The 69,391-nt window shown below is 42.0% G+C and overlaps 1 long non-coding RNA gene across 1 annotated transcript; it reads left to right on the top strand.

The window, feature by feature from the left end:
• The first annotated feature begins 32,321 nt into the window (after positions 1-32,321).
• Positions 32,322-45,177, top strand: LOC129006895 (uncharacterized). The gene is made up of 3 exons (XR_008492111.1): positions 32,322-32,824; positions 37,657-39,256; positions 44,317-45,177. It is a non-coding gene; the product is annotated as an uncharacterized LOC129006895 (long non-coding RNA).
• Positions 45,178-69,391: the final 24,214 nt, after the last annotated feature.

The raw sequence follows: 69,391 nt of genomic DNA, 5'->3' as shown, positions 1-69,391 counted from the left end.
AAAGCTAATGAGTGCACAGCATAGAACATTTGTGGCCAAGTTTTCTGCTATCACTGTCATCGCTATAATTTTTATTACTGTTTCTCTTGGCTATCAATTTATATTTATGGCATCTCTTTTGGTAATTTTCTGGAGCTCTGAAGTCCCTCTCTGGTCTGTGGCGCTCTTTATTTTCCTTGGGAGTGTGTGTTGTACACAACGTAACTGTTGCTATTGAAATAAAACAGAACTTCAAAGGCTACAAACAGCTGCTGGTTTGTTTAATATATAGCATTGGCAATTCCAACAAATAGTTGGTCAAGGGTCCCTTGTCCGAGCCAAATTTTGCTCTTCAATATTATTAACGAGGATTTCACAGATAAACCGTGGTCAAGTCAAACTTTGATATTTGCATAAACGCACTCAGCCGCAATCACACGTGGGAGGCTCCTTTTGAGAGCCTCCAAGTAAACGTTCTTCAGTGACTGGATTACAAGCCAGCAGAAGTCACAGCCCCACACAGGCGCTGCAGCGTTCACATTTCTTTCTTTCTGGGGAAAGAACCAGCTATAGGTTGGTGCAAAAGTAATTGCGGTTTTTGCTTTTTTTTTTTTTTTTTTTTTTTTTTGAGACCAAGTCTCACTCTGTCACCCAGGCTGGAGTGCAATGGCGCGATCTTGGCTTACTACAATCCCATCTCCTGTGGGATTACAGGCGCATGCCACCATACCCAGCTAATTTTTGTGTTGTAGTAGAGACAGGGTTTCACCACGTTGGCCAGCCTGGTCTGAAGCTCCTGACCTCAGATGATCTGCCCGCCTCGGCCTCCCAAAGTGTTAGGATTACAGGCTGAGCCACTGTGCCCAGCCGCCATAATTTTCAATGGTAAAAACCTCAATTACTTTTGCAGCAACCTAGTATGTAGAGACTGGATTCCAAACACCAAATCCCTCCATCAGAGCACTGGGGCAGAGCTTCCTCAGAGCCCACTTAGAAGTGGGCAGGTTTGCCCTCTCCTCGCAGGACCCCTGGCTCCAGGCTCTCCTCCTCTCATTCTGAAGACCCCTCAGGAAGCGCAAGGGCTCTGCATTTGTTCTGACTTCATTTTCCCATCAAAACAGACTTGCTTTCCAGCCTGCCCCTCTACACTCTGCTAGGAATAATCTGATAAACTGAATCTAGTTGTTAGACTGTGTGTGTGTGTGTGTGTGTGCATGCGCTCATGACGTGTGTGTGTAAAACAGCATAAGTGCAGAAATGGTCTTGAAAAACACTAATGGTAGAGTCTGTTAAGCTCCCAGATTTAAGTCACGTTTTAACAAATGTCCTTGATGACTGCAAATAAAAGAGAGAATAACGTGGAGAAGCCCAGTTTCAAGATCAGTAGGAGAGGCTTGTTGGAGGAAGTGTTTCCACTATCTCTCAAGTCCTGTGACATCTCTATGGCAAGTTCAAATATTATGTTGGTCTTGAAAACAGCATTAGAGATCAAATGTTGCATACACCAAATACAAAGGTCCTGGGTTGACTGAAGCTTTGTGGCCATTGATTATTTTGAAATGGTTTCTTGTTTGAAGAGACCATAAAAATGGCTGGGAGACAGTGTGAAGTAGTGCCAGAGTTTTGAGGCTAGACCAGGGTTTCCAGTCTTGGGCTGTGTGTTAACATCATTAGGGAATGTGGCATGTTTCTAACAGCAACAGTGACTGTGCTGTCCTGCTCCTCCGCAAGCAACCAACCTGGGAGAGTAGTTTGAAGAGATAACAAGCTTCTTTCCATCTCCTCCATCTTTAGTTAGGAATCACCTATCTGGCTGGGCGCAGTGGCTCACACCTGTAATCCCAGCACTCTGGAAGGCCGAGGTGGGTGGATCACTTGAGGTCAGGAGTTGGAGACCAGCTTGGCCAACATGGCGAAACCCCGTCTCTACTAAAAATACAAAAATTAGCCGGGTGTGGTGGTGCGAGCTTGTAATCCCAGCTACTGGGGAGGCTGAGGCAGGAGAATCGCTTGAACCCAGGAGGCAAAGTTTGCAGTGAGCCGAGATCGTGCCACTGCACTCCAGCCTGGGCGACAGTGTGAGACTCCATCTCAAAAACAAAACAAAACAAAACAAAAACAAAGACAAAAAAAACACAAAGGAGAATCACCTACCTAGTCTTACTGGTTCTAAGTCCTAGTTATGCCAATCATCAGCTAAGGGAGTTTGATAGGTTATTAAGCCTCTCTTAGCTTTCTCATCTGTAAAATAGGGACAATAATATCTAGCTCACAGTATGGTTAAGATTGAATGAGGTAACAAATCAATTGCCTTGCCCATTGTAGACAATCCCAAAATGTTAGTTTCATTACCCACTTAGTCAATTCCCTCGTGGCTGAAATGAGGCCTCCGGAGGTTAAGTGAGTTGCTCCAGATCAACACACATCAGATATTTCTACATATCAGTGGCCAGGATTTTACAAATTATAACTGACTGACAAAGTTAATCCTCAACAAAGCCCGTTTGCCATCGATGTCCTTTCCAGAAACACAGAGGACATGATTCACTCTGGGACAAGTTCTTCTCAGGTCTCAGGGTAGATGTGAGCTTTCAGGCCGTCAACTTCTAACAAATTATGTCCAACACAAGTATGGTAATTTTGTGACAATCGTTACTCTGCTGGAAGTTGAGATGAGACGACCAAATATATAATTTTCGTGTTTCAACTTTTCTACACCACGTTATTATCTTTAAATAGAAAATGATGTACAAACAGAATGGTTAGGTGCTCTTCCCCCACTTCTTTCCTGTTAGGTCTCTTCAAGCCTCAGTCTTCAAGCTGTCTAGAAAGTGCTGCTTTCAAATATGAAGGGCCAAAGTTTCAATTGGCCTGCTTTCTCTGTCCTTCTGTTATTTACAGGGTGCTGGTTCTCAGTGCAAAAATTCCAATTTACTCATGTAATTACCCAATTTATATGCACAGAGGTGGGCTGCCACTCACAAAAATTAATGCAGCCCCAAATACGGCAGGTGAGGCCAGTTCTTATGTGATTCTTACTTAACACATTCAGACCTGGCTAGGAACTTCACTGGCTAAATTATTTAAGTTATGCCACATATCTTAATTTTATGTTAGTTCCTTGATGTTGCCCTAATCTGATTTGCCCTCAGATTAATCTAGAGTTGACTTTATGGACAGCAGTGAGCTTCAGTGAGTTCTTCAGAAGGGTGATGTGATGCTGCTGGAATGTTTACGCAATGAATGATTGACTGAGACACATGAGGAGGCCATCACCACTCAAGCAACGAGTACTGGTTGGAACGTGGCCTGGAGATCTGGAAGGGGTGGTAGGTGGATAAGAAAAGGACTTGTTTCTCAAGAAAGTTGGTCATATTCAGGTTGACTGAGATGACTCTAAGAGTCTCAAACTGCCTAAGAAAATAATACGGGTTGTCTTTGACTAGAGGGAGAAGTGATTTAACTGTTCTTGTGTAAAGACATTAAGCTTGGTAAAGACATGGGCTTTGATGGAGGGGACCACACCTCATTCATTTCTATCATTATTATTATTATGAGACAGGATCTCTCTCTGTTGCCCAGGCTGAAGTGCAGTGGTGCAATCTCAGCTCACTGCAGCCTTGACTTTCTGGGCTCAGGCAATCCTCCCATCACAGCCTCCTGAGTAGCTGGGACCACAGGCACATGCCACCAGGCCCAGCTAATTTTTTGTATTTTTAGTAGAGATGAGGTCTTGCCATGTTGCCCAGGCTGGTCTTGAACTCCTGGGCTCAAGTGATCAGCCTGCCTGCCTCTGCCTCCAAAAGTGCTGGGATTACAGGCGTGAGCCACTGTGCCTAGCATCCTGTAGTTTTTTTAATACAGTATTTTGACCTGAGTGCATAGATGTTCAATCAGATATTTGGTGGATAATTGACTAAGTGACATGGGAACATCTGAACAATAGGATTAGAAGGCAAAGCACGTCCAGGATGGCTGAGTCAGGTTTTGGTATGGAAGTTTTACATGACTGACAATTTTAACTATGTAAGATGGCCAGTGAGTAAAAGATATGTAAAAACAGCATGTTCCAAGGAATATTCTTCTCTGACAGATTTCTATCTCTCTGGGTTACTTGATCTGGTTGGTTGTCTCTGGGTGGCTGGCTTTTCCTTACCCTACCGTTATGCTAACAGCAAGAGAAAGTGGAGTTCGGTGCCTCTAAACCTGGACTGATATGGCTGTTAGGAGGCAGGAGGAAAATGATTTTACCTGCCATTGAAAATGGTAAAGTCATACTCATGAAGCCCCATTAAGGCAGGACTGTCCTTTGCCCTGAATGTGATTCTGCAGCCAGACTGTGCACGCAGGTACCCAGTGATGACAAGGGGACCCTGACAGCTAGGCAAATGACAATCAAGTGGATACCATAAGCCTGAAGTTATGCAATGTTCATATCTGCCCCGAGTTTACTTCTATTAAAAGCTGCTGCATACCCATAGTATGTTTCTATCTTTGTGCCTGGCAAGATTTTTTTAAGCTCTTAAAATGACTTGCCATTTAGGTAGGCAAGTCTCCAAATAATGAAACTGGAAATAACCACAGAGGCTGGCTTCGTGTTTTGAGGGGCCTGCAAAGAGGAAATTTCCCCTTCTCTCCTCTCTCCTTTCTCTCATCTCTTTTTCTTTTTTCCTTTTGAATTATCGTCATGCAGTCTTCGTGTGCTGCTCATTTATTCAACAATCTGTATAAATATAACATCCAATGATTAAAGATTTCCCTGACAAATTTAAGGAGACAATTGCACTAAAACTCCTCTGATATCCATAGCATATTTAAAAGTCTCACTTAGGCCAAGTGTAGGGGCTCACTCCTATAATCCTAGCACTTTGGGAGTGCAAGGCGTGAATCACTTGAGGTCAGGAGTTCCAGACCAGCCTGGCCAACACGGTGAAACCTCATCTCCACTAAAAATACAAAAATTAGCTGGGTGTGGTGGTGGGTGCCTGTAATACCAGCTACTCGGGAGGCTGAGACAGGAGAATCACTTGAACCTAAGAGAAGGAGGTTGCAGAGAGCCAAGGTTGTACCACTACACTCCAGCCTGGGCTACAGACCAAGACTCTGTCTCAAAATAAATAAATAAATAAATAAATAAATAAATAAATAAATGTCTAATTTAACAGTAATATCCTTGGCTTTTGATGCTTTTTGATTGCCTTATTATTATTATTTTTTGCATCAACTCAGGATCAGCTGCAATCTTTTCTGCTGCTTCTCTGGTTCTCCACACCTGTGGGCTTCCCTGGCTCCTTTCGAAGGGAAGCATGGTAATGAAAGAGGGTAACGTACAAAGGTCAGAATGTGCCCTTTTTGCTCTGGCAAGCCAAAAATGTTAACGTGACTGGCGGTGCTAAAAAGCAAGCTCCCAAATTGGCCTGTTAATCTTCACTGGTCACGTTTGAGGAATTTTCTCTATTCCACTTTCCTGATAGGGAAAGTGAATTCCAAACCCGAGGCCAATACTTTCAAGGTTATGGGAAAAGTAAATACTTTAGTGTCTGCAAATAATCCTTTCTTGCTGCAAGAAAAATATACCTATTAATAAAATAAAAATTGCTGTGCAAATATTTCTTTAAAGAGAGACGATAAAAATGACAAAGTTTTATACAAAGGCCTCCAGCCCATTGTAAATGTCCTGAGTGACTACTAATGCTGTATTAACCCCAGAGAAAACTGCTTGTAGGACATGAGCTCAGGAGTCCTGGGCTCTGGGAAGCACTGTTTGAGCTGAGACACTCTCAGCTTGTATAAAAGATAAGTGGAAGGTGGCCTCTTTTCAGGAGGGACACATCTCTCCTTTGCTTCCAAAGTGGTTTAATATGAAATATATTTGGCCTTTGTCCCTGGTTCCTGATACTGAGTTCCTAAAACCCTGGTAATTTCCTGAGTGATAGGAATGTCTTTTGTTATTCATAATGAACCCCTTTTGATCACACCTAAGTTTATGTTAATGAGGTGACTTAGGGTGGGTTCCCTAAATAGCCTCAGGTTGGGGCTGAGAAAAGACCAAGCCATTAGAAGGATGGAATTTTCTGGCCCACACACTAACCTCTGGAAGACTAGGGGAGCTTGGAGGCCAACTTCTATAAAAACTCTCCAACAAGATTTGATGAGCTTCTGGGTGGTTGAACATGTGGAGATGCTGGGAGTGTCAAAGGCTTCTGAGCCAGAGCAATTCCATCTTGAATAGGGGCTGGGTGAAATAAGGCTGAGACCTACTGGGCTGCAGTCCCAGGAGGTTAGGGCATTCTAAGTCACAGGATAAGATAGACAGGTGGTTGGCAAAAGATACACATCCCAAAGACCTTGCTGATAAAAAAGCATGTGGTAAAGAAGCCGGCCAGAACCCACAAAAACTAAGATGGCAACAAGAATAACCTCTGGTCACTCTCACTGCTCAGTATATGCTAATTATAATGCATTAGCATGCTAAAACACTCCCATCAGTGCCATGACAGTTTACAAATGCCATGGCAATGTCTAGAAGTTACCCTATATGGTCTAAAAAGGGGAGGAACCCTCAGTTACGGGAATTGCCCACCCCTTTCCCGGAAAACTCATGAATAATCCACCCTTTGCTTGGCATATAATCAAGAAATAACTATGTAAGTATAATCAGCTGTGCAGTCCACGCCACTGCTCTACCTATGGAGTAACCATTCTTTTATTCCTTTACTTTCTTAATAAACTTACATTCACTTTACTCTGTGGACTTGCCCTGAATTCTTTCTTGCATGAGATCCAAGAACCCTCTCTTGGGGTCTGGATAGGGACCCCTTTCTGGTAATAGGAGGGTGGTATGCTGGAGAGGGCCTGGAGGCTCCACAATCCCTATACCTTGCCCTCTCCGTCTCTCCATCTGGATGTTCATTGCTGCCCTTTATAATAGACCAGTAAATGTAAGGGAACTGCTCCCTTGAGTTCTGTGAGCCATCATTGTGCTACTGAACTGAACTGGAGTCTGCTCACCTGATGCGTAAAGTCAGATACTAAGAACCAGGTGTGCAGCTGGAGAAGACAACATTTATTGGAGGGCACCATGCAAGGAGAATGGGCAGCTAATGCTTAAGACCCAAATTCCCCAATAACTTACAGGCAAGGGTTTTTATTATTTATTTATTTGTTTTTTGAGATGGAGTTTCGTTCTTGTCGACTAGGCTGGAGTGCGATGGTGTGATCTCAGCTCACTGTAACCTCCACCTCTTGGGTTCAAGCAGTTTTCCTGTCTCAGCCTCCCAAAGAGCTGGGATTACAGGTGTGTACCACCACTCCTGGCTAATTTTTTGTGTTTTTAGTAGAGACAGGGTTTCACCATGTTTGTCAGGCTGGTCTCGAACTCCTGACATCAGATGATCTACCCACCTTGGCCTCCCAAATTGTTGGGATTACAGGCGTGAGCCACTGCATCCAGCCAGGCAAGGGTTTTTTAAAAGCTGGGGTACATTTCAGGAAAACAAGTTGCAGGTCAAATCTTAAACCAACACATGGAAGTTAAGTGTTAGTCTGGCCTGTGGATGTGACTCCTTCCAGGACCCTCAGGAAGAAATTTAGAGAAAAAATGGCAGTCAGAGGTCAGTCCTCAGTTTTCCTTTAGCTGACAACCACGTGATGTCATGTGAGTTGCTTCCAAAAAGCAATGCAAGTACATATGTCAAGATGTTACCCTTCCATTTCCATAGGGAGCCCAAATACCTTGTGACTCTGGCTTGCTTGGGAGACTATTACTACTATCTTCTTACTGATCAGGCTGCTCGTTTACATTTTTTTTTTTTTTTTTTTTTTTGACACAGGGTCTTTTTCTGTTGCCCAGGCTAGAGTGCAGTGGTGCAGTCATAGCTCACTGCAGCCTCTGACTCCTGGGCTCAAGCGATCCTCCCCCCTCAGCCTCCTGAGTAGCTGGTAGCTGGGACTACAAACGCATGCCATCATGCCCGGTTAATTTTTGTATTTTTCGTAGAGATGGGGTTTCGCCATTTTGGTCAGGCTGATTGTAAACTCCTGGGTTCAAGTGATCCACCCACCTTGGCCTCCCAATTTGCTGAGATTACAGGTGTTAGCCACTGGGCCTAGTTGCCTGGAAATTGCCTTATAGAGACTCAAGACTTCTGGCAGGCGCCTAAAAGGGGTCCCTGCTCCGTCTCACTAGCAAATTATCCAGTCCAAAGGGGTGGAATCATAAGACCCCGATTTATAGCCAGTTATTCAAAAGCACAAGCTGCAACCCATGATTCGCCATTGGTGTCTGAAGTGGGGGCAGCCTTGTGGGGCTGAGCCCTCAATCTGTAGGTCTGACACTAGCTCCAGGTAGTGTCAGACCCAGTGACAGAATTGAATTGAATTTTAGGACACCCAGTTGGTGTCTGCTGGAGAATTGCTTGGTGTATTTGAAAAACAAAAACAAAAACCACACACACATATCTGGTTGCAGAAGTGTTCTATATTGAGTGTAAAAGCAGAGAGAAAAAACAGTTTGATTTTTCCTTTACATAAAGGTTCTGAGTAAAGGAAGGAATGGAATGAAACAGAAGGTTCTGGTATCACCTGGTGTAAATGAAATTCAGAGCAATCCGTAACAAAGTCATCTTTTACATCTCTAACAATCAGAAAGCTTAAATGTGCTTTATTTTTAGGTTTATAACTTATAACTGGGAAAAATGTTACATCTCAGATATCTACTCTTCACACTTCTTTTGTCTTCCCTTCCCTTCTCAGTGAGCACCAAGCCCCTCCCAGGTATGGAAGATTTTAGGACCAAAACCTGGTTAAAGTCATAGACCAAGGACAAAGGCAATCTGATTCTGGTGGGGTGATGTAGATGAGGATGTCACTCAGAAAGGTGGCTGAGGCCAGGTGAGGATCACTTGAGCCCAGGAGTTTAAGACCAGCCTGGGTAAGACAGCAAGACTTTGTTTCTACAAAAATTAAAAAAAAAAAAAAATTAGCCAAAGGGCATGGTGGTGTGGACCTGTAGTCCCAGATACTTGGGAGGCTGAAGTGAGAGGATCACTTGAGCCCAGGAGGTCAAGGCTGCAGTGAGTCGTGATCACACCACTGTACTCCAGGCTGGGTAACAGAATGATACCCCCATCTCTATAAGATACAAATAAAAAAAATAGCAAGTCATGGTGGCACACACCTGGAGTCCCAGCTACTCGAGAGGCTGAGGCAGGAGGATTACTCGAGCCCTGGAGTTTGAGTGAGCCATAATTGCAGTGAGCTGTAATTGCACCACTGCACTCCAGCCTGGGCCACAGAGCAAGATCTCATCTCAAAAAATAAAAATAAAAAAAAAAGTGGTCAGCATGAGGGGTCAGAAGCAGAAAGACAAAGATACATTATCCTCAAGTCAAGGCAGAATGTGACAGTTGTCATAATTCATGCACAAAGAAAGCTGTGGGTCTTCAGAAGACGGTAAGGCCACATCCTGTGAGATTTTAAAAAAATGGTAAAAGAAAACCAATGGTTATGGTTCAAAGTGCTCAAAAACCTAAGGTTAGATAGGATTGTCAGATATTGAGCAAACGTGATCCCGTTGTTTTAATTTTGCATTTTTGTTTTGAGAATTGGTGGTGTTTGAGCCATTCCCTTAAAAAGTAAAGGATATGCATCCTTTTTATTTTATCGATAGATACACTTTCTTGTAGCAAGAAAGGATTATTTGCAGACACAAAAGTATTTATTTTCTCTTCATTTTCAAAGTACTTGCCTCAGGCTTGGAATTCACTTTCCATCATGAAAGTGGAATAGAGAAAATCCCCCTTTATTCCTTTTGTTATTGCAAATTTGAACATAACTGTCATGTCTGTCATGATACTAGCCATTTTGAACACTTATGTGTCAGACCCTGGGCTGGGGCCTTTAGTGACAGGATCCTACTTAATCTTCCCATTTCACAGATGATGAAACAGAAGCTCAAATTGCTTAATTGATGCAAGGTCCCAAGAGACTTAAACCAAGGCTGTCCGGTGTGGAAGCCCAAGCTCCTTCAGTTTCACTTCACTGCTTGGGACTGGTACTCCCTCAGGTCACACTGGGACTATGCCCACATGAAACCACCTTTGCAAGATTATGGTAGTAAGAGAAATCTGACATAGCTGACGCCATCTTGCTTCTGACCTCCAAGCTATCCTTGATGATTCCTGGGCATAGGCCAAGCTAACTTTGGGAGAAGTTTAGTTTATAGTTTAACTTGAAGGCAAAGATGATAATAGTCTCTCCCTAAAATTAACGTCCTCCTTGTTTAGGGACTGAAAACCACCTTTGTGAGTCTAATAAGAGAGCATGAGAATAGGATTATGGGAAGGGCATGAACTCTGCTAAAATGTAAGTATAGTTTCTATAATCCCTTACTGCTCAGAAGTCCTGTAGCTAGGAGTCACAAGGTTTGTGATTTCCTCAGTTGTGCCTATAGGTAACACTGCTAGTGAAAAACTGATGATTGGTTTTTGGAGATATTTCTCAGACTGACCCTACCCAGACTCATGACTCATGACTCAACTGGTCTTGTGGCCCCACACCCCTATGATTTCATTCACAACCAATCAGCAGCACCCATTTCCTAGTCCCCTGCCCACCAAATAGCCCATAAAACCCCGACCTCTGAGCCTTTAGGAAGACAGTTTTGAGAGATAACCTCAATTCTTTTGCATGGGCCAGCCTTGCATCATTTAAACTCTTTCTCTATTGCAATGCCGGGGTCTCAGTGAATTGATTTTGCCTGTGCAGTGGGCAGGAAGGACCCACTGGCAATTACCCATGCATTGCAGTTGTAGGGGAGCCATTGCCTACCTGATCCCTTCTATCCTTTCCCTTCCCCATGGCTCTTGAAACTTTCCTATTCATTGGTTGGTTCTTGGTTCTTGAACTTAATTTACTCTCCTCTATTGTGTTTGAAGTGAATTTGTTGCATGGCTTTGTTTGCTTTTATTTTTATTTTTGAAAACAGCTTTTTGATGGGGTTTGAGAGAAAGAGGTGGTGGAGACACTAGAAGCCTGAAGGAAGCAGAGTCATAGGCATTAGTGATAGGAAAATGATAGTACAGACCAGGGATTCTGAAGGAAAATTGTGTTCTTCCTAATTCTGTTGAGGCCAGCTTTGCTTCCTAATCCAGAAGATGCTGTCTCCTAGGCTCCATACTGAACTTAACACTGAGGTTTAAGGGGTAAAAACTAGAAGAAGAAAAAGGAGCAGAAACCATATAATATTTGCGTAATATATTTAAAAACTTTGCCTTCTCCTTCCAAAATTACAGGCATTTCTTTTTTTACATTTTTCTTCCTGTGTTGGCCTGCAATTTACATATTCATTAAATAATTAAGTACTGGTGTACATTAAAGAGACAATTTTTAAGTACGCATTAATTTATTAAATTGAACATCACCTAATATAATCTGTAAATATAATCTGTAGTCCATGGGTATGCTTGCAGGAATCTGCAGAGGAATTCCCCCAAATTTTGTGTTAAATTAAAGCAACTCTTCATGCTTTGAAATGTGCCTCTTGCTGGCTTTCATGTATTTTTGTGAGGAATACAAATAAGTGGACAGAAATAAAACATTTAAAAACTATTACCCATCAAGATTGCTATACTTAATATCTGAACTTGGGGAAACCAGATTGCTTTTATTTGCTGGCTTTCTAGGTGGAGGAATATTTGAAACTGCTGAATGTTTTGAAGGTAGAATTAAGGGATTAGTAAACTGAAATTTTAACTTCCATAGATCTAGAATTATCTGTAGATAGAGTCAAAGTCTAAGGCTAGTTTGAGACAATCAGGGTTTGCACCTTTTAAAATAATACAATAAGAGCTGAGTAAATGTCTTCAGGGCATGCTGAGTGATGAAAGCAAATCTTCACCTGTAAGACTAAATTATTTTTAAATGCTCTTTATTTATTTATTTTATTTTATTTTTTTGAGACGGAGTCTGTCACTCAGGCTGGAGGGCAGTGGCACAATCTCAGCTCACTACAACCTCTGCTTCCCAGGTTCAAGTGATTCTTCTGCCTCAGTCTCCCAAGTAGCTGGGATTGCAGGCCTGCGCCGCCACCACTCCCAGCTAATTTTTTGTATTTTCAGTAGACAGGAGGTTTCACCATGTTGGCCAGACTGGTCTCAAACTCCTGACCTCAAGTGATCCACTCGCCTCTGCCTCCCAAAGTGCTGGGATTACAGGCATCAGCCACTGCAACTGGTCACATTTATTTATTTATTTATTTATTTAAATTTTTATTTTTTTGAGACGGAGTCTCGCTCTGTCACCCAGGTTGGAGTGCAGTGGCACAATCTCCACTCACTGCAAGCTCCGCCACCCTCCCAGGTTCATGCCATTCTCCTGCCTCAGCCTCTGGAGTAGCTGGGACTACATGCGCCCGCCACCACGTCCGGCTAATTTTTTGTATTTTCAGTAGAGATGGGGTTTCACCGTGTTAGCCAGGGTGGTCTTGATCTCCTGACCTCGTGATCTGCCCGCCTCAGCCTCCCAAAGTGCTGGGATTACAGGTGTGAGCCACCGCACCTGGCCACATTTATTTTTTAATTGTCACATATGTTCATTGGGAAAATGGAAAATACATAATATAATTTTTTTTTTTTTTTTGAGACAGAGTCTTGCTCTGTTGCCCAGGCTGGAGTGCAATGGTGAGATCTCGCCTCACTGCAACCTCTGCCTCCCAGGTTCAAGCAGTTCTCCTGCTTCAGCTTCCTGAGTAGCTGGAACTAGAGGTGCCCGCCAACATTCCTGGCTAATTTTTGCATTTTTAGTAGAGGTGGGGTTTCACCATGTTGGCCAGGCTGGTCTCAAACTCCTGACCTTAAGTGATCTACCCGCCTCAGCCTCCCAAATTGCTGGGATTACAGGTGTAAGCCACCGTGCCCGGCCAAGAAAAATATTTTAAGAGAAGCATTCACAATTCTACTACCCCAATTTTGGGGGGAGTGCCATAGGAATACATATTCATCTACACAAAGTAATTACATAAATATATTAAATATACAATTATACAACCACCTTTTATCATTCAACATTTTTTATCTTAAGCATTTTCTATGATATTAACTATACCTCAAAATATCATTTTTAAGGACTGAATGAATTATTATCTTTTGGATGTCCAAAAATTAATATTACCAGTATTCCAATTGGTATGCCACTTAGAATTTATTTAGCATAAATAAATAAATAACCCTAATGGACAATCTTATCATATTTATTTATCTTTAGGTTTGTATGCGTTTTTGTATAGATAGTTAAGTAGCTTGCTTTCTTAGGATAACATCTGGTAGGAGAATGCCTAGGTTAAAGATTATGAGCATTTTTATAATCCACATTTGGATCCTAGGTCAGTTTTTCAAAGTCATCCATGCCAGGAGCTGCTGATTTGTAGCCAGTCTCCTTTGGCGAGGGTAGACTGCCATAATGGACAATTCCAGTTTATGATGGGTATCGTCCCAATTGGCAGATACAAGGCTCTGTGAGTTTGGCAGCAATAGGTTCCATCCAGGGCTTATTTTACCTCCACCTGCCCAGAGTTCATTATGGACCCTGGAGGAAGGCCCATCCATCCACAATGAGCTCCTAGTGGGCAGAGGAAACAATGGCAGCTATTGAGATGCTGGCTGGAGATGTCAACTTTATGCAGACAACTGTGTCTCTCTTATTCAGTTCACCAGCTGCCCCTGAATATCCCAGTGAACTACTCACCCCTCAAATGTCCTTCTTAATGGGATGGGGGGGAGGACTGGGAGAAGGATAACAAATGTCTACTGGATGAAGCAATTCATCTCTAGGAAAATAAGAACGAATGTGGAAAGTGCGTCTGGAGAAGATGCCGTATTCTATTTTTGGCCAAAAGCGAACATCTATAGATAAATTGCTCTGTTTCCAGCACATCCAGATTTGACCACCTGTGAATTTAATTGAGGCATACCCAAGTAGCAATTTAGGTAATCTGCTCATTTATAAAGTTGGTGCCTGTGATTTATCTGCATAACGAGGGGGAGTTGGTTTTCTTTTGATTTTTCAAAGCTGAAAAAAAAATGGTTATCTTACTCGAGGCTAGTTTAAAGTTTAAAGGAGGGCAGTGACCCAGGGTCATTGGTCACTTTGTGCATACATCTGTTTCCTCTGGGTCACAAGTCAATGTAGCCTCTCTGTTTTCAATTATTATATTATTCTCATTCTCAGGGCTGGCGGGAGTCCCTACTCCAGCAGCTGTCGGTCTGTCCCCAAACAGCAGCTCTGAAATGGCATCTGATGCGGGATCCGGGTGGACAGGGTCCAGAGAGATGCTGACTGGAAGAAAGATGCGTTTTGGGGTGAAGTGATTCATAATGTCCACAGTAAAAAGAAATGCAGGCATTTGATAATTACAATTGCACTCAAAGCTTGCAATGGAAGTCACTGTTTCGCCACAGCAAGGCAGACACTATGCACAGTGCGTTCCTCTGTGGTTTATGTTGGAAGGTAATGGATTCTGGCTGTGGACTCCCTGAAGGGACCCCCGGTGTCTCCTTTATCTCTAGCCTCAGCGTCTAGCACTTGGCCCAGCCCACACCGCCATTATGAATTCATGGGAAAAGGCCTTAAATAACAAATCTTTTTCATCACACTCAGATTTGTACTAGGAAAAAATAACCTGGAAGGAGGCCTGCACCGACTAATTTTGATTAACCTACAACTGAACCACGCCACTCACCCCTGCAGCCAGTTCTGCTCCCTCCAGTGAATATGCACATCAAAATGAAAGCAAGAACATAATTTCTAAAAATATGTACATTTCAGGCCAAGCGCGGTGGCTCATGCCTGTAATCCCACTCTGGGAGGCCAAGGCGGGTGGATCACCTGAGGTCAGGAGTTCAAGACCAGCCTGGCCAACATGGTGAAACCCTGTCTCTAGTAGAAATACAAAAATTTGCTGGGCATGGTGGTGTGCCTGTAATCCCAGCTACACAGGAGTCTGAGGCAGGAGAATCGCTTGAACCCAGGAAGTGGAGGTGGCAGTGAGCTGAGATCGGCCACTGTTCCCAAGCACACACCCTATAAACCCAGCCTGGTGATGAGAGTGAAACTCCGTCTCAAAAAAAAAAAAAAGTCCATTTCAGGTAATCTTTCTGTAAAACCTCCCATAGAATCCTCTTACCCATTATCATTGAATTGCTATGGACCATGAGAGATATTTTCTCTTTCGCCTTTCAGTAAGTAAATGACCAAATCACCCAGGGCAGATGAGGCTGTCACCCTTGTTCTTAAAGATCCCCATGATAATATCAGGTATTGGCAAGCATGGGAAGAAATGGATTCTCTAAGGCACTGTAGGTATGACTTGCTACTTTCAGCATTGTCTGTAATAGGAAACATTTAAAACAGCCTAAGTATCAACAAAAAGGGAATAGTTGAATGAATTATTTTGAGCCATATTATGGAATACTTTACAAAAAGTAGATCAATATACACTGATACAGAAAGATCACCAAGGTGTATATTTTTGGAATGAAAGAATAAGTATAGAATATTATTTATAGTGTGATAGCATCTATCACATATAAATAGAATGCTATCCACCAGATATATGTACTGGTGGGGGAAGTGTGTGCATGTGTGCATGTGAGAAAAAGGTCTGGAAAAACACAGGGCAAATTGATTAGTGTGTTGTGCACTTTTTGAAAGGAAAATTAGGTGTGGTGGGAGAGGGTGTGGTCTGAGATCCTTCAACTTTATTTGCAATGTTTAAAATGAAGATAACTGGTATTTATCTATTTTTTTATATATTCTAATTGTTACCTTTAATTACTTTTTTTTTTTTTTGAGACAAAGTCTCATTCTGACATCCAGGCTGGTGTGCAATGGTGCCATCATATCTCATTGCAGCCTTGAACTCCTGGGCTCAAGTGATCTTCTCACCTCAGCCTCCCAAGTAGCTGGGACCACAGGCGCAGGCCACCACACCTGGTTAATTTCTGTATTTTATAGAAATAGAGTCTCAACTATGTTGTCCAGGCTGGTCTCAAACTCCTGGGCGATCCACCTGCCTTGGCCTCCCAAAGTGCTGCGATTATTGGCATGAGCCACTGTGCCCAGTCAGTCTTATTTACTTTTTATATTACGTCACTTATTACTTTATTATAGTAAAGTAATAGTTATTATTGATTGCTTATGAATTTATTGATTACTTATACATCTTAAAAAGGGAAAAGTAAAGCTCTCTAGAGCAAGGCACACAGCAAGCACTCAATAGATGCTGTCAGGAGTGTTGCTCCACGGGCATGTGGTTCCAATGTTTGTCGTGTCCTTGATTACAGACTGAATCTGGCTGAAATCCTTCTCATCTTAGCTTGAGCTTATGCTTATTTTTTTTGGTTTTGCCCTCCCGTTGGGCACTCTGAAAATTCAAAGAACACGGCCGGGGTTTCCTGCCCCTTGCCAGCCTTCTGACAGGCCTGCTTCACATTCCGCTCACTTCCCTGGCTCCCTTGGCGGGGAGAAAGTTCTCAGCTCTTGATCTGGCCACCCTGGATCATGGTGGTGCTCACTGGTGAACAAGTACATCAGCTCCCTGCTGGGTTAACGTGAGTACTCACGGACAGGGTCTGTCCACATCTTCTCGACAGAACACAGGAGTGGTCCCTGTTGGCTTAGGGGGGAAAAAATTAAGATTCATTTTTCCTTGTAAAAGTGATTGACCCGGGGAAAATGTCCACACTGAACTTGAGCTGTCAAGCTATTCTGTGGACAATTAGTTCCCTGTGGGTTGTTGCATATCAATACATATCTGCAAACTCAGAGATTCAACAACTCCAGCCAAACACACTTATCTACCCACAGTGGGAAAAAGTGTTCACAGTAGATTATGTTAACTGCCGATCCAAGTTCTTTTTAACACATGAAAACAGCTGTCTTACTTTTCTTACAAGTCAGCGGCCTGCAGAATTCTACTACCTGAGTCAAATTTAACACAATTTAAAATAAAATAGATGAGCTTTATGATGAGACACAAATAGAAACAGAGAATCCCATCTCTGGCTGGTGGGGAGAGGCCAGGCGAGAGCAGAATGAAACTACTGGAAATTATTTGCAGAGAAGAGAGCATGCCCCAGTTTTAAATTTCGCCACTTGGCCCTGTTTGGTTCCTCCTATCAAATAATGATGTCAGTCTCACCCGCTACCCCTTGAATCGGACCCCAGCAGGATGCTACAGTGATAGCCAATACCAAGTTCTAGAAGCTTTCCCATCTTGGGCAATTTCTTGACTTTTAAAAATGTCTTTCTTAGGTGGTTTCCATCCAAGCAAATTGATGAGAAGCATATGTTGAATAAAATGCAGCCCCAGAGAAGAGCAGAGGAGACAGGAGGCCTTGAGAAGAAAATGCCCACTCTCCCAATTCTTCTGCCTCAGCCTTGCTAGAGCTCTGCATCCAGCCCACCGGCCTCACCACCAGTTGCAAGTCCATTCATTTTCGGTGGAAGCTCTACTCTCCCAGGGCCCTGGCTGGATACCATTCCTTCTTTCCTGCTGCAAAAGCCAAGATCTCCTCCAGGCTGAGGTCTGCCAGCGTAACTGCTCTTTCAGATCCAGATGACAAGATTCCCCAATGGGATAGGGCCTCTCTCTCCCCAGGCCCTTCTATGGCCCAAGATGGCCTGGAGAAGTCACACACCCACCTCTTCCCAAGGCAGGGTCCTCTGAACTCTGGGGACTCCTCCTGTCTATGATTTTTTTATGACTCTAGAATTACTTGTTGGGTGAAGTTCCTGCCTCATCAGTTGAAAATATTTCTATTATTTTTCTGTGTTTTTTAAGATCGTGCATTATAAAAATGTAGCTGATTGTAAATTCAACATGTCTCAGACTGTGAAACTATGTGTTTGAGAGGAGAGTCGAGAATGTCCAAACTTTGCACGTCTTGGAAGTGAGATGAGCAGGCTATGAGGCCTACACCGCTGATATTTGCTCTGTACGGAATTCTTGTCTGCAAAGCGGCAAGCAGGAGTAGAGCTGTGGCTGAATCAGACTCTGCATCCTAGCTGTGGCCGCTGTTCCCAAGCACACATGCTATACCTGTCTAAGGGCCTCCCTCTAAGTTCCCCTGCTTCTCTCCTTCTATCTCACACACATCTTTTACCAACTCCCTTGCGTTGAATACCAAATAATATTAAAATCATACAGGCATACTTCTGATATATTGCAGATTTGGTTCCAGACCACCACAATAAAACAGATATCACAATAAAGTTAGTAACACAATTGTCTTTGTTTCCAGTGCGTATAAAAGTTATATTCACGTGACACTGCTGTCTTTTAAGTGTGCAATGGCATTATGTCTAAAAACCTATGTATATACCTTCATTTAAAAATACTGCAGCCAGGCATGGCGACTCATACTTATAATCCCAGCACTTTGGGAGGCCAAGGCAGGCAGATTGTTGGAGGCCAGGAGTTCGAGACCAGCCTGGCCAACATGGTGAAACCTCATCTCTACTAAAAATACAAAACTTAGCTGGGCGTAGTAGCATGCATGTAATCCCAGCTACTCCAGAGGCTGAGGCATGAGGATTGCTTGAACCAAGGAAGTGGAGGTTGCAGTGAGCCAAGATTGCACCACTGCACTCCAGCCTGGACCACAGAGTGGGACTCTGTCTCAAAAAAAAAAAAAGAAAATAAATAAATAATAAAAAATAAATAAGTAAAAATATTGCTAAAAAATGTTAACGATTATCTGAGTCTTCAATGAACAAACTGTCGTCTTTTTGCTGGTAGAGGGTTTTGTCTCAGTGCTGATGGCTGCTGACTAATCAGGGTGGTGGTTGCTGAAGACTGGGGTGGCAGTGGTAGTGTTTTAGAACAAGACAGCAATGCAATTTGTTGCATTGATTGACTCTTCCTTTCATGAAAGATTTCTCTGTAGCATGCAATGCTATTTGATAGTATTTTACCCACAGTAGAACTCTTTTTCACAATTGAAGTTAATCCTCTCAAACCCTGCCACTTTGTTATCAACTAAGTTTATGGAATATTCTAAATCCTTTGTTGTCATTTCAACAATTTTCACAGCACCTTCACCAGAAGTAGATTCCATATCTTCAGAAAGCAATTTCTTTGCTCATCCATAAGAAGCAACTCCTCATCTGTTCAAGTTTTATCATAAGATTGCAGCAATGCAGTCACATCATCAGGCTCCATTTCTAATTCTAGTCCTTTTGCCATTTCCACTACATCTGCAGTTCCTCCCTCCACTGACATCTTGAACCCTACAATGTCATCCATGAGGGTTGGAATCAACTTCTTCCAAGCTTCTGTTAATATGGATATTTTGACCTCCTCCTATGAATCACGAATGTTCTTAATGGCACCTAGAATGGCGAATTGTTTCCTGAAGCTTTTTAATTTAAGCTATAGCCTTACAAAATATATTCCTTAAATACTAAGACTTGAAAGTTGAAATGTCTTCTTGATCCATGGGCTGCAGAATGGATGTTAACAGGCATGAAAACAGCATTAATCTTCTTGTACATCTCCATCAGAGCTCTTGGGTAACTACCAGGTGCATTGTCAATTAATGGTAGTATTTTCAAAGGAATTTTTTTTCTAAGCAGCTGGTCTCAACAGTGGGCTTAAAATATTCAGTAAGCTATGCTGTAAACAGATGTGCTGTCACCTAGGCTTTGTGGTTCCATATATAGAGCTCAGGTTGAATACATTCAGAATAATTCTTAAGGGCTCTAGGATTTTCAGAACAGTCAATAAACACTGGCTTTAACTTAAAAGTCACCAGCTGCATTAGCCCCTAAGAGAGTCAGCCTGTCCTTTGAAGCTTTGACGCTAGGCAGTGGCTTCTTCTCTCTAGGTATGAAAATCTCAGGTGGCATCTTCTCCCACAGAAGCCTGTTTCATCTACACTGAAATTCTGTTGTTTAGTGAAGCTATCTTCATCCATGATCTTAGCTAGATCTTCTAGATAACTTGCTGCAGCTTCTCCACCAGGATTTGCTCCTTCACCTTGCACTTTCATGTTGTGGAGATGGTTTCTTTTCTTAAACCTCATGCACCAACCTCTGCTAGCTTTCAACTTTTCTTCTGCAGCTTCCTCATCTGTCTCAGCCTTCATAGAATGACATGGGGCAGAGCCTTGCTATGGATTAGGCATTGGCTTAAGGGAATGCTATGGCTGGTTTGATATTCTACCTAGACCACTCAAACTTTCTCCATGTCGGTAGTAAGGCCTTATCATTTATCTGTTCACTGGAGTAGCACTTTTTATGGCCTTCAATAACTTTTCCTTGACACTCACAACTTGGCTAACTGGATCAAGAGGCTTAGCTTTTATCCTATTACAGCTTTTGACGTGCCTTCCTCACTAAGCTTAATCATTTCTAGCTTTTGATTTAAAGTGATAGACATGCAACTCTTCCTTTTACCTGAATACTTAGAGGTTATTACAGGGTTATTAACTGGCCTAATTTCAGTACTTTTGTGTCTCGTGGAATAGGAAGACCCTAGGACAGGGAGAGAGACTGGAGAATGGCCAAATGGTGGAGCATTTAGAACACACATGGCATTTATTAAGTATTCTGCCTTATATGGGCATGATTTGTGCTGCCCTCAAACAATTACAATAGTAACATCAAAGATCACTGATCACAGATTACCCTAACAGATATATTAATAACAAAAGCATTTGAAGAGTTGCAAAAATTACCAAAATGTGACACAGAGATACAAAGTGAACATATGCTGTTGGAAAAATGGCACCTACAGACTTGCTTGATGTGGAATTGCCATAAACCTTCCATTTGTAGAAAATGCAATATCTGCAAAGTGCAATAAGGTGAAGTGCAATAAAATGAGGTCTGCCTGTACCTAATTTTGGTATGTAGATATCCTTTTACGACAGTCTGACTTGCCACCTCTTGTGGATAGAATTACATCCTCCAAAAAGATATGTTCAAGTCCTAATCCCCATACCCATGTAAGTGACCTTATTGGGAAATTGGTTCTTTGCAGATGCAATTAGTTAAAATGAGGTCATGCTGGCATAGGGTGGCCTTTAATCCAACATGGCTGGTGTCCTTGTAAGAAAAGTAGAAGAGACACCAAGACACTCCCTCAGAGGGAAGTTGTCACATGGCTATAGAGACAGTGTTTGGAGTGAGGCAGCTAGGAGCCAAGGGATGATAGAAGGGACAGATTCTCCTGCATAGCCACCAGAAGATAGAAGGGACAGATTCTCCTGCATAGGATCCAGAAGGAATCAGTCCTGCTGACACTTTGATTTTGGACTTTGAGACTCCAGAATTGTGATACAATAAATTTCTCTTAATGTAAGCCACCCAATTCATGGTAATCTGTTACAGCAGACTTCAGAAACTAACACAACACCCAAGCCACAACTTTACCTCCTTCTGCACCCTGAACCCATCTACAGCAGGTGTTCTGCTGTCCTGTTCACACACCAGACCTCTCCTCAGTTACTTGTAACTCACAAGTATCTGTATCTTCAGGGTCCAGCACTGGGGACCACAGAGAAAATAAGCTCAGAAAAAAAGGCAATTGGGTTTTCTCAGACCACAGTGACCTCTGAGTAATGAGGCATTTGCTCCCCACGTGGAGAACCTTAGCTGGTCAGCTAAAAAATTTATAATATAAATTGAAGTTAAGTATAATAATAAAATAGACAAGTGCAGAGGATCCAACATGACACCTGTGCGGTGTGGTCTTTTCCCATAGAACTTAAATGCTGTGGTCAATATTGAACCCAGGAGAAATTGGGATATGAGGGTAGCTGCATGAGACTTGTCTGGTTCAACTTTTATGTAACAAAGTTGTGAGCTGTTTTTCAGTTACCATGGACCCTCAAGCCACGTAACCTGAGCATGCCCAGATGAACCAAGTGTGCAACCACAGGGGGAACCCAAGTGCTCAGTTAGAGCACAGGGGACTGAATTAAGAAGTGGACACAGCATGGTAGGATCCAGGATCCAATCAGATGGAGCCCTGGTGTCACCCCACAGCAAGATCCAGTCAGATCATGCCACTTGGCGTCACCTCATTGCAACATCCAATCAGATCACACTTCACTACCCCATGCTTATAAAACCTGACCCAGCCCCCAGCTCTGGGAGGCACTGCTTTGGGAATTATCCCTGGGATTCTCCTTACTAGTTTCAAGTAATAAAATCCCCTGGCTAAATCCTCCTTTGTTGTGGTCATTGGACTGATACCTACCAAGCTACTGAACCCACCTGTTGTGTAGGTAACACAAGTGCAACAAGGTCTAGTGCCTCAGAAGTAGTGTGTAGTCAGAAGCAGCCTATCTGGTTGGATTATCTAAGAGTGGAATTTTTTTTCTATTTTTTCTTTTTTCTTCTTGAGACGGAGTCTCACTCTGTCCCAGGCTGGAGTGCAGTGGCATGACCTCGGCTCACTGCAACCTCCGCCTCCTGGGTTCAAGTGATTCTCCTGCTTCAGCCTTCCAAGTAGCTGGGATTACAGGAGCATGCCACCACACCCGGGTAATTTTTGTATTTTTAGTAGAGACAGGGTTTCTCCATGTTGGTCAAGCTGGTCTTGAACTCCCGACCTCAAGTGATCCGCCCACCTCAGCCTCCCAAAGTGCTGGGATTACAGGCGTGAGCCACCGGCCAAGAGTGGAATTTCTGGCATCCAGCCCATAGGAAACACATTAAGTATACACTCACAGTTCTACCATTGTGTACTCTGATGGAGTCAATGGTCAAACATTAGGGCTTCAATCTTATGGGTCAGATTTTTCTGGCTATAATGAAGCTGAAGGAAATTGGAATACATTTCCATTTCTGCTTTTAGTTTTTCAGTTTTGCCATCTTCCACTATTCATAGGCAGTCATGTTCCTTGACTTGAGTTCAAGGAAATGCTATAAGTGTTCTTAAGTCTTTTCCCTTACACATACTTGTAGTGCAAATGGCACTTATGAGGCATCTATATAGAAAGAAAGAACTGCCAGGCATGGTGGCTCATGCCTGTAATCCCAGCACTTTGGGAGGCTGAGGTGGGAGGATTGCTTGAGGCCAGGCGTTTGAGACTAGCTTGGACAACACAGTGAGACCTGGTCTCTACCAAAAAAAATTAATTAATTAATTAAAAAAGAAAGAGAGAACTAATATAGAGTTGAATGAACAAATAAATTAATATAGAGTTGAATGAATGAATAAATAAGAGAATGGAGGCTGTAAAACTCTAAATCGATTTGCTGAAGCTTTTCAAGCTGACATCCTTCTCAGGGCAACAGAGCAGGAAGGGAAAGTCCCTGGTGGCTTGCACAGTCAGGGATATGAAGAGGAAGAGTAACTCTCCCTCATTCCGTAAGAACAGCTGCTACTTCTTTCACTGGTTAGGCAGAAATTCTTTTCAGAAGTCATGAAGGATTTTACATGTTTTAAGTTAAGGGTTTTCTTTGCTTTTGCATATTTCTAGTTTTTTCTTCTTTTTTTTCCACTCCAGGCTATATCCATGGGATTTGTGGAACTCATTGGAAACAAAATTTCTGATATTTAATCCAATCAATCCACACGCTGCTTTTCAGAGGGATTAGAGCTTTCTCCAGTTTGTGGACAGTACACACTGCAACCTCACCTCAAAATCACAACTAAACTTTGGATTACAATTTGATCTGGCCACTCTGGACAAAATGGGTACACTGCTTTTGTATCCAGCCTTCTTTATGATTGTCTTGTTATCTGTTTCTGAGCTATGTGGAAATGCTTGTCTACATGTGCACACACACACACATTTAAACACACAGAAGCATGTACAAACATTGGTGCTTCTTTCTACAGGGAAAATGGAGGGCAGGAATATAGTTCATCATTTTATTTGCTTCATTGAATTATGATTCTACGTGTACCACTGGCTCCATTCCGAAGCTGCCTGAGCACAAGGGGGTGAATTCTGTTACAGCACAAGGCTGCATAACTGAGCAGCCAAAAGTATTTAGTGTTGCATTTGTTGTTGATTTTGAAAACAAACAAATGTGCATTGACGTAAAGCGATCTAAAAATTCAATTCAGGCATACTGACTTTTTTCACACTTAGGCATCAGAGAGTAGCTGAGAAATGAAAGATTCAACCAATAATGGATACGTGCCAGCCCGTGGATGTAATGCACATTTGAAGGCTTTTCATCTCAAGTGTTGATCACAGTTTTTAGCACGAATGAACACTCTGGTTGGCACTTTGAATGTTTTTAAGGGGCATGGATGGACGTAAATGCTTGCATTCCTGTACAGTTTCTTTCTTCTCCACCTTCTTTGCTTTTTTTGGATGCACACAGAGGGATCTCTTTATCTGAAATCTGTCCCCACAAGCTTTGTACTTCATCAGACACCAGGCTGAGACAGGAGAACTAGGTTTCCTACTTCATTGTACCCCAAATCTCAGGGGAAATGTCAATGATGGAAAATTTGAGAAGCCACTGTTTGGTATAGGCCTCCCAAATCAAGCTATTACTTTTTTTGTTTTGTTTTGATTTTTTTGAGATAGAGTCTCACTCTGTGGCCCAGGCTGGAGTGGAGTGGAGTGATGCAATCTCGGCTCACGGCAACCTCCACCTCCCGGGTTCAAGTGATTCTCCTGCGTCAGCCTCTTGTGTAGCTGGGATCACAGGTGTGTGCCACCACGCCAGGTTAATTTTTGTATTTTTAGTAGAGACGGGGTTTTGCCATGTTGGCCAGGCTGACCTCGAACTCCTGACCTCAGGTGATCCTCCCACCTTGGCCTCCCAAAGTGCTGGGATTACAGGTGTGAGCGACTGCACCCAGCCAAGCTATTACTTTTTAATGAATGATTTATCCTAGAAATTCCCAATCTTTTGGGACTTGTCATACTCTTATTTTTAGAGTTGTGCTATTCTCAACTCTCCCTGTTTTCTAAGAGCTTATATTTTAGACCACAAGCTAGCATGTCAAGATAATTTAAATTATTGTGATCTCTTGAGGCAGTTTATAAAAATGTGTGAGTTTTCTGTTTTTACAATCACTGGACTCCTCCCATCCTGGGACAACATCAGGATGGCAACGTACTGATCTGTCGTCTTTTTCTAGTGTAGGATGAGCTGCCACTCTGTAAAACTAAGCATTGTTTAACCCAGGTGCTTCTTTATACATACACCAAACAGTATGGCCCCCAAATAACAGGTGATTGTTATTTAATGCACAGAGCTAAACAGAGTAATTATAGGTTCTGAGGTAACAGGCCACATGGATGGAAGCTGCCTCAGTTTGGGCTTTCCTTGCATGAAAGTATTCTAATTATATCTTTAATGGCCTAGAATTCACAAGAAGCTAAGAAAGCAATACATTGATACTCTTTCTAGGATTGTATTGGTTGATTGTTTTTGTTTTGTAAAGTGATACAAGGAAATGTTGAAGAGTCTATCAATACTTCAGTAGAGGTGCTTATTCCCTCTGAAATTGGCAGATCCTGGCCTTAAGACATGCCCTGCCATGTAATACTTTATTTAGGTTTTGATTTTTTGAAAAGTGGGTTTCAGGATCTGAAAGATAACTCTCTTTGAAAGCACATCTTTTTGGTTTTCAGGGTCTGAAAGATAACTTTCTTATGTTGGTATTCTAACAAATACTGATTGCAATCATCTTGTGTAGCTTCAGTTTAACTCTAAGCTATAAAGTAGAACAAGGTCCCTAATGTTTGCATTTTCTTAATGGAAGATAGTTTAAAAGCATTGTATTTCACCCAGATTTTAACTCATTACAGTTTTATAAGCTTAAGAGAATATCATCTTCATTGAAAAGTTATAAACATCATTTCTATTTCTTGAGCCATATGGAATGCATGATTAAATAAATAGAAATCATATAACAGTACCTACAAAATTATTTTTACTGTATTTAATGCATTAAAAAAGCAAAAGGGTATTTTAAAACTGAGACTAGCGATGACTTCCTTCTGGAGTCTACTGTTAGTGTGTGTTTATCATATGCCAATCAACCAAGCAAATCTATGAATCAGCCATTTTAATACAGGAAAAAAGTGGGTCAAACCAATTGTTTGGTCTTATGTAGCTAAAATGATTGGTCAAATGACCTAAATTTTGCTGGCCAACAGGTTGTCATGATGTCTTATAGCATCATGTTGTAGCCCAAATTAGTTTTAGGGCCAGAGTAGTCAAAAGATTGAAAAAGCTATCTGATTATCTTCCTGGTTTTTTCTATTTTTATTGTTATTTTACTCTCTTTTCTCTCCATTGAAGAGAAAGTGATTTTCCCAAGCTCAGGAGGAAAGAGTTACCTCCCTACTCTCTCCCATAGTCTCATCTACAACAAGATGAAAAAGTGAAATAATCCCAGTTTATAGATTCATGAATTCTGCTTTTGCTTTTGATGTGATCATCTAAAAATACCTACTTAACTTTCTCTTTGGATGTTTAATATAGGCTTATATAAAACTAAAACTCAAGGGAATACGGAAGTACTATTCTGTTCAATTCTTTTTTTTAAATTTCTTAAACTCATGGGCTCAAGTGATCCTCCTGCCTTGGCCTCCCAAAGTGATGGGATTGCAGGTGTGAGCCACTGCACCTGGCTTCTGTTCAATTCTTAAAGCTGTGACATGAGGTCTCGATTGGCCTTGCAGGTGATCACATCCCAAGGGTTCCTGAAGTGACCCCGGTAGGTGTCTGTTTGCATGACAGGCAGAGGCTAGGTCTCAGCCTCAGTAAAGCATGCCTTGAAGCTCATGGGGGCACATTTCCAAGGCCACCATAATATCTGTCACTCTAATTTCATTCACCCAAGTTCCCAAGGGCTCAAACAGCAGTACGAGGAAGAAGCTATAGTAAAGACCTGAGTGACAAAGGAAAGACCTATTTTCCTAACTCTCCTATATCACATACCAGGACTTGTGGCCATGGCCTACATGATAGCTCAGCCACTGGTTTGGACAGTGGGCACTTTCTCCCTTTATCACTGGGATGTGAAACTGCTCCAGCAAAATGCCCTTGTGGTACCTTTGCTACATTACTAAGTAGCACATTGTGAGGGCCTTCCTTTAGATGCATTTCCACTGACCACTGCAATCTTTGGGACCTTCTTAGAAGCACTGTGGTTGCAGTAGCACCTTTAGGCATTGGTGGAAGGATCAGTCCCACTGGCAGGTATCACTGTAGCCTGGTAGCTTTCATGTCCACAGCCACCGATGGCACCTTGACCAAAAGCCAGAGAAAAGGACAGTGGCAGGTGCCACGCAGTAACTTACAGAGCTCAAGCACCCCAGAAATAACCTCTCATGTCCCAGAAAGGAAGATGAGGGTTTGAGGGGACTGGCCATTCTGCAGTTATGGGAGGTCAGAGGAGAGCCAGCACAGAGCAATACCATTTTGTCATGGCAGAATGATCCTATTGTTATTCCCAGGCTGGAGTGGTGTCACAGAATATGGGCCTGAAAGGCTGTGAATTTCTTGTCTCTCAAGCTAAAAGCAAAAAATCTTCTTTGAAAATTCAGAGAGAAACTCTTTTAGTGCAGAATTGCTGTCAAAACTGCGTTATCTTGTCAACCAGGGTGTCAATTAAACCGGGCTTGAAGAATCATGTTCGGAGGTCCCCACCATGCCTGGTGTCTTGGAATTTCGAGTGGCAATCCTCCACATATAGTGCATGCAGTGTTTCTGTCACAATGTGAGAATGGGAATCATATGCTCTGTCTTCCTGAGGGGGAGAAAAATATTCTTTAATGTTTTGCAGAAATGACACTGTTTTTCATGATCGGGTGCATCTCACGTCTGCTGTTCAGCTCAATACATTAGATTCACATCCTCCTGGCTGTTTCCACAGGCTGCAGTGGGGAATCAGCATTTTTCTCTGCTATGAGTTTGGAAAGTACATGTCTATTTTCCTTGAGAAAAGAGAATGAGACTAAACTCTTCTCTCCCGTATTTCCACCTTGCCCTCTGCCATCTCATTTACTGTGTGACAAGCGTGTTAGTTTGGTCTAGAAAACATCTCCCCAGAAATACAAACTTGCCTTTGGAATAACGGACGTAGCTGAGGTGTCATCAGCATTTTCTTTGCCATCATTTACTGTATAGAAATCAACTTGGTTCTTAATGGGACTTTGCAAGATATAATCTCACAGTACATTTCAAGACAGAAGGGGGCCATATGGTCTATCCAAACCCATCCACCTGTCTGTCTAATGTTGGTATCATGGAATTTTTTTCTTCCTTGTCTAGCTCTTCTTTGAATATCCTCACAGTTGCATTGTTTCATTGTTGCCTTTGGTAGACCATTTCACACCTTAATTATTCTCTGCATAAAGAAGTTGGGTACTTTTTTTTTCCCTTCCTAAAGGCTGAAGGGGGAAAAGGCTGACTATGACTAACCTGAATATTATAATAGCAGGTGGGCAGTTAATTGGGAAATTAAAGCAACCTAACACTAATTTGCAGGAGTGTTCAGATTTCATGAGTAATTGCCATGTAAAAGGTAACTTGGCGGTGGGCTCAGTGAAGCTGAACAGCAGACAGAGCCTAAATATGGCTATGGCATTTCTGACATATGTTCCTTGCCTAGAGGTATAGTAAAAGAAAGGGGTTATTCCTGGATGTAAACCTTGAATCAAAAGACATAGGGCATTTTTCAAAAAAAAGCAAACACCAATGAGGCTGGGTATTTTCAGTGGAGTCAGATGAGCTCTGTGAGTTGAAGTGAATTTCTCATCATGGAGGCTGGGGTGTTACGGTTGCAGCATTTGGTTGACTGCAGGTACAATCACCCGAGGCCAGCTTTCTCTCTCTAACCCAAGAGAATCCCTGCACAATGCAATCTTGAGGAAAGAGCCTGCATTTTACACAGCCCCTAACTTTTTTTTTTTTTTTTTTTTGAGACAGAGTTTCGCTCTTGTCGCCCAGGTTGGAGAGGTTGGAGAGCAGCAGTGCAGTCTTGGCTCACTGAAACCTTCACCTCCTAGGTTCAAGTGATTCTCCTGCCTCAGCCTCCCAAGTAGCTGGGATCACATGCGTGTGCCACCATGCCCAGCTAATTTTTACATTTTTAGTAGAGACGGGGTTTTGCCATGTTGGCCCGGCTGGTCTCGAGCTCCTGATCACAGGTGATCCACCTGCCTCGGCCTCTCAAAGTGCTGGGATTACAGGTGTGAGCCACCGTGCCCCGCCCATTTTACCCTTTTTATAGCTATGCAAGCCCTGTTAGTGTCAGAGGTGTTTGAACCAGAGCGACTCCATCTTGAATGGGGACTGGGTAAAATAAGGGTGAGACCTACTGGGCTGCAGTCCCAGGAGGTTAGGCATTCTAAGTCACAGGATGAGATAGGAAGTTGGCACAAAGTAGAGGTCACAAAGAGAACAACTGTGGTAAAGAAGCCAGCCAAAACCCACCAAAACTGAGATTGCCATGAAAATGACCTCTGGTCATCCTCACTGCTCATTATACACTAATTATAATAGAGTAACATGCTAAGAGACACTCCCACCAGCACCATGACAGTTTACAAATGCCGTGGCAACATCAAGAAGTTAAGCTATATGGTTTGAAAAGTGGAGAAACCGTTTTCCGGGAATTGCCCACCCCTTTCTCAGAAAATGCACAAAAATCCACCCCTTGTTTAGCATACAATAAAAAAATAACTAAAAGTATAATTAGTCGAGCAGCCCACGTTGCTGCTCTGTCTACGGAGTAGCCATTCTTTATTCATTTACTTTCTTAATAAACTTGCTTTCAGTTTACTCTATGGACTCGCCTTGAATTCTTTCTTGGGTGAAGTCCAAGAACCCTCTCATGGGGTCTAGATCCGGACCCCTTTCCAGTAACATAAGAGTGCCTTGCACATAACTGGTTCTCGATAAATAGAAGGGTGTTTGATGGAAATATGGAAGGTGTGGGCCTTCCAGCCCATCTTGAAGGGTGTATTCAGACTGAAACTTCTGAGTAACCTGTTGCTTGTCCCAGCTCCAAAGATGAGAGATACTAAGTTCCCTTCTGACTTCCTTCTCCAGTATGTCTTTTCTCCTCCTTCTCTCTAACGTTCTATCCCAGTTCTCCAGCTGGATAATTAAGTGGTCTTCCCCGTAGAATGCAACTGCACATCTAACTCGTATTCCTGAGTAGAGCCAGGAACAATTTTACTGAATCCATGCCACAAGCTGCCTCATGTGCCGGAGAGCCTTATACCATTCACCAGGAGATCTTGGATGAAGGGCCAGTGAAACAGGAAAGGTCCCCTTGTCCCCCTCACAGGCGGTGCAATAGGAGGAGTGGCTCACTTCTTCCGTGCCTAGCTGCTCAAACCTCTTGGGAAGCATACGAGGTGGGCAGGTTGTGGGGCTCCAACCCCACCATAGATTCCAGGGTGAATACTTACAGCTCCTGAAGCCCCAGTGGGCGTGTGTTGCATACACAGTGCTCTCTTAATTTTACTCTTTTAGTTTTCCAGCTCAATTACACCCTCTACCTTGTCGCAAAGACAGAGGGCTTTCTGTATTGCGGGTTCTTGCATTGGTATACCAGAAGAATCGGATCACACCTGGGCTTGGAGAATGAGCGCAAGGTTTTATTGAGCGGAAGTGGCTCTCTGCAGATGGGGAAGCCAGAAGGGAGCTGGCTTTTTCCTTGGAGTTAGGCCGCTCCACAGCCTGACACTTCTCCCACCACTCAGGCCAAACTCTGCATCATTGTGCTGGTCAGTGGCCTGCCGGCCTGTCGGTGTCTGTCCGTGTGCTCTTCTGCTAACGTGCTCCTCTCGACGCCCAGCCACTTGTGTCTTCTTCCGCCGATGTGTTCCTCACGATGTCCAGCTGCTTGTGTCTGCCTGCTGGGGTATAGGGCCAGGATGGGGGTGTGGCGGGCCAGGGTGGTCTTGGAAAATACAACATTTGGTCGAGAAGATAGGACTGCCTGTTCTCATCTAGGTCCTTGGGGGTGGAGCCCTAACCAGGGACCACGCCCTCGTCTACCCAGCACTTCCCTTTCCACTTCGGTATCATTTAAAGGGGCCACGCTCTTGTCTTCCCAGCACTTCTGTATCACCAGGATGGGGATCCTTTAGATGGGGGAGCTTCGTAAATGCACTCTGGACTGAAAAGCCCAACAGCTTTGGGGCTCAAACTGTCGATGGCCCAGAGGCGAATTTACTATCCATAGACATCTCCCTGAGAGTGAAGAGATCGAGTCCCTCACTCACTGTGCCCTGTAAACAACTGCTGTATTTGGCTGGGGCCCTGAATTCTGCCATATGGTGCCCAGGCTCCTGACCAAGTCATAACGAAGACAGGACATAGCAAGCCTCAAGAAAAGGTTCTCTTAAGGGAGGCAGGGAGGTGGTCACCAAGACACAGAGAACATGTGTGGACTGAGAATATTAACTTTAATGGGGGCATTTAAGGCATATGGGAAAGCATTTGGAAGAATCACAATTTTCATGCTGGCTTCCCAAGTCCCTAAGAAAAAAATTCAGAAAAGGTCTCTTCACCATTTGTGAATTGTGAAATAAACACATCTCCAGGGGAGTGCGTGGGTGTGTGTACATATTAATATTCCAGGGGTGGGGGAAATATTGACACCGATGATTTTTGAAGTACTTGCAATTCCTGCCCAACTAAGACTCATCTGAAATGGGTGTGTTTCAAAGGCTCAAAGGCTGCCAGATTCCTTTTGAAAGGAAATGTTTCTTCCCGTTACCTTTCAAAGTCAGCTCTCCGGAGTTTAGCCAAGAGCTGTATTTCAATGTGTTGATGTCACTTAACAAGAGGAAGTGGAAGCCTTCCTCTCTGAGTGGGGTTTAGAGGGGGCCAGGAGAGTAACTGCAGCCACGTTAGCAAGGAAATGTGCCTGACGACTTAGCTGAGGCTTTTGTATCTTCCCCATTTACTAACAATTTACTAAATGCCTTTGCTAAACTGTCTTTTTTCTGCTCCCATTGTTCTATGTAACTGAAACAAGCCAGCATAGCATTGTCATCTAAGTCAATAATGGTCACAAAAGCGCTTTCTCTCCTTCTGCAGCAGGCTGCCTGCGAAACATAAAAGAGGGTAGTGATGCACCCGAGCAAATTACCCTCCCAAACTCATTTAAATAACGTCTTCCCCTCATCTATGCAAAACTCAGATGAATATTTACAACATCCAGGAATAGGTACCACAGGAAAGAAAGAAAGAATAATAATAATAATAATAATAAACGCAACCAACCCAACCCAACCCTGCAAGTGTAATCATTCTCAAAATGCTCCCGAAACAAAGTGTTCTAGCTGTGGTTGCCCGGCAACAGGCCCACTGTAGTATTCTGCCTGGGTACGTGTAAAGTGGAGCCGTCTTTTCTGCACAGAGTGTGCACTATCATCGTAACAGCAGAGATGGAGAGCAAGATGTGAGGAGGTTAAAAGTCAGGGTCAGAAGTTCAGGTTGCTCTGACCCTCAAATCAATTTCAAGCACTGTTTGTGACATTTTTCTGTGTTCCCTCGCTTGATGTTAGTCTTTGCAATGAACCACTGAATCAGACTTCAGGGCTCATGGGACTTTGGGGTTTCAGTGGGGTCAGGTCAATTTCTACCTACTAGTGTACTGTCACCTATGAGGCAAACTATTATCTAGGCGTTTGAGAACCTCAAAGTTGTGAAGCTCGGAGGGGAAAGAGAGAGAGAGGATGAAGTTGCTGGGGCCCCTGTGTCTTTGGGGGCTGACATAGCTCGACCTGTGGCTTCAGGGGGACCATGTGCAGCCAGGTCATCGTGGTACCAGAAAGGGATCCTGATCCAGTCCCCAAGAGAGGGTTCTTGGATCTCGTGCAAGAAAAAATTCAGGGTGAGTCTATAGAATAAAGTGAAAACAAGTTTATTAGAGAAGTAAAGAAACAAAAGAATGGCTATTCCATAGGCAGAGCAGCCCTGAGGGCTGCTGGCTGCTTATTTTTATGGTTATTTCTTGATTATATGCTAAACAAGGGGTGGATCATTCATGAGTTTTCTGAGAAAGGGGTGGGGATTTCCTTGATACTGAGGGGTCCTCCAGTTTTTAGACCATACAGGGTAACTTCCTGATGTTGCCATGGCATTTGTAAATTGTCATGGTGCTGGTGTCTTTTAGCAGCTAATACATTATAATTAGCATATAATGAGCAACAAGGACTACCAGAGGTCACTTTCATCACCATCTTGTTTTTGGTGGATTTTGACTGACTTCTTTATTGCAACCTGTTTTACAGCAAGGTCTTTGTGACCTGTATCTTGTGCCGACCTTCTGTCTCTTCCTGAGACTTAGAATGCCTAACCTCCTCGGAATGCACCTCAGTAGGTCTCAGCCTCATTTTGCCTAGCCCCTGCTCAAGATAGAGTCACTCTGGTTGGAAGGCCTTTGGCAATAGGATTGGCAACTCAGTTAGGGAAAGCTGGTCCCTGGCATGGGCATCTCTCCCAAGGCATTCTTCCAAAGGTACAGGGATCATTTTTTATTCACCTTTTTAACAAATGTATATGTATACGGGAAAAAGAGGAAGAAGGAGAAATCACATAAAATAATACATCCTCATATGGCCTTAATCATTGGTCCTAATAGAGTTATGAAAGCGTGGATACCTGAGGCTGCAGTGTACTCAGGCCCACCCCCTCCCCCTCCCCAGAGCTGGACATGATACCTAGGGTGGTTCCAAATCTCACAGGACTTTTCATTTTATTTCTAGATCATTTTAAGATAGTCTTATGCACCTAAGCAATAGGTGACTTCATTTTTAATTGAGTTTTTTTCTTATTTATTGATTATTAATTTATAATATAATTAAGGAGTTTTATTCACTACAACTCACAATTATTTAGGGGGAGGGGTTCACATAATTGCTTAATTTGTGACTTATCTGAGCAAAATATTAACAATACCCCTGAAAACTCCCACCTAAAATTTCCCCAAATATCTTTGTGATTAGAATAACTTTCCTGCTCCAAGCTCTTTAGTGAGTACCCCGTTCCTCCGAATAACATTTAAGCCCCCTAGTTTAGCAATTTTGCTGCGTGGCCCTGACCTACCTTTCTAAGGCTGATTTCCCACTATTTCCCTCTGCGAAATCTGGGTTCAATCAAACCAAAAGTGCAGCTGAATAAAGCCGAAGCTGCGCAGCAGGGCGTCAGGGCGTCTGCCTGCTAGTCAGCTCCCTCCTCACTGACAGTGTGATTGTGGGCAGGCGCCTTCACGTCTCTTGGTCTTCATTTCCTAATAAATGCATTGCACGAGTGAGACCAGGTGCTTTCTAAGATCTCACATGTTTAGACCCTGGCTTCTCCAAAGGGTTTTAGGCTGTTGACCACCCTGTCATTTCAGAAGCTTTCTTCTCTTGGATTTCATGATATTGTTCTCTCTTGGTTTTCTCCCTACTTCTCTAATGCTTCTTTTTAGTTTATTTCTCATGTAATGCATCCTCTGTTCCAGGATGAATGTTGATAAGACCTGTCCTCAGCAATCCTCTCTTTCAATTTCCTGGATGATGTCAACCATGATCACAACTCTATGTAATACCCCAGAGCCTATTTCTGTAATCTCCATCTCCATCTGAGAAAGCCCCCCTGAGTTCCAGTTACATGCTCCAACTCTACCAGACTTCTCCAATGGGGCGTCTCAGGCACTGCCATCTTAGCGTTTCCAAGCCTGTACTCATGATCTTTCTCCTCAAACTGGTTGTTCACCGTGCTTTACTCCCACATTTTGTTTAGTGATATCATGCAAGCCACAGGCGTCATAGTCATATTAGAATGCTACCTTTCCCTAACCTCCAACAGATATTCTCAGGTAAGTCATCAAAGTCTGGCCATTTTTTATTCCAATTAAATATCTCTTGAGTCTGTCCTTTCTTCTCCAACCCCAGTGTCAACACCATTGTAGAGACCTGACTGCTCTTCAGGTCTCCTAGCTAGTTTCCTTGCCTTTAAAATGACCAGCCACCCTGAGGCTTTCATTCTGCTGCCAGTGCCATCTGTATAACATGAAGTATGATCAAGCCCTTTCTTTTCCAAAATCTGTTGGTGTTTCATCATAGCCTATTGGGTGAAGTCTGATATCCTGAGCATGATGTACAAGGCCTTTGTGATTGGTGCTGTCTCATTTCTCTCGATCTGCCCTGTGTACCAGGAAGATGTCATTACTTTGAGTTCATGACTGGACCATGCTCTCTAACACCTCTATACCTTTTTAATGTGGCCCTCTCTGCCTAAAATAACCCTACTTACTCTTCTCCTCCTCTGTGCTTCTCTAATGCCCTAGCCATGCCTCTGTTTTCTGTTGTATTGTTTTTTTCTGTGTGTGTGTGTTTCCCGCCATTGGATTGAAAGCTACCTGAGGCCTAGGACTGCCCTCATTTTTGCACACTTAGCTCATTACTGGAAGGAAGCTGGCATTTATATAATTCTTGAAGGCTGAGTGTGATGGCTCATGACTGTAATCCCAACACTTCAGGAGCCCAAGGCGGGAGGGTCGTTTGAGCCCAGGAGTTCAAGGCCAGCTTGGGCAACATAGTGAGACCTTGTCTCTATAAAAGAATTTTAAAAATTAGCTGGGTGAGGTGGCATGTACCTGTAGTTTCAGCTATTCAGGAGGCTGTGGTGAGAGGGTTGCTTGAGGCTGGAAGGTCAACGCTACAGTGAGCTATGGTTGCTCCACTGTAAAAATAAAATAAAAAAAAATATATATACACACAAAATTGTTAAGTACACAGTTGAGTCTGTATGGTTTATTCACTCTCTGATAAATGGGTCTTGCATTTTTCTTGACTGAGCTCTCTATTTCTCTTTGACTTTCCATATAATATTTAAATTTGAAAATCTCGTTCTTTCCTTCTCTAAGCCTTTTCCAACTATTCTAATCTAAAGAAACAACTTCATCTTCAGAAATAACTTATTATATGTCATGTATTTCATAATTAATGTTGCCCATGTCAGTTCCTGCTCCCCAGGTAAGGTATTTGAAGTGTTAACTTTGTCTTGCCCACAATGATTTGGCAATCATGGTCTTCAGAAAGTACTTTTTTCTGTGTTGACTATTACTGGTGAACCTGGTTTACTGATGCCAGTCTTGTCATGTCTTTTTTTTTTTTTTTTAAGACAGGGTCTCACTCTGCCACCCAGGTTGGAGTACAGTGGTGTGAACTCAGGTCACTGCAGCCTCCTGGGCTCAAGCCATCCTCTCACCTTAGCCTCTGGAGTAGCTGGAACTACAGGTGTGCACTACCATGCCTGGCCAATTTTTTGTATTTTTAGTAGAGATGGGGTTTCACCATTTGCCCAGGCTGGTCTTGAACTCCTGGGCTCAAGCGATCCATCCACCTTGGCCTCCCACAGTGTTGGGATTACAGTCATGAGCTACTGTGCCTGGCCATTGTCTTTTCTATTTAGTGCCATTTTTATACCACCACAGAATGGTCACTTAATATCTTAGCCATAAAAAATGGAGCTGGTACCATTTCTTTTCTTCTTTAAGAGTCTGCTTGCTTCCCTTATTTGTTTGTTTAATATTTAAAGAAATAAAGCAAGGTGTCACAGTTACATCATAGAAAATGTTGCCATGACAAACATTTATATTAAAGAAATTCTAGCCTTATCTGTGCTTCGATGATATGTCCATTTTAATTAATCTTACAAGGGGAGCTCAGAGAAATTTTGGTTCTCAAAGCAGTAATATCAAAAGACAAACTCCAAATGGGAATGGTTTTGGAAAGCCGGTGACGAGGAGTATGTGTTATTAAGATCTACTGGTTGTGTAAGAGCTGTTATTATTCATGATTCTGCTTTAGATGCTTAATATTTTCTTCAGAGGTTTAGGCAAAGATTATTGCTATATTTCTGCAGTCACTGCAAAAACCCAGCATGAAACTGGAGACTAGGAATAGATAAACCTTTAAAAAAAATAAGGTTTGGGTGAGGATAGGTATCCCACAGTACACTGGGCATTTCATAGAACTTATCTGATGCCCTCTTGGGAGACTGTCAGAAATTTTGCAAATATTAGGAGAGTAGACTTTCCGGGGCTGCTTCTGTGCTCCACTTCTGCCTCTAACAAAAAGAAAAAATATAAAGTTATGCAATTAAAAAGCTATTAGTTAAGTCCTTTCAGGCCAGATGGAGTCTGGACTGGAGTTTGGGGTATATGTTTTATTTAGCCCTTAAATTTATAAAACAAAATTTTAGTCTTTGGTGAAAGTTGCATTCCTAGAAACCCACTGGGAAAATAATGGTCATTTATCACCTTAAAAATATGCATTATCCTTTTATTTAAGTGCTTTTAATGTGGTGAGCAATATTTTATATCAGTCTCAACTTTTAATTTCATAAAATCCCAACTTTTAATTTCATACAATCCAACTAGTCAAATGCAGCCACCACAATTGAAATTACCTTCTCACCTCTAGCCCCTTAGGTTAAGAAAGTTTACTGGGAGGATTCAAAGGATGCCTTGGAAGACTTTACTGAATAGAAGATGTGATCGGAAATGGCAAAAGAACTACGCTGGATTCTAATTTGTGGGGCTTGTGATATTTACTAACTTGGTTTGTGAAAATTGGGTCTTGGAACTAAGACTTTCTTATGTGAAATATATCTTGCTTTGCTTCCACTAAATTTAACAGTACAATTAACAAAATCCTGTTACTCCCTTCCCAGCTGATGGCACTAAGGCTGAACCCAGAAGCTGCAGCAGTGGACAGATGATGATCTGAAGAAATGAGATCCCTGATGGGCTTGGAAATCATGGTTCCTATAACCATGATGTCACACCCTCATCCTGACACCGAGATGGGCTGGACATATCTGTCACCCAGGGCAAACAAAATGCTTGGTCTGCATCTTTCAGAAGAAAACTAAAAATCAAGTAGTTTCTCAGAATTTTGCTTGTGTGTGGCTTAAGTCTTCTTCTGCTGTTGAGGAAGGTGTTGAGTTTGACCATGACAGCCCCACCCAGTCCTTGGCTCATCCCACCCACCAGAGAGGATCTGGAGATTCGGAGCTATGCCGTGGAAGACCTTGTCAGAGCACCAGGCCATACTGTGTTGCGGGTGGGGTTCAGGTGCCCAGTGACAACCACCGGGGCCGCTCATCCCTAAATGTCTGTTGAACTTAAAGTTCTACTCAAGACTTTCTACATTAAATACCCTTTCATACAGCAAAATCAGCCATGTTCTGAGATGTGAAACTGCAGCACAAAGTTACTATGGTCTCCACCTATAGAAATGGAGTGTTACTTCATAAAGCACCAGGCCAAAAAAGAAACCCCAAAACTCTGAAATGACACCCTTAAATTTAACCTGAACATCTGGCCAGCCTCCTCCATCATTAAAACTTCTCCTGAGTGTTGGCATGGATCCTGTGTTTCTCCAGCCAGGGAGATTTGCTCCCCATTCTTGATGGACCCACTGAGTCCCAATTTTCTACATTTTACTTGGGTCACTCCACCACTTTGGGATGCTTTTCCTACTCTGTCGTACTTTAAAAATGTTTCTTCTTTCCTACGCTCAGCTTCGTGCATTTGTCTTCTTTCTCAATTCAACTTGCTTAGTTCTCGCTACATCAATTCCTAGAGCCATCCATCTGCAGTTCTGAATCATTTAAGTTTTGTTTGGTTAGAAGTAATGGAAACCCACTCTGAGTAACTCAAGCAAAAACTGGAATTTATTGGAAGGACAGTGGGATATATCATAAGATCCAAAAAGAATTGAACAAACAAAATTTCAGAGGGAAGAAAAAGGGCAGCTCCAGTGACTTCAGCAACAAGACAATATAAATCTTTCTAGAGCGTAGCTACTAATATTACTCAGCTGCAAGAGCCCCTCCCCATGAGAAACTTGATTGAAAATTCTGATTTCCTGCAGAGAAGAATCTGATCGACCCAGTTTAGCTTTGGTTGCCCAACTGCTCAATCTTGCATGAATTATTTCCAGCCAAGGGGACAAGGTGTATCATAGGGACACACCTGCTTTCTCCAAAGAAAAGATCTGGGCATTTCCTGATCATTTCCCTGAGAAGGAGGAATCATTGTGAGCCAAGAAGATACCTCAGGTATAATAAGCTCAGTTACACTTTTTTGATATCTGAGTATTTGGTATGTAGTGTGCATTTAAAAAACCATGTCTCTCTCCAGGACAATGTTAACCTCTTCCATGGTGGAGTGGGGCTATGTGATTTTGTGCTCAATTTACCTAGCTGGTGGACCTCCAGTAGAGGCTGAACCAGTCAAGCCAGCTGATACCACATCAATTCTCCAAAGGTAAGTTTCTTTTGGCTAATATTCCTTCTCTCAACTTAATAAACACCCACTATGCACCAAGATACATTGAAAATTTAAAGTGAATTAGATATGATCACTTTTCTTAAGACATAAAATCTAGTAGATTTCCTATATCATGAATAGTTTTTTAATTTTTATTTTTAGAGACAAGTTCTCAGTCTATCACCCAGGCTGGAAGACAGTGGCAAAATCATAGCTCACTCACTGCAACCTCAACTCCCGAGCTCAAACAATCCTCCTGTCCCTGCCTTCCAAGTAGCTATGACCACAGGCACATGTCACCATGCCCAGTTAATTTTAAACAATTTTTTTTTTTTTTTTTTGTAGAGACAGGGTCTCACATGTTGCCCAGGCAGGTCTTGATCTCCTGGCCTTAAGCAATGCTTCTGCCTTGGCTTCCCAAAGTGCTAGGATTACAAGTGTGAGCCCCTGCACCCAACCTATATGAATAATATTTTAAGGGTATTTTAATAAAAAAAATACTTTCAAAAAGTTATCATTAGACCCATTTTGAAGGTTCTCAGAAGCTGGGCAGTTTCTGCTTGAGTTATGAAGTGGGCTCCACTTTAGGCAAGCTTTTGGAGACTCACTGTAAAGTACAGGACTCTGAGTGACCACATCTCTTAAATACAGTGTTTTTAATTATCTCCTGACATTTGGAGCTTAAGGAAATATACAATGACATGATTTTTTTCCCTCTAACAATCCAAGACAACATTGGAAGACCACACACGTCTCCACTTTATTGACATTTTGCATTGTGCTTTCAGGTGCTATCTTAGAGACATGATGTTGCTCTTGTACTATGTATATAAATGCTTTCTACAACTCAGGAATTCTATTGCATTTACATGAAACTTGTTAGAGTAGAAAGAGACTGGAGTAAGCTAGACTTGGGTTTCAGTCTTTTCAACTTTACAGCTTACTACCTTCATGACTTTGGCCAAGTTACTTTCTGAGACTTGGTTTCTTTATCAGCAAAGTGGAATAATAATAATACATATTTTACACAGTTGTTATGGGAAATAAGTACAATAACATATGTGAAAGGGGCCAGGCACGGTGGCTCACATCTGTAACCCCAGCACTTTCGGAGGCCAAGGCGGATGGATCACCTGGGGTCAGGATTTCGAGACCAGCCTGGCCAACATGGTGAAACCCCGTCTCTACTAAAAATACAAAAATTAGTCTTGAGTGGTGGCACGCTCCTGTAGTCCCAGCTACGTTGGAGGCTGAGGCACAAAAATCACTTGAACTTGGGAGGTGGAGGTTGCAGTGAGCCGAGATCGTGCCATGGCACTCCAGCCCAGGAAATGAAGAGAGATCCTGTCTAAAAAAATATATATCATTTTTTTACATATATATATGTAAAATATATATATATGAAAGGGCCTGCCAAATGTGTGTGTGTGTGTGTGTGTGTGTGTGTGAGAGAGAGAGAGAGAGAGAGAGAGAGAGAGAGAAAAGACCTGCAAAATAGAAAAATCAGTATACATTTTCTTGCCTCCAGCACAGTAAAACCATAAATCTTCTTCCCTGGGCCTCCATCTCATTGTAGATGCCTCCTCTGTGTCCTAGCCTGCAAAGACAAGCAGCTCAGGGAGGATGGGCAGGTGGGTTCCTATTCCTTCCAAGGCAGCCCAGCTTGATGGTATCCAATGATTTCTGAGGCTGCATGGCCATAGGCAGTCAAACTCTGGGTATCTGAACAGAAGGCTGAAACCATAGAATCATGTCCCTGTGACTGCTGGCACAGCTTTGTGTATTCTACAGAGGCTTACTATATAGTTTATTTCAACACACAGACAAAGATGCTTAACGTAAGGAACTGCTACAGGTTAATCAATCAATGGCTCCTCTAGTGGTTTTTATTTTTAAAAACAAGTGGATGAATAAACAAATTTGGCCTTGGGATGCCATTCAGCTCAAAGTCAGTGGCAATCACAAATGGCTTTAATAAATGAAAGAGATATTTTGGCATAGCCCATTGAGGCATATGAAGAGTAATGCCCTTGCCAGGATCATAGAGTATATTAGATACTCTACTTTAATTGCTTCTTATGAATGGAAGGGATGTAGGAAATGGAATTTTAATTTGTACATCTAAGCTATGCGATTGAAGTTGAGAAGGTCTTTGTGACCTTATGGATTTGAGAGAAAAAGAAAACTTTATAGGGCATAGCTGAAATTGGCATAAAAGTTACGTCCCATGGCTGACATTGCTGCTGTTTGATGCTAGCTGTCAGATTGTGGAAAAGCAAGACATGAATCCCAGAGTAATTTCCTATGTGTGCATTTGCCAACAAATAAGGCTGAGTCTAGTTGGAACTCTGGGTTGTTCAGAAATGGTAGAAACACAATCAGTTGTTCTGTCTTCCATTGCGAATTCTTGGGTTGGTAGAAGCTTAAACTGTTTTTACACCTCTTGCTTGATAATCAGACCCAGACTGCATGCTCTGGAAATATACTGACATATTCTATGACAAGCCTTGAGGGCTTCTAGCATGAATTAAGATGAAAACCCTAGAGTGGTATTGACATTTCATTTTTGGAAAAGCCAGAGAAGGCATAAGGAGCATGGCTGGATTGCAGGCTGGGGTAGCTTCTTCACTTGGGCTCTGTTATCATTTTCCACAGCACTGTTAGCTGCCACACCCTGAAACGCATTCTTTGATGGTAGAACTTGCTCACCATTTAAATTCCATGTGCCTATGACTTATTCTAAGGATGCTCTGAGTGCATTGTGTTTACAGCTCTTGTGCAGTCAGATCTCTGCCTCTTCTCCCATAATTGTCAACCATCTTGGTTGCCCAATGAGAAGCAGCTTGATATGTGCATCAAGCCAACTCATTTTCTCTGTTTTCATGCCTAATTCCCCAAAATGAGTTTATTCCTCACAGTATATAAATAGATATTTGATATATATCTGACATATCATATGCCTGAAAAATCTGACATACATGTACAACAATGAAAATAAACATTAGACCAAAAATAAATAAATAAAAGTAAAAAAGAGGGCTTTTTCCTACCTAATTATGTGATCCTAAGTAAATAAATAATGTATCTTCTTTGGACTTCTCATTTCTCATCTTTAAAATTCATAACAAAAAAGTGAAAAGAAAAAAATAAAAAAGAAGAAAAAAATTAAAAATCCACAAACAAGATATAAAAATAAAAATAGATAATCTGTAAAAAGTATTTGAAAACTATTAAGGCCTATATAAACAGTGGATGTCTTAGTCTGTTTTGTGTTGCTATAAAACAGGGGTGTTCAATCTTTTGGCTTCCCTGGGCTACATTGGAAGAAGAATTGTCTTGGGCCATACATAAAATACACTAAAATTAATGATAGAAGATGAGCTAAAAAAAAAATCACAAAAAAATCTCATAATGTTTTAAGAAAATTTACAAATTTGTGTTGGGCCATATTCAAAGCCATTCTGGGTTGCCTGTGGCCTGTGGGCTGTGGGTTAGCTAAGCTTGCTATAAAAGAGTATCTCAGACTGGGTAACTTATAAAGAAAAGAGGTTTATTAGGCTCACAGTTCTGCAGGTGGTTCAAAAAGCATGGTGCCAGCATCTGCTACTAGTGAGGGCCTCAGGGATCTTCTAATCATGGTGGAAGGTGAAGGGGGAGCAGGTGTCACATAGCAAGAGAGGAGAAAAAGAAAAAGGAGGAAGGTGCCAGGCCCTTTTTAACAATCAGTTCTCATGGGAACTCATAAAGCGGAGATGGCAACAAGCCATTCATGAGTGACCCACCCCCATGACACAAACACCTCCCACCAGGCCCCACTTCCAACACTAGGGGTCAAATTTCAACATACGATTTGGAGGGAACAAATATCCAGACGATATCCAGGGGCAGTATTTTAGTACTTGCTTTGAATGGAGCACATCACTAGGAAAGATGAAAAAATGAAAGACATAGTACCTGCCTTCATGAGATTGGTAATTTCCACAGGAATATCACACATATACACATATAAGAATTAGCCATGGGAGTCATTATATGCTTGCGCATATAATGTAGGCAGGTGGCCTCCACCATGATCATAGTTCAAAACAATTGAAATCTTATAAACATTAAATTGTACACAAGCATAAGGTGTTATTATTAATGATAAACATGATCATCATTTTACCATTTCCATATGACACTGATTATTTTAGAGATTGTTGCCATCTTTCTTGATGTCCTAGATTAGGTTCAAGATAAACCTACATACATATCATTTATTTAATGCCTTTATATATCTTGCTTACCACTATATCCCAATACTTAAAACAATATCTGAAGGTATATCATGGAATGAATGGATGAGTCAGTTAATCAATCGATGAGAACAGAAGCTGCTTTTTGTTTGGGCCCACCCATGTACTTTGTAATTCTGGAGAAAAAAATAAAACTGGTCTGGACACACACACACATATTAGCTTCATCATACAAAAAGACATAACGGCATTGAAGACAGCAAGTACAGGAGCCTGGTAGGTATCTGAAAAACCTGTCTAGATAACTGTTAATCTCCCGCATCCATTGAGAACCATTAGTCTAATGTACCAAGGATTCTGTGTCTCTACCGTGATGGAGAGGAAGATGGAAACCTTTCATGGACAGTTTCCTGCCTTCTAACTTTCTCTGATTCCTTACAGCCACCTAGAACTCATGCTATTAAGACACTTGCTTAAGGTTACTATGTCAGTTTAGGTCTGATTGAATTGTTAATTGTTTTAACCAGGATATTATTCTAAAAGCAGTTGGAGGGATGTAAAGCAAAATCTTAACCCATCGGTGTTCACCTAATGCTGGTCTTGATCAGTCTAAATGGAGTTGTTTCCCAGAAAGATAAACTACTCTAATAAGTTTCAATGTAATAGTTAACCCCTCAGGCCAGAGCATATGGTTGTCATTGTGCAGCTGCGCTGATAGAATAGTTTGGCCCTTCTGAATGTTTGTCCCATTTTTACATAATTGCTGACCACCCATAATCTGCAAGGAATAATCAATTTTTTCTTTCCTTCTGACTGTCTAAGGAACAAAAGCTGCCCTTCCTTCCTTACTGCAAAGTTTGACAAAAAGCAAAAGGTGAAGAATAAAAGAGGCTTGCATTGTCTAACGTCTACCGCAGTGTTTGAGCTGCAGCTGCTCCTCCTCCCCTGATTGTTTTCAAATATTTCTTCAAAAAGGCATTAAAGAAAAACACAAGATATTGCACAGGGAACCAAAACAAATCACAATCTTCAAGGACAAAGCATTTCAAAATGGCTTACATCCCCAAATGGGAAAAGATATGGTTGGAAATTAAAACAATCCTTTTTATTTTAAGTGGAAATTCTAGCAGATGCCACAAGAAACACATGGAACTCGCCACAGACAAATAGGGAACGCTTTCTGCGTGTGGAAGTAGAGCAAAGGGAGTGACCGTCTCTGACTGTCACGGGGAACCATCAGCTCGAACTGTTTGCTACGGCAGGAGGGAGTTTGCCGAGTCTGGGGTCCTGCCCTCATGAAAAAGCTTTAACGGTCTTGGCTGAGTAATTTAAGTCATTCTTGTCAGGGAGTTTCAGAACACTTGCACAATTATATTTATTTCACAATGCATTGATTCCAGATATCTTTTTAAATGTGCTCACCACTGTATGCGTTGTTACATGTTCCCTCTTTTAATCTCTGAATGAAACAAAATAAATAGGAAAAAATGGAGACATAGAAGCATTGTCCACAAGGCATCTCCCACTCTAGAGGTCTCCCAGCCCCGTGCTAGCTTGTTAATTCATTGTTATCGCTTGTCTGTCAAACAAGGAAGATATAATTTGCCACACAACATATTTTTCTAAAGCAATGTTTTTGTGCAATTTCCTGATTTCCAAAAATATGACCAATGGTATTCTGGTCGGGTTTTGTTGTTGTTGTTGTTGTTTTAATGAAAATGGCAGTGATATAGTAAATGTTCCCTTGCCCATGTACCATGTGGAATAATTTTACTGTGAGACTCAGAGAAGGCAATCACAAGCCATCTTTCCTTAAGTAGTATTTATCCTTCCCAAATAGTTCACTGGGGGGTGTGACAGGAATAAAATGCTTTCTATATACAAAAGTATTGTTTCTAAAGATGAAAAAGGCCTGAAATCCTGACTGACATTCAAGTTGGAGGTACTGTGAATATGTGGAAAAATAGGATTTTACACAGTGACAACACCAATAAGCGTTCTGAAAGGCATGCTTGCAATGAAAGAGCTCCGTTTGGAACAACCCAGATTGTGGGCTAAAATGGTCTCCATGTGGCAGAATATATTTGTGAATGAAGTGCCTGTCAATGAGGAGAAATCAATTTTAACAGCTCATTTATTGATGAAACCAAGTCTAGTCTCAGCAGTTAAAGTGCTTTCTTGGAACGAGAACTAGAGGATTCATCTGTCTCACCTCAACGGATGAAAGAAAAGCTTCTCATAAAAAATGTTATGGCTCCTCTGCCACTGGAGCTTGGATGAGCTAATATTTGATAATTAGTTAACAGGGCAGTTGGGAAACTTAGAATGCCTGCTCTTTCCCATGCTTGTTGGATTCTGTGGAGTAAGGATCATTCAAATATGCCTAAAAATGAATGCTGTAATGGTTGTATTCTGGAATTATTTATCTTTCTAACTCCACCTAACTTCTTTAAGTCTATTTTTGATTTGACGACTCTGGTTTATTTACCATCCCAACACTGCACCTGGCATTTTCCAGGCCTGAACTCACACACAGCTCATGGGAATGGCACCCTGTGGAGTTGTGCAGTGCACAGCTGGGCACACTGGCCCTGTATAGGTCGCCTCCTCCCTGAGGCTGGATACCTACTTGCCTTCCTTCCTAGTTGAAGTCCTTCTCTTTCCGCTACTGGTTCCAGCTCTTCTGTGAAGCCCTTCCCCACTCTAACAGAAAACTCTTCTCTTCTATCTATGATGACCTCAGTCACTACTTGGAATTGACCATGTTTTGTTAGTTGTGTACATGTGTCTGTTGAGAGGCATGAGGTGATTGGAAGCTTCCAGGCAGAGTTGGAATGCTGTTTTCACTTCCCATAATGCACAAGTGTTTGCCGCCTTGATTACTGGCACTATGCCAAAAATCAAGGCATCGTTCTTGATCTTTCTCTCTTTATTACCTGCCTTTCTTCAAAGAACAAGTCCAGGCAGCTCTATGACCAAAATATATTTCTAGTCTTACCTCTTTCCACCACCTCATTGGCTATCTTCTTAGACCAAGCCACCATCATTTCTCACCTAGACAAGCCACCATGCTTTCTCACCTGGACAGCTGCCATTTCCCCCACAACTAGCTTCCTGCTTTTACCCTTTTCCCTCAATAATCCATATTCCACATAGTATATATTTTCTTCCCACCCCTGTTTAAAATATACCATTAGCTTTTCATTGCAATTCACATAAAATCCAAAAACTGCATAGTTTATATTTGTCATTTTGTACCTGCCTAGAATCTGAATCTCCCTTTCTACTTGGGTAAGCGCTCACCACTGTATGAGCTTAGTGAGAGGTAAGACTGTGCTTTCTGTAGTGAGCTAATTTAAGCACTGGTGGTGACTTAATTGCTTTTTCAATTAGATTCAACAGGGGACTATGTTAAACGAAGTTGCGAGGGATATATATTGGTAAAATAAAAAGTGGGGAGTTCAAATTCTTCAGAGTTAGAAATGCTGGAGTAAATTTACTCTTGTAATTTGTCTTATTCTTCTCCTCTGTGAGGGTTTAGAAGCTCTTCATTCATTAAGGACTTGAGAAACACGCTGTTGAAATGGTACCATCATCTTTGAAAAACATATCAGTCCCTCTTTTGTGAGCCCTGAAGTGAAAATATGATCCCTCATTTCAGTGTGGCTAGAAGGATTCTAGAGTGGAAGAGACTAACCAGCAGTGGATAAAGGTCAGAGGTGAAGAGGGGAGGGTGAGCAGGATAGGCTATAGGTCCTGCCTGGGATGTGCGACAGTTGTTAATTGAGGATGGATCCTAAGACTGAGGTGGGAGAGGAGAAAGAGAGAGAGATTCCTTTAAGTCCTCTTTTATATTAGAAATTCTATTTCTGTTAAGTAAAAAACAGAACTTTAGGATTCATGAAGAGAGGCCTGTTGAACCACATTGAGAGATGTAAAAGCTCCTCATCCTATTCCCAGAACTGTGCTCATTCTGGAAACCTTTAAGTGAAGGGAAAAGGCAGAATCCTTGAAGACCCTGCAATACAATCACAAGTAGGGACAATAAAATATCCTTTTCGCTTTCCTCAAGGAAGCACAAGACTTTAAATTAGAGTAACCACGCAATGAAGCAATGGAAATACCCAACTATTCTATTGGTCATTAGACCTTTGGTTGAGCTAACACTAATTTCTGGTGCTCCAAGTAATACTGCAGTCCACCAAGGAAAAGGAAGAATTGTAGAGGGTCAGTAATGCAGCTGATGAATATTTATTGACCAACTACTGTCTGATAAGCATTGTTCTAAATGCAGAAAATATACTGGTGAGCAAGATGGAGTGCTTGTGAAGCTTATAGTAGGGGAGAGAGGTAATAAATAAACAAACAAATTATTTTTAGGACTAATAGATGCTCTAAAAAGGACAAAAGAAGGAAGATAGTGAAGAGTGACTTAAAGGCAGTTGTTGAGTCCCGAATCCAATGGCCCGAATTATGAAGAAGAGACAGTCATGGAAGAGAGTTCCAAACAAAGAAAACAGGATCTTGAGATGAAACAAATGCGTCATAGTCTTCAGGGAGAAAAATGAGGCCAGTGTAGATTGCAGTATATTGAAGATGGTGGAAAACAGAAATAATTGATATCAGAATCAGTCAGGAGCCAGGAGAATCTTATGGGCTACAATAAAGAGTTTGGATTTCATTCTGGTTGAAGTAAAAAGCCATTTGAGAATTTTATGCACAGGAGTGACATGATTTGATTTATGTTTAGAAAAATTACCTTTGATTCTGGGTAGAGTATTGCAAAAATTGGTGGAAACTGAAAACTGTTTATGAGCCTATTATGTTAGTCAAAGAAGAGATGATAGTGGTATAGACAAGTGTCATGGGAGTGGTGATTGTGGAATGTAATCAAATTTGGGGTAATTTGGGGTACAATTTGTAGGTAGAACTTATGTTCTACTTTTGTTATAGAACTTATGGATGAATTAAGTGTCAACACAGGAGTGGAATAAAGGATAAAAATCAAGATTTCTAGTCTGAGAAACTAGGTAGATGGTGGAAGTCTTGCTTGGGAAAGAACAGGTTTGCTGAGTGGAGAACAAAAATGAACTGTTCTCTTTTATTAGTTTAAGATGCTTATTAACATCCAAATGGAGATGATTAGTAGCCAGGAGAATATATGAGCTCAAGGAGAAGTTCAGGCATGTAAGTGCAGATACACATACATACATATATATGTGTGTATATGTGAGATATATATATGTTATTGAGAGTCATGAATTGGGTAAGATAACCTAATGAGAAAGTATACATGGAAAAGAGAAGAGGGGGTCAGGCATGGTGGCTCACGACCGTAATCCCAGCACTTTGGGAGGCTGAGGCAGGCCCATCACCTGAGGTCAGGAATATGAGACCAGCCTGGCCAACATGGTGACACTCTGTATCTATTAAAAATACAAAAATTAGCCAGGTGTGGTGGCATGCGCCTATAGTCCCAGCTACTAAGGAGGCTGAGGCACGAGAATTGCTTGAACCCAGGAGGCGGAGGTTGCAGTAAGCCAAGATCGTGCCATTGCACTCCAGCCTGGGCAACAGAATGAGACTCTGTCTCGAAAAAAAAAAAAAAGAAAAGAGAAGAGGGAGAGATGAACACCAACCAAAACCCTCATAGACTCCATACTCTGACAATTAGAGATGCTGAAGGAAAATAAGAAGCTATCAAAGGATGATAAAAAGCATTAAGTCAGGTGAGAGGGTAAATTGAGTTTTGACCCAAGTCTGCCTTGTTATACCCAGTGGAATCTTAGACCTATCCCATTGTGTTTTCCCCAGTCTAAACATATCATGATAAAATAGGTAACATTGACAACAGACAGAATCCATGCACACTAGCTCCCAGATCTGTGAAGGGAAGACCAAGACCAAGTGAATATCCCTGGATATCTCCCTCTTTACCTCTTTACCAAAATAGTATTACAAAAGGGATCTTGCATAATTAGAGACTTGAAAATGCATGGGCATAGTGATTTTTATAACATTCTAGTTTCATGTTCCACTGCGACTTGTTGAGGGGTCTTGGAGCATAATATATTACTGTTTGATTAATCAAATAGTGACTTTCATTTTAGTTGCTGTTTCAGATGTGATTTTCTTACTAAAGCAAATTAGTGCATCCCTGGCACCTGGTATACAGTATGAAGTAAAAAAATAGTTTTCCTTAGTCTCATTAAACAAAGAACACTAGAACTCATTTGCTTTCACCTGGAAAGGATTACAGATCTGTCAGAAGTTATTACTTTACCTCTAACTGTGGGCCACAATATGGGCCAGAGACATTGATCTTCTCTCTATCCCACACAGCATCATGCTGGTTCAGTAAGTTTGTAGTGTTTTGCTGCAGTGAAAGTAGCAGATCTAGATGCATCAACAAGACATGTACAAGCCAGAGGCTGTACCATAAATTCCATGAAAATATAGGGCACAACTACCTTAGCAACATTATGGGGACTGCACCTGACAAAACAGCATACGTTTGTGTTCCATACCACTAAGAGGTGGTCTCTCCAGATTTTGGAGGTATTTTAGCAGTCTCCCCTTGCCCATAAAAAATATATTCCAAGACTCAGTGGATGCCTGAAGCCCTGGATAGTACTGAACCAGACTGCCATCAGGTGGAACGCCTTTCTGTTCGTGTCTTCGACCCACAAATTTTACACCTTTTCCATCTTAACTAAGCACTTTTCATGCACTGTGACTGTAACTTTTGCAGGTTCGAGGTGTGACAGCAAAACTAGAACAAATTTCTATTTCCTTCTTCACAATTCCACAGAGAGAAGACTTGTTCTTACTATAGATCTTAGCAACCTCAGCATGCGATTTTCTTTCTTTTGTCCTCAAGTCAAGAACTTTCATTTTTTCACTTAAGGGAAGCGCTTTATAGCTTCTCTTTGGCATATCTGAATTTCCAGCATTACTACTCTTGTGCTTTGGGCTATTATTAAGTAAAATAAGGATTACTTGAACACAACACTGTGATACCACGACAGTTGATCTGATAACTGAGACAGCTTTTAAGTGACTCACGGGTGGGTAGTGTAGACAGCATGGAGATGCTGGGAGAAGGAAGGATTCGTGTCCTGGGTGTGGTGGAGGAGGACAGCCCAAGATGTCATCATGCTTCTTAGAATGGCACACAATTTACAACTCATGAATTATTTATTTCTGGAATTTTTCATTTAATATTTTCTGACCATAGTTGACTGTGGGTAACTGAAACCACAGAAAGCAAAACCATGAATCAGTGCGGGTCTACTGTACATGAAATACTTGTGTGTTCCACTCTAACCCACTTACAAGGTGAACTGAAAGCCTTGAGTAGGGACTAGAGCAGGAGGTTGGCCAATGGAATCTGGGGGACAAGCCATTTTACTACTTGGTCCTCATGGCCGAGCAGAATTCTGGAGCTTTAAGTGTCTTGGAAAATGGGAATACTACATGAAATTCTTTTACCATCAAATGGGAAATCACAAGAATTTTGAAGGGAAATCTTACCTTCTTTAATAAATATTTATCCTTATTTTACTTAATAAGGGCCCAAAGGACTCATGCTCCTTTTAACAAACAGTTGTTTTTTTTGTTTTTGTTTATGTTTTCTTTTGTTTTGTTTGAATGCTGGGATCTGGTATAGATTGAATGCCTGATCACAAACAGTAGGAGACCATGGGATTCATGTTGCCCATCATGAATAAGGATTGTTGGATTGCCATTGCCATAAAATCTGATATGTCCAGTGTGTCTTCATCATATGAAAATAGGGTTTATGAGACAGAGACCAAGCAGGTTGTGAAAGCACAAGGCAATTCCATAAGCACACAGCTCACATTCCCAGTATGGCTATTCCTGCCTCACTGCAACCCCCTGTTTAATCTGCCTTAATACCTCATTGGAGGTCCCTATGAAAAGATGGTTACAGAGGAACAATTTTAAAGCCTGGTTTACAGATAGCTCTGCTTAGTATGAGTGTGCTGGTCCCCCTGGAAATGGACTGATGTGTTATTACAGCTGCATTTATCACAGGTGGTCCTGAGGGGAGTGGAAAAAGAACATCTTTCCAGTACAAATAACTTTGGGTAGAAGATCTCATAACTACACTGTCAGGAAGAAGAGAGAACCTGAGATAAGAATCTATTTCAGGGCATGTGCAGTGGTTCATGGTGTGGCATGGTGTGGCATGTGCAGTGGTTCATGGTGTGGTTGGAGACGTGGAAAGAAAAATATTAGAGGACTGTTGACAATGAAATTTGAAGGGAAACGTGTAGATGGACTTATTGGAATGGGTCCAGAGTGAGATATTTTCTCCTGATATGAATGCTCATCAAAAGGATTCCACAATAGAAATATGCCTCAGTTATTAGGTTGTTGAGAAGAGCATCATTGCGGTTATTAGTTAAACCTCATTATCCAAGTATTTCAGGGTCCTTCATGGGCTCTTGACCAAAGGAAGTGTGGTGGGAAAGATGGAGGCTGAGGATAGCTTCAACAACTTGGACTTTTAGTCAGTAAAGTTCATGTGGATGTTGCCATCTCAAGAGCCTAATCAGCAGCAGTGAGCAGTCTTGAAATTTTGATATCGTATTATATCCCTGGGGCTTGTGTGAGTAGACAGTAGTAATCTGGTGGCAGGCTTTCCATCTTGAAGAGGGAAGCATCATCATAGCCTACCATACACCACTGCTTGTGACCCAGGAACTCACTTAGAGACAAAGAAGAAGAAGGAGGATGAGGAAGAGAAGGAAGAAGAGGAGGAGGAAGAGGAGAAGACTGATGTCCCTGGGATCTGGTATAGATTGAATGCTTGATCACAAATAGCAGGCAACCATGTGATCCATGTTGCCCATCATTAGGGAGTCACTAGTTCTATCATGCAATATCCCCATTACCCAAAAGCACCCGGCTTTATAGAATGATGGAACAGCCTATCAGCTGAAATGTCATCTCCTTATAGAGCCTTTCCCTGACCACCCAAGTAACTCTCTGTCTTATTATTCTGTTTTATTGTCCACCTTGTATTTCTTTTCTTTCTTTTTTTTTTTTTTTTGAGACGGAGTTTGGCTCTTGTCACCCAGGCTGGAGTGAGATGGCACGATCTCAGGTCACTGCAACCTCTGCCTCCCCAGTTCAAGTGATTCTCGTGCCTCAGCTTCCCAAGCAGCTGGAATTATAGGCGCGCACCACCACGCTCAACAAATTTTTATATTTTTAGTAGAGACAAGTTTTCACCATGTTGGCTGGCCAGGCTGGTCTCGAACTCCTGACCTCAGGTGATCCACCTGCCTCAGCTTCCCAAAGTGCTGAGATTACAGGGGTAAGCCACCATGCCCAGCCTCCATCTTGTATTTCTATATAAACTTGTTTTAATGTATTACTTAAAAAAATCGATTTCCTCATTAGAATGAAAACTAGAGGAAGTTGAACCACACCAGTCTTATTCATCACCTGATCTATAGCATCTAGAACAGTACTAGGAGCAAAGTAAATGTTTAGTAAATATTTTTAGTGAGTAACTAAACAAACTATTAATGAAATGAATAGTTAGGACTTCATATATATTTGATTAACCATTGGAAATTTAAGGCTGAAATTACTTAGCAAACACTTTCCCTTTTGATAGGTGGATTTGAATCTCCATCAGGAAACCTACAATCCTAGAAGTTTTAATGCCTGGGAACAAATTTAATAATAAACCAAACTGGCATTTATTCTTTCAGAGCCTATTACTTGCAAAACGCTGTTCCAGTTATCACGGAATATATTGATGAACATGACATGTCTCCTGCACTCAAGGAATTTATAATTGAGAAGAGAAAACATGTAGAAAATGGTAAATAACAGACAGAAATAATACTATTGGATAATTGTGTATATGCAAAGAGAAAGTAGTGATTGATTGATCTGGGACTGGGGAAGACAGAAAGGTTTTGTGGAAGAGGCAATATCTGAGCTAAGGCTTGAAAAACACATAGAATTTCAATAGGCAAACTTGGAGAGAAAGATGTAGGTGGAGGCAAGACATTGAGTTGAACAGTGTGTTTGGGGGATGGGGGATCCAGAAAGCATGGAGAGATTGGTTGGAGGTTTTGGCCAATCATTCAAGACTTGGATGCTACTCACTCAGGTGTTTGCCTTCGTTGCGTAGCCAATGGGAAGGCATCTGAGGCTTGTGAGGAAGAGCCTTACACCATCTGATCTGTGTTTTAGGCTGTGTAGTGAGAGAAAGATTAGTTAGGGAAGAGAATGGAGACAAGGAAACTGAGTAAGAAACTATTCTGAGAGTCTAGGGAGTAAGAAAAGCAGGTAGACTTGAAATTGATCTATGCTAGAGGAGATGAAATGAACCAGATAGACGTATAGATATTAAAAGAGGTTTTGTAGTAGGATTAGACAACATATTGTATGTTGATGAGTTGAGTGAAAGCACAGTCTAAAATAACTTTGTAATTGTACTATGGGTGATTTGGAGGATTGAGGTGGTGTTAAATGTTAAATGACGACAAGATGGAAGAAAATCAGGGGTCTAGTGGAAGATTAATTGAATTTGGCTGTCGAGTTTGAGGATCAATAGAACATCCTTCTTCACATGGCAAGCAGGCATGCAAAAGTTTGGGATGAAAGCTCACGATGGAAGTCAGGTCTGGTGACTCAATTTTGAAGTGATGTTTAAATATTGTAATGATGTTAAAGAGATGAGAAAGCCAACACTTAACAATAAAGAGCAAACAAGAAAAGAGATAAAGGAGAATGAACAGGCTTGCTCCAACCAAGATGGCAAAGCAGAAATGTGTGTGACTGGTGATCCTAGCCCTGCCTTTCTGTCTTTTTCTCCCAGTGGTTCTTTCTCCCTTTTCTTCATCATGCTTCAATTATACCTGCTTTATCATTCCCAGGGCAAATAAAGAAACTCAACACGCCAACTTCAACTCATCACTTCATGGTAGTTTCCTACTCAAAACCGTTCACTATTGTCTATAAACCAATGTGCAATGTCCCAACTCTTTATGTAGCATTTGGAACTTTCTTTGGCACAGCCACAGTGTAACCTTGTATTCCATGATGTTGCCCCTCTCTCATTCCCACATCCCGTGCTCTATGCTGACTTTTCTACATTTGTGGCTTCACTCTCACTGTCCTTGTGCCTGGCATAGCCTCTTCCTTTCTTTACTGAACTACTGGGGGCCTAAATGCACTTAAAGGTTTTAAGCCTTCATATTTTTTTTCCATTCAAAATTCCCTCACTTTATTGACTCTTATAGAATCTTAGCCGTGCTTCTATTATAGCATATGCCTTGGCGTCCCTTGCTATTTATATGCCTTTGTCCTTCAATAGACTGTTAGCCTCAGGGGACTGTCACTTCCTGCCCTTTGTACCTTGTACAGCTTTCTCAAGAACTCTGAGCACAGCAGTGATTAGATGGATGTTTTTTGAAATAAAAGAGAAAAATAATTGCAGTATGGCACTCTTAGCTATGTGTCTTCTCTTTCTTAGTAGGACTGATCTGATATGACAGTAGGAAACATCACTGAAAGCCCATAAACAGGTGGAGAGGTCTCTGGTATTGCTTCATTCCCTGGTCGATTACTTCCAGGAAGAAAAAAAAAAAGAAAAGAAAAAGAAAAAAATAAAACCACAAAATGTATTAGGTTTGGGACTGGAGGGAACTTCATTATTTTTAATGTCTCAGTAAAAGGTCTTTTTTTCTTTCTACATTTACCAGACTAATCCCAATAATGTCTTTTAAACAATTAATTTTAGTTTCAAAAGCATTCCACTCTGCAGTCTGTCCAGAATTAAGTGACCATTAGAAGGCATTAGCTTAGAAATGAGTGCCCTAATTACTTCTGAAAGTTAGCAATAAAGGAGAAAAAAGTCTAAATTTCAGAGACATTAGCATCCCTGCAGCCTCCTGGCTGCTTTTTTGTGTACCTTTCTGTCTTCCTACCACACAGAATGTTGCCAGAGGAAAGTACTTGGGTGTTTGGATACCTGCCAAATGAATTTTGGATTAGGCAAAAGTTACTTCTTGTCCCAACTCTGGAAAGTAAAGCATATGAAAATACATTAAAATGTGGACAGTTTACTTTGGATAACGTCAGAGAATGCCATAAAACAGGAGCATACAGATGGGGTACAAATGGTGCCAATCTGATTGTGAAACCACAAAGTTTTGCTGCTACTTAGAAAGGGTATTGTACACACAGCACTGTAGCAAACTTGCTTGTTTCAGCGGCAACTTCATGCCAATTTGCTGTCTGAGTTCAGAATGCACAGCTGCTTGTGTAGGCCCATTGGATATTCTGTTCCTAATTCTAGGTATAATAGACGTCCTAGGTTTCTAACACATTCTCGTCTGGAGGTGAGGGTAGTTATTGTCATTTACCTTGCTCAGGGGAGAAGACGTGCAGGGCTCTGGGTGTATGGCTGATGGAACAGATTTCTCTCGATGGAATAGTTTTGTGCATCCTATGTGTAACCCATTTGCACATGTGAGAGGGAAGTGTTAGCAGGGCTCACAGCCTTAATGTTTGCTTTATAGGCAATTACTTACAGCTTCCATGTCCGCCCATGGAAGTGCAGGTGTTCTTGAAAAGGATTCTTGCACTGTGGGGGTGGAAGCTTCTCGTATGTACTGTTTCCCTCTTCCCCTCTGCTAGAATGTAAGATCTTGGTTGTTGTAACCCTTAGGGGAATAGGATAGGATTATGAATGCTTTAGCGGGGTAGGGCAGGGCTTGAACTCCTTTAGACTGCTTTGTCAGGATGTTGAGGTTTAGGAACAGAAAGAAACAAGCCAGCTATTTTTTTCTCCTTAGATTTCACTCTAAATGATAGCAGCTACCATTTCTCAGGTCAACATATCTTTTGCATGTCTCTGTGCTGAAGAGAGGGCCTTTGAGGCCATGGACTTCAATGACTTTACTGGCAAATCTGATCTGGGTTTCTTCCCCACTCGCTGAAGTGGACAGTAGGAAGTTGGCACAGAAAGGCAGTCTAGGCTGGGTGCAGTGGCTTACGCCGGTAATCACAGCACTTTGGGGAGGCTGAGGCAGGCAGATCACCTGAGGTCAGGAGTTCAAGACCAGCCTGGACAACATGGTGAAATCCCGTCTCTACTAAAAATGCCAAAATCAGCCAGCCATGGTGGTGGGTGCCTGTAATCCCAGTTACTCAGGAGTCTGAGGCAGGAGAATCACCTGAACCTGGGAGGTGGAGGTTGCAGTGAGCGAGATCGTGCCATTGCACTCTAGCCTAGGCGACAAGAGCGAGACTCCGTCTCAAAAAAAAAAAAAAAAAGAAAAAGAAAAAGAAAAAAGAAAGGCAGTCTAACCTTTCTTTCTAGACTGGGCTTCATACTCCACGCTTCACCCCCTGGCTGTGTCCCTCCCTTTCGGTGGTACATGCACCTACTTCCTTCTCATTAAAATCCATCTCACAGTCTCAATGTGATGAGTAAATGAGATAAAATGTATGAAAGTTTGGGCACAGTGCAAAGCATATAGTTAACACAAGCTGGCCATAACAATGATACCACCACCACCACCACAAAGAGTTTGTTGTCCAGTTATCAGAAGCTTCACAAAAAAGAGAGCTATCCAAGGGAAGGGAACAGAGAACAGCATTGCCGTCTCCATATTGCTATTTTGGCAGGAGTCTGGACTTTAGTCAAATGAAAGTATATTAACTTCAGAGCACCACATGACACTGTACCTGCAGGCCTAATGCAGTCTTTGATGTGGTCTGTCCAGTTGCATAGGTACCCTACATTTAATCATGGGAAGCCAATGACAGATAGTAACTCATAAGACTAGCTTTCATCTCAAAATATTCTTACAGCATGATTTTCGAAGTAAATACCTAGGCATATTATTTTTTTTGCCTTTATACCAAATTAGAAGCAGGCGAGATGATGCTATTTTGTGGCCTTTGCCATGAGAAGATGAGTTGTTCAGAGCAAAGAAATAGTCTTCTTCAAAATTTATATGTTTCTCTGAACTCCTATGGTTTATGTGAGAGCTCAGGGCTAGAAAAACTTTGAAGTTTTGGAAAACTGTACGTATTGTACCCTGGAAACTAGTTTCAACTCCTTCAAGAAAGATTGTCAAATGCAAGGATGTTATGAATTCATCACGCATTAATCATTTAGCCCCACTGGGGAATTTTCTGTTCCTTGCCTTATCTGTCATTGAAAAAAATTCACGAGACCTACATTATTCCATTTATTTTATGGTTATAAATAATCAAATACAATTTGCGACTCTGTGGTTTGTAATGCATTCAGATTGACTTAGAACATGATGGAAAAGAACAAGCTTGGTTTGTACTTGAGGCTTGCTAAGGACTGGAATTCCCCAGGTAGTTCTCTCTCATTATGTAGGGCACAGTTATGTTGTAGAGACCTCTCCAGAAGCCCAGGGGAGAGCCTCCTCTCATTAGGCATGTACCAGTGAGCACCGTTGATGGGAGAGTGTGACACGCTGCAGATCCACAGGCGGGGATGAGAATGATCAAGATTTTTAAAATGGAAATTTTTTGAGTCATCTTGGCTAGAGATTTTTTTTCCTGTAATCTCCAAATCCTTCAATGCAAAAAAGAAATAGAGGGTGATAATTCAAAACTGAAGATTGTTGCTGTGAATTGGTAGTGACAACAATATGGTCAAGGTCTGTTTTTCACAGTTCGGTTCACACTTATTTCAGGGCTGGGGGAAAATGTGTTCTTGAAATAAAATTCAGCTCATTCAGAGATTGCGAGCATGAGATCTTAATGAAGATTCTTTTCTTCTGACATTATGAGCTTCCTTCAGGGTTCAGCCTCCCTGCCTGCCTGAGATCTTCTAGCAGACTGGAGATGGATGCTATTCTCATTGGCATTTCCCAAGGCCGGTTTCCAAATGTGTCGCCCACCTGCCCCTGTTGGCAGGAGTGAGGGATTCTAATTAAGTCATTGCACATTCCAGCTGTCTCCTTTGGTGACAGAGCCACACCCAGGGAGATGCTGAGCCTATGATAGTTGTGTTCCTGAGGCTCCGTTGTGGACACCTGGATTACTCGGCTATTGCCACTCAGCCTCTGCGCTGAGCCTATGGGCTTTGTTCAGGTGGTGTTTGCATGAACAAGTGAGTTATCCAAGGAAACCATTACCCTCATTAAGGCATTAGCAAAGTTCAAGGGTATTTCTACACTGTGGCATCTATTTGGGCCATAGGCACAGCAGCTTGTGCTGTACATCCTTGGTATAGCAGGTAGAGCAAGTATGTACTTCTGTGGTCAGATTTAAAAGGCCAAGATCAGAATAGGTGTTCTGACTCTGTTGACCTTGTTTAAGAGGAGATGAGAGCCCTGAAATTCTGGATCCTTTATTTGGCTACAACTCTTGAACTGGCAGATTCCCTAGTGCCCCTTGACTAAGGTGTCCAGTCCCAGGATATACGGGGCCAGTAGAGTCCACGGTAAATCTATGTCTATCAATACAGACAAGATTCATCTTTACCTAGACTGGGGAGATAACCCCCAATCACCTTCAGAAATTTCTCCTCTCTGCTTCTCCTCCTTCCCCTCTTCCATCTGTTTCCTGAGATCTAACATCATGAGCATATAACAACATGAATGCCCCATGCCTCACCAGCTTGTGGAGACAAGTCATATAAATATTGATATTTAAGTATTCTTGCTCATGCCCTTGTAAAGACAATCTCTGTCCCTCCTCCTCCTCTCCCATCTATCCCTGGAAATCTGGGGCATTCACCTATCCAAACAGTTACTTCTCTACACCCACACTGTTCACCTCTTCTTTGTTTTGGTCATGAACCCACTGGAAGAAGCCTTCACGCTTAAAAGTTTCCCATGCTGGAGATGCTGATCTTTGAGTGTGCCCACACTTCTGATCCAGGAAGTACCAGGAGTAATGGGTTCTAAGCCCACCTGTAGCTTTCTCCTTTAACCATTCCCTGCACTGGGCTCCAAGCCAACCATGAAGTTTATCCTGATATAGTGTATGATAGTGTGTGTGTGTGTGTGTGTGTATATATATATATATATATGAGATGGAATATATATATGATGGAATTTATATATATATGTATATGTGATGGAATACTACTCAGCCATAAAAAGGAATGAATTAATGGTATTTGCAGCAACCTGAATGGGACCATAGACTATTATTCTAAGTGAAGTAACTCAGGAATGGAAAACCAAACATCATATGTTCTCACTCATAAGTGGGAATTAAACTATGAGGACGCAAAGGCATAAGAATGACTCAATGGACTCTGGGGACTCAGGTGGAAAGGGTGAGAAAGGAGTGAGGGATAAAAGACTACAAATTGAGTTCAGTGTGTACTGCTTGGGTGATGGGTGCACCAAAATCTCACAAATCACCACTAAAGAACTTATTCATGTAACCAAATACCACCTGTTACCCCAAAACCTACAGAAATTAAAAAATTTTTTTAAAAAGCAGAGCACCCTCCTGCATGTTAATTTATGTAAATGGATACCTGAAGTGACAGCCAGTTCTCCAGTTCCAGAAACAGTCAAAATAGAACCCCAGCCCAGCATGGTGGCTCATGCCTGTACTCCCAGCACTTTGGGAGGCTGAGGCAGGAGGATTGCTTGAGCCCAGGAGTTCAGGATTATCTTGGGGAACATAGTGAGACCCTGTCTCTATGAAAGATAAAAAAAATTAGCCAGACTTGGTGGCGCACATTAGTAGTCCCAGCTACGTGGGAGGCTGACTGGGAGGATTTCTTGAGCCCAGGAATTTGAGGCTGCAGTGAGCTATGATGGCACCATTGTACTCCAGCCTGGGACAAGATTGAGACCCTGTCTTTAAGAAAAATAAAAATTAAAAAATAAAATAAAATAAAACCTCAGCCTGGCACTCAGCTAGGACACTTTGTTACAGACAACAGGAGACCCTATAGGGCAGAGACCATCTGACTGTGCAAAGAAGATGCAGCCGAACAGCTCCTCCCTCTGGGTGTTTGTCATGTAGGGACTAAGTTGTGTCCCCCTAAACTTCATCTGCTGAAGTCCTAACACGCAGTGTGACTGTATTTAGAGACAGAGCCTTTAAAAAGGTAATTAAAGTTAAATGAAGTTATGTGGGTGGGGCTCTAATCCCATGGGACTGGTATTCTTATAAGAAGAGGCAGAGGCTAGGTCTGGTAGCTCACATTTGTAATCCCAGTACTTTGTGAGGCCAAGATGGGAGAATCACCTGAGCCCAGGAGTTTGAGACCAGCCTGGGCAGCATAGCGAGACCCCATTTCTACAAAAAATATAAAATAATTAGCAGGGCATGGTGGCATGCAACTGCAGTCCCAGCTACTCAGGAGGCTGAGGCAGGAGGATTGCTTGAGCCCAGGTGGTCGAGGCTGCAGTGAGCTGTGACTGAGCCTGCACTGCACTTCAGCCTGGGTGATAGAGTAGGACTTTGCCTCAAAAAAAAAAAAAAAGTGAAAAAGAGGCAGAGACACGAGGGATGCATGAGCACAGAGGAAAGGCCATGTGAGGACACAGTAAGAAGGTGGCTGTTTGCCAACCACGAAGAGAGGCCTCACCAGAAACCAATCTTGATAGCACCTTGACCTTGGACTTCGAGCTTCAGAACTGTGAGAAAATAGATTTCTGTTCTTTCAGCCACCCAGTCTGTGAGATCTGTGGTGTCTCGTGTGGCAGCCAGAGCTGTTCCAATCCTTAGTTTGCAAAGCTGGGCACCTGTGCAGGCATGTGGGCTTTCTTACAGCGGCACTGTAGTAACAGGTGTAGAGAAATAATAACCCCTTACCCTTGTACAGTCATCTGTCCCTTCCAAATGGCTTTCATGCATGTTATTTCATTTGGTTCTTATAATACCTTTATGGCCCTTTGCAGGAGTTAGGGCATTTTATTACCATTTTACAGCTGATGAAACTGAGGTATAAAAAGGCTATGTAATTTATGTAATTGGTCTGAAATCACCTTGAGCGTTTGTGCACCAGGCCTAATCCAGGATTCTTTTCACTATGCAAGGGTATCTATAAGTGGATTAGGATAAAAGACCTACGTGCAGCTGGAGAAAACATCCATTCTTTTTTGTGTTTTTAGCATCCGTGTGATGGCCAATGTGTCCCAATTCCCATTCACAGAATAGCTGCAAAGCCTCTATGAAAGAACTCAGTGGAGTCATTTTATGATATGTAGGACAAGATGATCGCAGCAGGAAATAGGCAACAGTGTTGCCAAAAAAAATAGGCCTGTGGCAACCCAGCGGAGAGTGAGCCCAACGACAGGGGCGGCTGAGCCTCTGTTGTCAGCCACCGCGCAGCCTCCGTCCCATCCCGCTGTCTGAGCTAGATTGCTCTTGAAGCTGTCTACACTGCAGGTCCCTATTATCATTTAGCTTTTCATTCTATGATTCTCTGTAGGAGGGAGTTGGAGGTAACGTCCTTTCAGGCTTGATGTTCTGTTAAGAAGTGGGTGTTCTTTCTACCCTTATTCAGAAACTCCCAGTGGAGACCGCCTTGAGTGGGCTGTTTCTCTTCTTAGTCCAGCTAAATCTGTGGGATAACTCAGAGGGATTTTCCTCCCCGAGTCCCTGACAGCAGTGGGGCACCTCTGTGAGCAGCTCATTTCCAAAACAGCTTTTACATGGATGGCCAGAGATACAAAGAATCATATTCCAAATTCACTCTGACTTCTTCTCCATCTTGAGAAGGAAACCGCCAGGGTGAGCTTTCTTCTTCCTTTAATGATCATGCTGTTTCATGCCTTGCTTTCGTTCTGTCTTATATGGTGGTTAAAACCAGAGACCTGGGAGCCCAACTGCCTGGGTTGCTTATGTGACCTTGAGCTAATTACTTAATCTCTCTAATCCTGAATTTTCCTCACCATTAAATAAGGATAAAAGCACCCCTCTTCTTGGGATTGAAGGAATCATTACATGGGCTAATATGTAAAGTGCTTAGAATAGCCCCTGGTACATGGTAAGTGGTATGTAATGTAAGCTATTATTAATAGTATTATGTCAGTATTGCTTATCCAGTAGTTACCTCTCAAATGAATGTTGATTAATATACATAAAACGTTTTCAGGCTGGAGTGCAATGGCATGATCTCAGCTCACTGCAACCTCTGCCTCCTGGATTCAAGCGATTCTCTTGAATCCTCAGCCTCTCGAGTAGCTGGGATTACAGGAGTGCACCACCACACCCAGCTAATTTTTGTATTTTTAGTAGAGACAGGGTTTCACAATGTTGGCCAGGCTGGTCTCAAACTCCTGACCTCAGGTGATCCACCCGACTCGGCCTCCCAAAATGCTGATATTACAGGCATGAGCCACTGCATACGGCCCACAAAACATTTTTATACAGTTAATTTTCCCAGCTGCATTAGTTAATAATATGCATTGGGACTATTTTATTTAGTTTTTAAATCCACAAAAATTATATATATTTATGGTGTATGACATGATGTTTTGATATAATATATGCATACATTGTGGAAAGGCTAAATCAAGGTATTTAGCATATGCATTACCTCACATACTTGTGTTTTCGTTATAGTGGGAACACTTAAAATTTACTCTCTTTGCAATTTCCAAGTATACAATATATTGTTATTAACTATAGTCACCGTGATGTACAATAGATCTCTTGGCTTATTCCCACTAACAGAAATTTTGTTTCTTTTGACCGACATCTCTCTACCCCCGACCTCCTAGCCTCTGGTAACCACCATTTTACCCTCTGTTTCTGTGGGACTTGACTATTTTGAATTCCACATACAAGTAAAATCAAGACACTGTTGTCTTTCTGTGCTTGTCTTATTTCACTTAGCACAGTATTCTCAAGGTTCATGTATGTTATTGTAAATGACAGAATTTTCTTCCTTTTAAAGGCTGAATAGTATTCCATGTATCTATCTATCTATCTATCTATCTATCTATCTATCTATCTATCATCTATCTATTATGTATCTATTGTATCTTTCATCTATCTCACATTTTCCTTATTCATTTATCTGTCAATGGACACTTAGGTTGATTTCATATGGTAGTTCTATTTTTAATTTTTTGAGTAATCTCTAAGCTGTTTTTCCAAAATGTCTACAATAGTTTACCTTTCCATCAATGGCACACAAATGTTCCCTCTTCTGCACATCCTGACCAACCCTTATCTTTTGTCTTTTGGTAATAGTCATTCTAACAAGCGTGAGTGACATCTCATTGTCGTTTTATTTTGCATTTCCTTGATGATGATGTTGAACATTATTTCATATACCTGTTGGCCATCTGCATGTCTTCTTTTGAGAAATGTCTATTTAGATTCTTTGCCCATTTTTCAATTGGGTTGTTTTCTTGTTATTAAGTTCCTTATATATTTAATATTTTGGATATTAACCTATTATCAGATGTATGATTTGCAAATATATCTTCCATCCCATAGGTTGTCTCTTTACCCTGTTGATTGTTTTCTTTCCTGTGCAGAACCTTTTTAGTTTCTTGTAACCCATTTGTCTGTTTTTGCTTTTGTTGCCTGTGCTTTTGGGACCACATTTAAAAAATCGTTTTTTCAGGTCAATGGCATAGAATTAGATGTTTTCATCAAGGAGTTTGACAGTTTCAGGTCTTATATTTAAATGTTTAATCTATTGTGAGTTGATTTTTGTATATGGTATGAGTTGAGGGTCAAATTTCATTCTTTTGTATGTGGATATCCAGCTTTTAAAGAGACTGTCCTTTTCCCATTGTGTGTTCTTGGAATCTTTGACAAAAAATAAATTGACTGGCCAGGCACAGTGGCTGATGCCTGTAATCCCAGCAGTTTGGGAGGCCGAGGCGGGTAGATCACCTGAGGTCAGGAGTTTGAGACCAGCCTGGCTAACACGGTGAAACCCCGTCTCTACTAAAAATACAAAAAATTAGCTGGGCGTGGTGGCATGCACCTGTAATCCCAGCTACTCGGAAGCTGAGGCAGGAGAATAGCTTGAATCTGGGAGGCGGTGGTTGCAGTGAGCTGAGATCGCACCATTGCACTCCAGCCTGGGCAACAAGAGTGAAACTGCATCTCAAAAAAAAAAAAAAAAATCAATTGACCATAAATGCATTGGGATTATGACCATTATTATTTTTCCAAGGCATATTTATTTGGGGGAGCTTGGGATTATTTTTAATCTTGCTCTTTTATTCTTGGTTCCTCCAATTTTAATCTTGTTGTCTTCTTTCTTAGCTACTCCTCAGATTTAAAAAATTTTAAAGAATTAAAAAATACTGCCTATATATTCTTTCCTTTTAAATTATTTTCAAAATATAAAGTTGGCAAGATTGATTCCATGACAACCTAGTTGCCTCTCATCCTCTTCTGAATGCCCATTGTGCTTCATATATTTCACAAATGCATCATCACCCAGCTATACTGATGCTTGTAGGGCCAAGGCCTCTATTTGATAGCTTTTCCAAGTCCTGCACAACACTTTGCATGCAGTAAAAATTCAGAAGTTACATGGGGATTGATTTGTTCACGTCCTCTTTATTTCATTCCCACATCTAAAGTGTTTACCTCCCACAATTGCCAAGTCAATTCTACTCCCACTTAATGTACTTAAATATACACCTGGTGATACTAAAACCCACCCACAGAAAGATGTGTATATCATATTGCTTTGCTTTTCCAGTCTGATTGCCTTATAAGTTCCTCTCTCCTGCATTATCCACCCACATTCCCATGCCTCTACTAGAAGGTAAGCTCCGTGGGAGCAGAACCTTGTGGGGCTTGTGTGCTGACATGTCCTTGGTACTCAGAATGGTGGGTGGTAGACTATCAGCCACTGCCCTTGCTGCTTTGCCAGCCCTGATTTTGTCTGGCATCTTTTAACCACGTACTTCACATGGCTGGCCCCCTTGCTGTGCCCAGTGTGTGCGTGTATTGAAATCCATCTAAATTTATCCTGAGTTTTTCTATTCTTGTTGCCAGTGATTAGTTTAGGAATGGGCACATTCTGTGCTTTTGCAACACTTACTTGTCTTTGCCCCTAGAAAAGAGCAATGTGATAGCTGGATCTGTGGCAGCCACCTTGGCATCATGAGGAGAGCCAGCTCAAAAGCACAAGTTAACACCACAATGATGGCAGAGTAGGAGGAAGTGAGACTCTGGGGCCTCGACAACATCACTGAGCAACTACTGATGAACCAATTTTGGAACCACTCCATCTGCAGACTTCTTACGTGAGATAATACATTTCTATAATTGTTTAAGCCACTTTTAATTGGGTCTTCATTTTCTGCCACTGAAAGCATCTTGACCCAGGAGGCATGCCGTAAATATTTGTGAGCTTACTGACTGATGAAACCTGCCTTAATTTATGTCACATCAGTGAACTAAAGCTCTAAGTGTTGAACAGGAGAGGCAGAAAATTCTGATGGGAGAAAATCCTACTGTTCATTATTTAAGCAGTCAGGAAAAAATGTGCTATGTTGTTTTACTTCTTTTTTTTTTTTTTTTTTTGAGGCGGAGTCTCGCTCTGTCTCCCAGGCTGTAGTGCAGTGGCGCAATCTCGGCTCACTGCAAGCTCCACCTCCCGGGTTCACGCCATTCTTCTGCCTCAGCCTCCCGAGTAGCTGGGACTACAGGTGCCTGCCACCACGCCCGGCTAATTTTTTGTATTTTTAGTAGAGATGGGGTTTCACCGTGTTAGCCAGGATGGTCTTGATCTCCTGGCCTCGTGATCCACCCGCCTTAGCCTCCCAAAGTGCTGGGATTACAGGCGTGAGCCACCCGCCCGGCCTGTTGTTTTACTTCTTGACTTAGGTGGCAGGGCTGATAAGTAAGGAGGTTCTAAACCTTGGCAAAATCACATTAAAAGAAAAATTTTACTGCATTTTTTGGTCACTTTTTAGTTGAATTATATATTTAAATTGGCCAGTGCTCAAAATATTGCCCTTGTGAAGGTGGCCCTCGGGGCTTTTGCCCTGGCTGGTGCTGTTGCAGGATGCGGAGCTGGGCCCCTGGGGCCCCTGAGCCACTAAAGTGCCCATCTCTGGGGGAGGGCTGCAGAGGCCTCCGGTCACCACCAGGGCTGACACCAGTGGAACTATGTGGCAGGTGCCATGAATGCAGACCCGATTCCATGGTTTTCTTAAGGGCCATTTGCAGCCCAGATAAGATCATTCTCTTTCCACATTGCAGGTGTTCCTTACCTGCCCACCTCACCTGTCAGTTCTGAGGACCACAGCACTGTCCCACGAAGAAGGAAAGCAGGCTCTGGCATCAGGCCACTCCTTCATGCCTGCCTGTGGTGGTCAAGGTGTCAGAAGGACTTTTGGTGATGTGTCAACTTCAAGCTTTGCTGTCTCACTTGGAGTATTGCAGTAACTATATATCCACTCCACCTTTGCCTCATTCCCATTCGGATACTGCAACGGCACCAGAGATGTACTTTCCTCAAGGCAGAGTTGTCAGTGCTGCTTCTCTGCTCACCATCATTTAATGGCCTTATCATCTACAGATATACATAGGCTTCTCAGTCCATCATGGAAGGACTGGCTTCTTCTGGTCCCTGCCTTCCTCTGTCGTCTCATCTTTCCCCTCATCTTCCATAGATATAAAAATCTACCCACATCAAACTGCCTTAGTGTCCAGAATGTGACACCTGCTAATACCTCTTTGGTGCCTTCATTGCTGCTATCCTCTCTCTTGATTGCATTCTCTACCTTGTTCTCCCTGCACCTCCGTTTTTCAGTCAAATTTTTTTTTTTTTTTTTTTTTGTGAAACAAGTTCTGGCTCTGTCACCCAGGCTGGAGTGCAGTAGCATGATCTCGGTTCACTGCAACCTTTGCCTCACAGGCTCAAGCAATCCTCCCACCTCAGCCTCCTGGTGTGCACCACCACATCCGGCTAATTTTTGTATTTTTTGTAGAGACGGGATATTTGCCATGTTGCCCAGGCTGGTCTTGAACTCCTGGGCTCAAGCGATCTGTCTGCCTCAGCTTCCCAAAGTGCTGGGATTACAGGCCTGAGCCACTGTGCCCGGCCTGAGTCACATCTTTTGTGGTCCCCTGGGAAGCCTTCCCTGATTCTTTCATGCAAAACCAGAGTCTACTTTTTAGTAGACTCTTCCATTTAATCACCTAACTGAACCAATCACCTTGTCTTAGGATTGTTTATTTCTCTCTCTCCCCAACTACATGCTGAGCATGTTGTGGACAGAACTTGGTCCTGTTCATCTTTTTCTGTCCAGTGTCCTGCACTGGGCTTAGCACACACTGAGTGCCTGCCAGATGCTTTGTGGTTTTAATGGAAGTGAATCCAATGGAAAAAGAGTAAGAATGAAACACCTGCAGCAATTTCTGATGCAGGCAGGTTTGTTGTAGGCATCCTCTCTTTGGGTTTGATCCTAGGAACCCAGAAAAAGAACCAAACATTAACTCCTTTGCAGGGTAGCGTCTGGAAGTAGGTCTTGAACACAGGAAGAGAATTTGGGAGGTCGAGGCAGCTCTGCTACATGAGAACCACTAACTGACCTAGAAATAATCAATGCTTTGTTTTCTCTTATACGTTTTCCTGCCATTCAGACCATCAAAACATTTTTGCAATCTAATAATAATACATTAGGCTAAGTGTAGTGGCTCACACTTGTAATCCCAGCACTTTGGGAGGCCAAGGTGGGAGGATCACTTGAGGCCAGGAGTTCAAGACCAGCTCAGACAACGTAGTGAGACCTCATCTATAAAAAACATCAAAAAATTAGCTGTGTGTAATGCCACATGCCTGTAGTCCCATCTACTCTGGAGGCTGAGGTGGGAGGATTGCTTGAACCCCTCGGTGGGGGTGGTGGCTGAGGCTGTAGTGAGCCATGATCACACCACTGCACTCCAGCCTGGGTGACAGAGCAAGATCCAGTCTCAAAAAAAAATTACAGTTACATATTAAAGCTTAAATAGGTTAATTATATTCATTTTAATCCTCCTTTTACTTCATGATTTAGAGCTCTGTAGGGCAATGAACTTGCACCTCTCCTAAGAAGTTTAAGTCCTTGACTGACTGTGAGACTGGAACATTTGTTCTTCCATTTCTTCCAGGGTTTCTTCTATTTCCATTTGGGAAATTGCCATCTGTTTCTGATATCTCTCCCCAGCTTCCTTTGTGAAATAAAGGGCAAAGTTTTAACTCAATAATTTTAGCAATATCCACCTCCTCTGTTGATAAATAAATCTTTCTATTTTCTTTTGGGAACCCCCCATCTCCTTTGCTCACCTATCATTCAATACATGCTTCTGTTCTTTCAGGGACTTTCTTAGGAATGTTATTTGGATTTATCTTGGAGAGCTGCACCTGGATTTCAGAAAGGTGGTCTCCCAAGGATCCTATAGATCAAATTCTTTCACAGTATTTTTTCCAATGGATAAACAGAAGAATCTTCCTCACTCCTGAACTGCCATTGTAAGAGAAAAACTGACTATCCCTTTGTGAGGGAGGAAAAACACTGTTAGAGACATCTTTGAATGAGATTCATTAGTTTGTATTCCTCTCTTCATAGCAACCAACTCTGTTTACTTCTGTGATTTTTGTTAGATGGATGAGTCGAGGTGCCTTAGTTTTGTTTTCCCGATCTCTAGATTTTAGAAAAGTGTACATTCCCCTTTGCTTGGCTACCATGCCTGAACTCAGAAAGTGTAATTAGCAAGATGGTATTTTACATTGAAACATTTGCATTAGTGTCTTGTGAGAGAATGCTACAGCTAATAGAAGGATAGAAAAGTAACAGGTGGGCCAGGAGTGGTGGCTCATGCCTATAATCCCAGCACTTTGGGAGGCTGAAGCGGGCAGATCACTTAAGGTCAGGAGTTCAAGAACAGCCTTGCCAACATGGTGAAACCCCAT

The sequence above is a fragment of the Pongo pygmaeus genome, chromosome 8 (genome assembly GCF_028885625.2).
Source record: "Pongo pygmaeus isolate AG05252 chromosome 8, NHGRI_mPonPyg2-v2.0_pri, whole genome shotgun sequence".
Classification (NCBI taxonomy): domain Eukaryota; kingdom Metazoa; phylum Chordata; class Mammalia; order Primates; family Hominidae; genus Pongo; species Pongo pygmaeus.
Note: the sequence above shows the minus strand (reverse complement) of the source record. Positions and strands in the feature narration are given on the sequence as shown.